This window comes from Oryza sativa, chromosome 7 (assembly GCF_034140825.1).
Source record: "Oryza sativa Japonica Group chromosome 7, ASM3414082v1".
NCBI classification, from domain to species: domain Eukaryota; kingdom Viridiplantae; phylum Streptophyta; class Magnoliopsida; order Poales; family Poaceae; genus Oryza; species Oryza sativa.
In genome coordinates, this window is record NC_089041.1 from 25,114,611 (window position 1) to 25,183,908 (window position 69,298).

The 69,298-nt window shown below is 43.9% G+C and overlaps 8 protein-coding genes across 12 annotated transcripts in view; 3 read left to right on the forward strand and 5 right to left on the reverse strand.

Annotated features, from left to right (window-relative positions):
- Nucleotides 1-12,248: 12,248 nt before the first annotated feature.
- On the reverse strand, nucleotides 12,249-17,162 carry LOC107275677 (cytosolic sulfotransferase 12). The gene is made up of 5 exons (XM_026026814.2): nucleotides 16,983-17,162; nucleotides 16,632-16,882; nucleotides 15,033-15,379; nucleotides 14,662-14,705; nucleotides 12,249-12,710 (listed from the first exon to the last, which is right to left on the reverse strand). The coding sequence occupies exons 1-5, from the start codon at nucleotides 17,160-17,162 to the stop codon at nucleotides 12,249-12,251; spliced, it is 1,284 nt and encodes a 427-aa protein (XP_025882599.2).
- A 1,681-nt stretch (nucleotides 17,163-18,843) lies between these two features.
- On the forward strand, nucleotides 18,844-26,730 carry LOC9271765 (uncharacterized). Of its 4 annotated transcripts, none has more exons than XM_015792208.2 (24): nucleotides 18,844-19,117; nucleotides 19,318-19,881; nucleotides 20,064-20,132; nucleotides 20,211-20,333; nucleotides 20,414-20,563; nucleotides 20,640-20,771; nucleotides 20,863-20,942; nucleotides 21,079-21,173; nucleotides 21,454-21,521; nucleotides 21,756-21,898; nucleotides 22,522-22,629; nucleotides 22,733-22,808; nucleotides 23,349-23,485; nucleotides 23,567-23,726; nucleotides 23,808-23,987; nucleotides 24,066-24,182; nucleotides 24,447-24,602; nucleotides 25,116-25,286; nucleotides 25,386-25,498; nucleotides 25,576-25,699; nucleotides 25,868-25,963; nucleotides 26,046-26,108; nucleotides 26,206-26,368; nucleotides 26,505-26,730. In XM_015792208.2, exons 1-23 carry the CDS (start codon nucleotides 18,959-18,961, stop codon nucleotides 26,269-26,271), a joined length of 3,150 nt encoding a protein of 1,049 aa, XP_015647694.1. In that variant the 5' UTR covers nucleotides 18,844-18,958; the 3' UTR covers nucleotides 26,272-26,368; nucleotides 26,505-26,730. The 4 variants fall into 4 exon arrangements, with proteins under 4 accessions (XP_015647694.1, XP_015647696.1, XP_015647698.1 ...); XM_015792210.2 differs by having other exon boundaries at nucleotides 24,477-24,602; XM_015792212.2 differs by having other exon boundaries at nucleotides 23,382-23,485.
- A 4,603-nt stretch (nucleotides 26,731-31,333) lies between these two features.
- LOC4343856 (nuclear transcription factor Y subunit B-10-like) lies at nucleotides 31,334-32,325 on the reverse strand. The gene has a single exon (NM_001422261.1). It carries the CDS (start codon nucleotides 32,248-32,250, stop codon nucleotides 31,576-31,578), a length of 675 nt encoding a protein of 224 aa, NP_001409190.1. The 5' UTR covers nucleotides 32,251-32,325; the 3' UTR covers nucleotides 31,334-31,575.
- Nucleotides 32,326-42,143: 9,818 nt separating this feature from the next.
- LOC4343857 (probable carboxylesterase 18) lies at nucleotides 42,144-43,361 on the forward strand. Its single transcript, XM_026027042.2, has one exon. It carries the CDS (start codon nucleotides 42,200-42,202, stop codon nucleotides 43,214-43,216), a length of 1,017 nt encoding a protein of 338 aa, XP_025882827.1. The 5' UTR covers nucleotides 42,144-42,199; the 3' UTR covers nucleotides 43,217-43,361.
- A 1,320-nt stretch (nucleotides 43,362-44,681) lies between these two features.
- On the reverse strand, nucleotides 44,682-47,397 carry LOC4343858 (protein PYRICULARIA ORYZAE RESISTANCE 21). The gene is made up of 3 exons (XM_015791234.3): nucleotides 47,191-47,397; nucleotides 46,112-46,193; nucleotides 44,682-45,814 (listed from the first exon to the last, which is right to left on the reverse strand). The coding sequence occupies exons 1-3, from the start codon at nucleotides 47,200-47,202 to the stop codon at nucleotides 44,982-44,984; spliced, it is 927 nt and encodes a 308-aa protein (XP_015646720.1). The 5' UTR covers nucleotides 47,203-47,397; the 3' UTR covers nucleotides 44,682-44,981.
- Nucleotides 47,398-60,321: 12,924 nt separating this feature from the next.
- On the reverse strand, nucleotides 60,322-64,218 carry LOC107275924 (uncharacterized). The gene is made up of 8 exons (XM_015791233.3): nucleotides 63,920-64,218; nucleotides 63,723-63,812; nucleotides 63,020-63,106; nucleotides 62,469-62,546; nucleotides 62,318-62,374; nucleotides 61,966-62,241; nucleotides 61,305-61,422; nucleotides 60,322-60,968 (listed from the first exon to the last, which is right to left on the reverse strand). The coding sequence occupies exons 1-8, from the start codon at nucleotides 64,124-64,126 to the stop codon at nucleotides 60,955-60,957; spliced, it is 927 nt and encodes a 308-aa protein (XP_015646719.1). The 5' UTR covers nucleotides 64,127-64,218; the 3' UTR covers nucleotides 60,322-60,954.
- Nucleotides 64,219-64,282: 64 nt separating this feature from the next.
- On the reverse strand, nucleotides 64,283-65,141 carry LOC4343859 (uncharacterized). Its single transcript, XM_015791236.3, has one exon. It carries the CDS (start codon nucleotides 65,034-65,036, stop codon nucleotides 64,446-64,448), a length of 591 nt encoding a protein of 196 aa, XP_015646722.1. The 5' UTR covers nucleotides 65,037-65,141; the 3' UTR covers nucleotides 64,283-64,445.
- A 1,440-nt stretch (nucleotides 65,142-66,581) lies between these two features.
- Nucleotides 66,582-69,298, forward strand: part of LOC9269932 (uncharacterized) — a 4,367-nt gene continuing 1,650 nt past the window's right edge. The window contains exons 1-4 of one of the 2 annotated variants that reach the window (XM_015791227.3): nucleotides 66,582-67,603; nucleotides 68,291-68,376; nucleotides 68,453-68,557; nucleotides 68,645-69,298. The exon at nucleotides 68,645-69,298 is cut by the window's right edge and continues 141 nt beyond it. In XM_015791227.3, the coding sequence (XP_015646713.1) occupies nucleotides 67,297-67,603; nucleotides 68,291-68,376; nucleotides 68,453-68,557; nucleotides 68,645-69,298 (1,152 nt within the window). In that variant the 5' untranslated portion in view covers nucleotides 66,582-67,296. The remainder of the gene's footprint in view (nucleotides 67,604-68,290; nucleotides 68,377-68,452; nucleotides 68,558-68,644) is intronic. The other variant, XM_066312202.1, reaches the window with a different exon arrangement.

Sequence of the window (69,298 nt, forward strand, 5' to 3'; positions counted from 1 at the left end):
CGCGCAGTCTCGGCAGAAAAGCTATGCAGACAACCGCCGAAGGGAGCTCGCTTTCGAAACAGGGGATTATGTGTATCTTCGTGTCACTCCGCTCAGAGGAGTACACCGTTTCCAAACCAAAGGGAAGTTGGCACCACGCTTTGTGGGACCATACAGGATCTTGGAACGTAGAGGTGAAGTTGCTTACCAGCTCGAGCTTCCCTCCAACATGCTTGGCATCCACAACGTGTTCCACGTCTCTCAGTTGAAGAAATGTTTGAGAGTTCCTGAGGAACAGGCAAGTCCGGATCAAATCAAAATCCAGGAAGACTTGACGTATATGGAGAAGCCGACTCGTATCCTCGAAACCAGCGAGAGAAGGACCAGAAACAAAGTAATAAGATTCTGCAAGGTTCAGTGGAGCCACCACTCAGAGGAAGAGGCCACTTGGGAAAGAGAAGATGAGTTGAAGGCCACCCACCCGCACCTCTTCGCCAGCTCTTCCGAATCTCGGGGTCGAGATTCCGTTTAAGGGGGGTAGGTTTGTCACGCCCTGAAGTTTTCCCCCCTTTGCTTGCTTTAAAAATTGGCTAAATAAATCGTCCGAAGAAATTATCTTAATTAACCTAGAGCTAATTCCCTAATTAATAAATGCAAATAATAATCGGAATCGGCATGTGGAATTTTTCTTGGATTCTACATGTCAAATAATGCTAACAGGATTTTTAGTGGAATTTTCAGAGCCTTGGAAATAATTTTTACCAATTAAAAATCACCAAAGTGCAATTTTTAATCCCAGGAAAATCCTTTCTTCTTTTTGTTTTTCCTTTTTCCTCCTTTTTCCTCTTCTTGGGCCGTCGGCCCAGTCCACCCGTCGCCCGCGCTCGGCCTCCCCTTGTGGGCCGGCCCGTTCCCCTTTCCCCTCCCCGAAGTTCTCCCTCCCTCCCTCTCTCCTTCGGGCGCCGACAGGTGGGGCCCACCTGTCGGTCGTCTTCCTCCTCTAGCCGGTTGGAGCCGAGCCCCAACCGCCGGCGCCCCACCTCCCCACGCCGCCCGCCTTCTCCGTCCCTCTCCGCGCCCGCACCTCGCGCCCACGTCGCCGCTCTCCCCCCCCCCCCCCACATCTCCCGCGCGCGCGCGCCCGCAAGTGGTGGGGGATTTGAATCCCTCTCTCTCTCTCTCTTCCTCCCCACTCCCCCACATCGCCGGCCAAATCGGCCACCTCCCCGGCCACGTCCGCCCCCTCCCGCACCTATAAATCGCTCCCCGCGTCTTCCTCTCTCGTTTTTCGCACTCGCCGCGCCCTCCCGTGCTTCCTATCGTCGCCGCGCCGCTCGCCCCTTGCGCCGCCGCCTACCGCCGTCTCCGGCCACGCGCCGCCGCCACTATAGCCACCGCCGCGCCACGCAGTCGCCGCCGTCGCGCTCACCGAGCCCGCCCGCACCTCGGCCGCCGCTTCATTGCCGCGAATCACCGCCGGAGCCCTTTTCTCCTCGCGCGCCGGTGAGACCCTCTCTCCCCTCCGTCTCCGGCCGGCAATTCAAGCCGCCATGGTCGCCTTCCCTTCCCTAACCCCTCTATGCTCTCTCCTAGGGTGCCGCCGCCGCCCGTTCGCGCCTCGGCATCACCGGTCGTCGCCGCCGTTTTCTTCCTTCGCGCCGGCCGCCGTGTTCGCCGGTGAGGAATCCCCTCTCCTCCTCCTTCCTTCCCTCCCTCCCATGAGCGCCGCCGCCCTCCGCGCGTGTGCCGTCATCTTCGGCCGCCGCCGCCGCCTTCGCACTGGCCGCCGCCGTCTCCCGCGCCGCCGGTCACCGCCGGTGACCGCGCGTGTCGCCGCCGGTCGCCATGGCCGCCGGTCGGCTTTGAGGCCGAGCCGAGCCCGGCCGGCGCCTCCCTCGCCTCCCCTTTGAGCCACCGCCTGGTGGGGCCCACCTGCCAGCCGCCCCCTCCCTCTCCCCTTGTGCCGCTGCCAGTGGGGCCCGCATGTCGGCGCCGCCCCCCCCTTGGATGACGTCAGCCCTGGGGCAATATTGCGCAATAATTAATTAAGGACTTTTCTTTATTAGTAAAAACACAGTTTATCTTCTAAAATTCATAAGTAATTCATCCGAGCTCCGTTTAAGTCCATTCAAGTCTCAGTAAATCAAGAAAAATGCAAAGAATCCATTAAAAATAGTTTTGTTTCCTGCTTCAGTAGTCTTATAGCCTGTTTTGCTTGTGTGCTTTGTTTGTCGCGTAGATTTCGGCCGTTTCGTCGATCCGCAGTTTCTCGAAGACGTTGCTGTGATCTCATCAGTGCGAGAGCAAGGCAAGTCATGCAATACGTTTGATCATATTGTACCCAATTTACAAATATCCCGCATTTCTATTAAATGTTGCATCCTTTTACAATGTCATGTGGGATGGGTCCTAATACTCAGCCATTTATTGTTTACCTTATGCCATTGATAACTTGGGTATCAAAATGACTAGATGTTGGTTTAGGAAATGCTTAGCCATGCTTAGTTCAACTAGCACACAAATGGGGATCACCTTATTACATAGACTTTGTCTATTGGTATAGCTTTAGATTGGTGCCACCGCAATGGTGTTAGTTAATTAAAATACACTGAATGGTGGGCTGTGGGTGCATGGTTATGCTGGTCGCACCCATGGCAGTTAAGGACCGGTTCACGGGAAACCCTGGGAGACTTACCGTGCTTACCACAAGCGGGAGTGGGTAACTGCTTGATCTGAAGTATAGCTCGACCCTTTCCTAGGCACCGGTGGCGAGGGTGGGCGTGATGGAGTTGGGTCGGCCGGGGTGTCCGGTTGTCCAGCTGCCGGATTCACCGCGGCGCAAGAGGGGACCGCCCACTGCCTTTTGAGGGGTGGGGGTGAAACCTTAGCGTGGTGTGGATGGTTAGGGGAGGGTTATGTGGAGGGTCTTGTCACGATTTCCCCCTTTGCAGTATCATGGTGATACTTCGGGGCATGGCGACATGTGTGGAATCGTGTCTTGTGGGTACAGTTGTACACCTCTGGCCAGAGTAAAACTATTCGAATAGCCGTGCCCGCGGTTATGGGCGATCAACCAGATTCACCGTGATTAGTCTCACCCCTAGTTTAGCTTAATGAACTGGTGTAGTTCAGGTGGTTGGTTGGGCCTGTTGCAACGTGGTGTAGCGTTGGACAGTGTTTGGTTAATATTGATTAATTACTACAACTGTTTTACTGCCTTCAACTACTGCTTTTAAATGCTAGCTTTATGCAAAAGAACCTCTAGCCTCCTTTGGTTATATCCTGCATCATACCTGCTCTTCCGGTATGACTTGCTGAGTACAGTGGGTAGTACTCAGTCTTGCTCTCTTTTCCCCCACACCAGAGCTGAAGATCTTCCTAGTTGGAGCTGTTTTGTCAAAGTTGGTTTCGTCGCTGCCGTCAAGGATTGCCTGTGGAGTGGAGTCGCCCGCTGCTGAAGTCAAGCTTCCCGGTTTAGCTCGCTTTTATCTTTTCCGCTGCATTTGTAATCTTTTCTATTTTTGTAAGACGTGGATCTGTATGTCAACAATTGTCGTTTGTGTACCCTGGCTGGTCCTGGACAGGGATTTAATGCACATTCAGCTTAGAAATTCTGGTTCGAGAATTTCTGGGCGTGACAAGTTGGTATCAGAGCCGACCTTGACCGTAGGACAAGCCAACTGGAAACCCTAAGAGCCCTCTGAACCCCTTTTTCATCTGCATATGCCTTTTTGCACCTGGAATTGTTTCGGGAAAATTTGGAGTTTTGCCTCTTTGGTTTGCGGGAAAAATCTTGGTCGTTCTTTCGGATCGGATTTTTTTTTTAAAAAAAAAAAAAATTAGCTCAGTCTAGGGCTTTAGAAAAATTTTAGTTGGAGTTTATTCGACAGTCAGTCGGGAATTTATTGGGGGTTATGCATTAGGTCGTGTCTATATTCGATGGGGGCAATGTTATGCGCATCATTTTCCATGCAACTAGTCTATGCATTAATTTATTGTTTAGTTGCATTAGTGTCTTTATTTGAGTTCATGAAAAATGTTCTATGCATAAAAATCATCCTGCTCGGTTATTTATTTGAGTCTTCTTTTGCTTTGTTTAATTTGGATTTGAGCATGAATTGGTTCCTATCCCTTGTCTACTTTAGATGTCAGTCCTATCCCTCGTTTGCAAGCGCCGCCCCGAGCTTCAGAGTCGCCGCCCTTAGCTTTATCGCCTTCTTAGTCTGTTTGCTTGCTAGTTTTCGTGTTTAGGTTTGTTGCTTGTGGGTTAGTCGGCGGTCGATATCATGTGTCAGTGGTATGACTGCCTCAATTAGGAGTTGCGTGCCTCTTTTTCAGTGTTTTAATCAAGATTAAGATAATTGCACTTAAATTCATAAGCAAGATTAGTTTCTGAGCCCCCTGTTTTTCTTCCTTTTCTCATATTTCTACCTATCCCCTTCAGATGGAGATAAGGAATGGTTCACGCGACTCGAACAACGCCAGTGGCAGCGAAGAGCCGATCAATGGAGCACGTGCCAACGGTGCATCTGACAACAGTCCGTCCCCACCGCCCGAGAACCCAACAATTGCTCAGGTGTTGGACAATCAGACTCAGATAATGACAATGATGATGCAACAGATGCAGCAACAGTACCATCAGGTGATGCAGCAGGTGCAGCAGCAAGCACAGCTGCAGCAGCAGAACCTGCAGTTTGGTCCTCCACCTCCTCAGTCCAAACTGTTAGAATTTCTTCGTGTCAAGCCGCCCACTTTCTCAAGCACCACCAACCCAATCGAGGCCCACGACTGGCTTCATGCCATTGAGAAGAAGCTGAATCTTTTGCAATGCAACGAGCAGGAGAAGGTTGCTTTTGCTACACACCAGCTACAAGGTCCCGCTTCTATTTGGTGGGACAACTACATGGTGACCCGTCCGGCTGGGGCAGAGGTTACTTGGACAGAGTTTCGTCATAGTTTCAATAAAGCACAGGTTCCCGAGGGAATTGTGGGACAAAAGAAGAGAGAGTTCCGTTCCCTGCAACAAGGAACCAGAACAGTTATAGAGTATTTGCATGAGTTCAACCGCCTCGCGCGCTACGCCCCTGAGGACGTGCGTACCGATGCCGAGAAGCAGGAGAAGTTTATGTCTGGTCTTGATGATGAATTGACCAACCAGTTGATCTCTAGAGACTATGAGGACTTTGAGAAGCTTGTGGACAAGGCTATTCGTCAAGAGGAGCAGTGTAACAAAATGAACCGTAAGAGGAAGGCAGCCCAGTTCAGGACTCCCCAGGGGAAGTGTCAGAAGCCTCGTTACACGATGGGACGTCACGGTGGACCTTCCACCATGATTATCCGACAGCACCGTCCCTACCACCCGGGTAGCTTCAATAAGACCCACCATAGTGATAGTCACAACAACAGTGAGCAGCACAGCCTCAACCCTACTCCGAGTTCACTAAAGATTCCAGCTCAATCAGTTCAGCCAGCTCTGCCAGAACAGCCCAAGAGGTTGGGAGAAAAACCCGAACTCTGCTTCAATTGTAACAAACCCGGACACACGGTTGGAAAGTGCCCGAAGCCAAGACGTGCTGGACCCAAGTTCGTTCAGGCCCGTGTTAATCATGCATCTGCAGAGGAGGCGCAGTCAGCACCAGAGGTTATATTGGGCACATTCCCCGTCAACTCGACACCGGCAGTAATATTGTTTGATTCTGGTGCAACCCATTCCTTCATTTCCAAGCGTTTTGCTGGTGCACATGGGTTATCTTTAGTGAAGCTTAAGATACCAATGCGAGTTCATACTCCTGGAGGTGGCATGACCACAACTCACTACTGCCCATCTGTGACAGTTGAAATTCAAGGGTTGATTTTTCCAGCCAACCTCATTCTTCTCGAATCCAAGGACCTAGATGTCATACTTGGAATGGATTGGTTGGCAAGGCACAGAGGAGTGATTGATTGCGCCAGCCGCACCATCAAGTTGACCAATGCAAAAGGAGAGGTGGTAATCTTCCAGTCTCCAGTGCCGCAGAAGCCAGGGATTAGTTTAAACCAGGCTGCTGGTGAAGAACAAGAGGTAGCAGTGGAGAAAACCACTAAGAAACTAGAGGATATTCCTATAGTCAGAGAGTATCCAGAGGTTTTTCCGGACGATCTGACAACAATGCCACCAAAAAGGGATATCGAGTTCCGGATAGACTTGGTAACTGGAACTGCACCGATCCACAAGAGGCCTTACAGAATGGGAGCCAGCGAGTTGGCGGAAGTCAAGAAGCAAGTCGATGAACAGTTACAGAAGGGATACATCCGTCCGAGCACGTCGCCTTGGGGTGCTCCGGTTATCTTTGTGGAGAAGAAAGACAAAACCAAGAGGATGTGCGTTGACTACCGCGCACTCAATGAGGTCACTATTAAGAACAAGTACCCTTTGCCAAGGATTGATGATCTGTTCGATCAGCTGAAAGGAGCTACTGTGTTCTCTAAGATAGACCTGCGATCAGGTTATCACCAGTTGAGGATCCGCGAAGAGGATATTCCAAAGACAGCATTCACCCAACCTGATCACAAAAGTCTAAAGTACATCTTCACCCAACCTGATCAAGGTTGCTCTGGTTTTTGGTTGGGTTTTTTGCAGGTGCCTAACATCAATTGTTGTCTCTTTGGGAAGGTGGTGGCCTCTCTTTTGTATTCTTTATATCTCCTCCCCTTTTTCTGTTTAATCTGTAATGGCTTGCCGCTGGTATAGCCCAATCTCTGTAACTCAGAACTATCTTTCTTTGGCAATGAAAGATTTAGGTGAGGAATCTCTCCCCTCCGGTGATTAATCAAATAAAAATACCGTTACAAATCGGGGTTGAAGTAATATTCTTGCTATGTATCAGCATCTTAACCCCCTTCATAATACGTTTGATTAGTTGTTCTGTTGTTGATTCCTCTTGATTGAACACATGGTGGTTTCTCTCCTTCAATGTTCCCACGTCAGTAGAATGAAGGTTGTTTTTAGCCCTTGCTTGTGGAGGCGTCGATGTGTTTCCTGTTCCATATTCCCACGGTCCCAACAATGCAGTACACCAGTAGTGTTGTCACTAATTCTAGGGACATTTAACTATTTACCACTTTTTAGATTAAGCATTTTACTATTTAACACCCATATATCAATAACACATGTGTCCACATGTATCTATAAGATATGGGTTTAGTGATAAATAATTAATTGTCCCATCTAAAAATAACAAATAGTTTAATATATCGCTTCTCCCAGCGCCGCGTTGCCTCCCCATCCCCCGCGCGCGCCAGCTGCGCCTTGCCGCTTCTCCTTCCCCAGACGCCCCACCCCCTACGCCGCCACGCTGCCACCCGTCTGTTCATCTTCGTTTCCAAATAGCCGATGCTTCTATTAATTTGTTTGTCGCCTCCTCATCCCATCCTCTCATACATGTCACACACATGTTGCTGTTTGCTGCTAATGATGATGCAGGACGAAAAGCAGTGCAAACCTTGGTGCTGTCACTGGTGGAGAAATCATCTTTGGTCGGTCGACCAAATTCGACAATAGTCCAGGTTCCATTTAAAACTGGGACTAAATACGATTTTTTAGTCCCAGTTAAAAAAATTTTGATCTTTAGTCCCTGTTGGTATTACCAACCGGGACTAAAGATGATTTTTGGTCCCGATTCATCCCCTGTCAGAGGCATGTCAGGAGGCCGAGGATCTTTAGTCCCGGTTCATACTACCAACCGGGACTAAAGATTACCACTTTAGTCCCGGTTACCAACCGGGAGTAAAGATCATTTAGATCTTTAGTCCCGGTTGGTATTACCAACCGGGAGTAAAATTAAACACGTAGTATATAATCTATAGTCCTTATCCTCTCCTCTACTCGCAACCACTACCTCACCCACATATCGATCCTCCTCTCTTCTACCCCTCCTCCCTTCTCCTATCTTATACAGATCCTCCCCTTCCTCCTTCATTCCCCTCCCCTTCCTCCTCCCTCACCTGGAGATGGATCTTACACAGATCCTTCCCTTTCTCCTTCCTTCCCCTCCCCTTCCTCCTCTCTCACCTGGAGATAGAGGAGGCCGCGCCGTGCGGACGCGGTGGACGGACGGACGCGCGGCGTGCGGCGCAGACGTGCTTTGCAGGGGAAGCACATGCGCGCAGTAGTAACGATAGCGGCAGCCGGCAGTAGTGGGATTCATATTTTGTGATTGATTTCTTGAGTAGTAGCACATCCGACAGCTTGTTTTCTCTCTTTTTTTTTTTGATATTTTGTGATTCACTGAGATGTATAATTTTGTGATTCATTGTATGGATTTAAGATGTATAATCTGTGTTATATTTGATTTGTGTGTAAATTTTTTAGGATTTGTGATGTATTATATTGGTGTGTATAAGTGACTTTAAGATTTGTGATGCGGATTTAGGATGTTACTTTGATTTGGGGATTTGGTGTTTGATTTGGGATGTGCATGCCATCCGATTCGGGAGAAAATAAAAAAGTAACAAAAAAAATAAAAGGGGACCATCCGGGACTGTCCCTATCCTCTCCTTAGTCCCAGTTGATAACACCAACCAGAACTAAAGATGCCTCTCTTTAGTCCCGGTTGGTAACAACAACCGGGACTAAAGATTGATCTTTACTCCCGGTTATTTCACCGATCTTTAGTCCTAGATTCATAGTCCCGGTTAGAAAACTGGGACTACAGGGGGGAGTATAGGGGGTTTACAAATCGGGAGTAAAGACAGTTTCTCCGCCAGTGTGGTGCCCATCTGAGCACGCATGTTATTGGATCCATCTGCTGGGCCAACAGGGAGGTTTTTTCACTTCATGTTGATCTCTATTGTTCTGGGTTCATCCCTAATCCAGATAAGTTTCTCTTTCTAAGCAACATTGATTGGCGTAGTCTGAGCAGCAAACTAATCTCTTCGCAATTAAGCTATCAATTTCGAACAGAATTAAGTATCCCCATCTAGCTCGCTCCTCTTTTTTTTTTCTCCGCACATACGTATTTGCTCCCGCGATTATTCACTCCCTTCATTTTCTTCACAGGATTAATTTATCATATTCTTTACATATTTATTGCTGGATTTAGTAGCTATGATGTTGAATTGTTGGGGCAAATTTCTTTTCACGGTATGCATACATTATATCTTTTTTCGCTTGATGCATACATTGTTTTTTTAGATAATTGAAAAAAATATCTTTTTTTTTCACTTGATGCATTCATTGTATTTGATTGCTAACTACATATTTTTTTTCCAATTTTGCCTTGCAGCTGTCCAATAACTACTAATATATGTATTATACTGTTTTAGTATTCTGTATTGCGCATGGAGAACTCTGAGTAGTGAACATGCCTATTGAATCAGTGAAATTATTTGATCTGCAGATCATTTTGTGCAATGCAGCTATAAAATTTCAATGTATAGACATGAGAAATATTATGTACCTATAAAAACACCTCACATACAAAAATGAAATACTTCTTGTAGTGATTTTTTTAGCACACTATGCTAAGTGGTCAATAAAGTTGAGTTGATAAAATGATAAATGATAACCATTGATATTTAATTTCTATTGGATGGTTGTGATGACACATGGAACTCTTATTTTGTGGGTGGTGTGATTCAATACTCCCTCCGGGCTGATAATACTTGCCGTTTTAAACAAGGTTTGAAGGTCAAACTTTAGAATCTTTGATTATAAATCATTTTTAAAATATTTGTCTTTCAAATATGGTGATTACATGTATAGATTAGTCTTAAAAAGTACTTTAATAAAATTATATATTTGTTAACAAATTTATACATATTATAATGAAAAATAATGGTTAAACTTGTTTTTGATACCGTGTTCTTATCTAAAACGTCAAGTATTATTAATCCGGAGGGAGTAGATATGCCTTGTTTAGTTGTCTCGCGGGTTAGTAGGAGATCAGTTTCAGTGCACATCATGATAATAAGAAGACCAAAACATGTCTCAGTACTCTCTCAAATAAACGGGACGACGAACGTACGACGATGATTAATACAAGTGGTCCACGAGCAGTGATCAGATCTAGGCTACACGGTAGTAGGTGCTAAAGAAAACCTTGCACAATCTTATCTTCCTGACATCATGTGATATCTGGAAGAAATGAAATTAGTGAGTGTTTAGACACAAAGAACTTCTAACAACAAGGCTTATCGTAAAAATTAGAAGGCGAAGACTTGAATCATTGTAGGAGTAAAAGCATTAGGTGGGTATAATGCCTTATAGCCCTCCTTTTTTTTTATTTTAAACCTATATAGGGCTTCACTCGTTCAGTTTTTTCGTGTTATATTTAATGAAATTGATACATCTGTGTGGGGTTGGATAAAGATAAAGAAAACATGGGTACCTTTGCTTGCACGACACTACAGTAGTACTAGTATGTTTAGTTCACTAGTTCACATTAAAATTAGAAGTTTAGTTGAAATTGAAACGTTATGATCGAAAAATTAAAAATTTATGTGTGTAAAAAAGTTTTGATGTGATAAAACTGTTAGAAGTTTTAAAAAAAAGTTTAGAAATAAACTCGACCTTGGTCAAAGAAAGGACGACAGATGATGCACTACTGTTACGGCTGCCCCCTCACAGATTTTTTTTTGGCCCGGTCTAGTTCCCGACTTTTTAAAAAAACTTTCAACTTTTCTATCACATCAAAACTTTTCTACACACATAAACTTTCAATTTTTTTCTTCAAACTTCCAATTTTAGTCAAATTTTCAATTTTGGCGTGGAACTAAACATTTGTGTGTTTTTTCTGAGGCTATGGGTGTGTTAATTTGCGAAAATAAAATTTTTTGGGTGTTACATCATACGTTTGACCGGATATCGGAAGAGATTTTTTTTACATGAATGAAAAAACTAATTTCATAACTTGCCTGGAAACTGCGAGATGAATTTATTGAGCCTAATTAATCCGTCATTAGTACATGTGGGTACTGTAGCATTTATGGCTAATCATGAACTAATTAGGCTCAAAAGATTCGTTTCGTGATTTCCATGCAAACTGTGCAATTAGTTTTTTTTTTATCTATATTTATACTGCATGCATGTGCGGGTAGTAAGATATGACTGATGTGTAAAGCAACTATTGGCTAGAAATGAGAGAGAAAGTGAGAGATGGGAGAGTTTAATATTTTTTATGCTCTTATTACTAGATAGTAGTGCTATTGCCTGGTATAATTACTACCTCCTCTACTACCCACCCCTACAATAGTAAAGTAGATAGTAAGGGGGTCTTACTACCCACTTTTCATCCACATTGCGGACGCCCTAAGAAGCGCAAGAGCACACTAGACGCAGGAGACTCTCAGGATGTCAACTAGTATACAAACAGTAAGTAGCTAGCAAGACTGGACTTGCTTGTACACATATATATGACCAAATATGTGGGAAAGTGTTTTCATCCCTCGAGGAGATATCTCTCGTTTTGTGCGTGTTATCTAAATAGTTATGAAAAAATTAAAAAAATCACAAGATAGATTATTATGAAATATATCACTCCACAAACATGTATGTTAAAATTCAACATTTACAAATTGTAGCAAAAATAACTACGAATGTACGAGAACTATTTTCAAATTAATTTGTTCTTTTTTGCAACTGGCAGAAATCGAATTTGGCCTTACATGCTCGTGGACTGATATATTTCATATTAATTTATATTGTCAATTTTTTTAAACTTTTTTTTGATAAATATTTAGATGGCATGCAAGCAACGAGGGGATATCCCCTCGTGAGATGAAAATCCACATCCCAAATATGTTTATATATTGAAGTGAGGGGTGTCACAAGATTAAGAAATAAACATATGATATTTATTGATGTCACCAAATTTTCCCTTAAGGTTGCATATGCAAGTAAAAGTTTTACTTATAATGACGTGAACAAAATCTCATACGTTCATCTTTTTCTTCATACGATAATTTTAGGTTTTCACGGTACATGGTTTACACTGTATAGTTTACTATTCAAGTGGGCGTATCAGCTGCCTGTTTTCCTCATCGGAGGTAAAACTTAATACTCCCTTCGTCCTAAAATATAAGGGATTTTGGTTGGATGTGACATATCCTAGTACTTTGTGTCATATCCACCTAAAATCACTTATATTTTTGGACGGAGGGAGTACGTAACATAGAGCATTGAGACATGCGCATGCCTGCACCAAACATTTAACGATAAAAGTAACTGAACACATACACATCAAGTGTTCGGATCGGAGGCTAAACATACACAAAATGAAATTCCAAATGCATCACTCCGCAAAAGTAAACCCTGATCCATAAAACTTGGCCGAGAGAAACTTATCAAGACTATCGGCCATCTCTGGCGTGACGTGGTTCACCCAATCTCCGATGACTCCCTTCCTAAAGAAAGACTCATGTGGGTACTCATTGGCCATCATATGTAGGGAGCCTGTGCTGTTGGCACCCGAAGCCTTCATCTTCTCAAAACTGCAAAGCTCGATGATGCTCTCAACGATCCCGGCTTCCTTCTCGGCGTCAGAGAATGGCTGGCCGATGAATTCCGTGATTTTCTCGATGTTCTTCGTAGGATCGCGTAGAACCTCCTCGTACTTTAGGAATAGCACCTTGTCCGGCTTTGCCTTACTCGTGTTCCAATACCCAAGGATATGCTCCCAGATTGGGCCTCCCAAGTATGCACCCTCACGGATGGACTCCCACACATCAGATAATGACATGGTGATGGACTCCCACTGATCATCAGATAATGATGAGGTCTTAGCCTTAGAACAGTTCATGAAATGCCATAAAGAAATTGCCATGTCTTTCGGTTGCCTGCAATTAATAATATAACAAGAAGAAGACCATAACCATTAAGACTATGCTTTGGGACGAAATGGTTGGAAACCATAAAAAAAATAGTCCCAATGATTTTAATAACCATATTTTCTTAGAAAACAAAGTAAAAAAAGGCAGAGGCGGATATAAAAATGGTATTGGAAATACGGAAAATTGAAAATAAAAAGATATGGAAAAAAATGCATGTATCGATCGGAAACATGACTATGTAATATCTGAAACAATAATCTGAAATCACATATTTAACTTGACATGATTATATAATATGACCACGTGAATTCAAACTTACACTATTCTAAAAAAAAGAAATTCAAACTTACACTACGTAAATCACAAACCATCTCTTCTTTAGGCATGTACTCAAATTAGGAATTGGGTTGAAAAGTTGATGGGCCTCTAGTAAAATAGAGACATGGTATTTAGAAATATGGTAATTAATTACAGTATTATAAAAACTATAATTTTCGTGCAAATATGGTAAATAAGAAAATGGCAAGTAGAACATCAAAATCATTTTCGTTTCCGTATTTTCTTGCCTTTTGTTAGGTTACCATTTCCAAGCTATGTTACCCCGATACGTCGCTGAGTGTCGCGTATCTGTATCGGATACGCCAACGGATACACGCTCCGATATGCATCCCGTACGTATCTGACATTTTCTCGATTTTCAAACAAATGAAAGAATTACGGATACTTTGCTGATTCGTATTGATACGCCCATATTTTCACATGACTCACTCCCGGTCTCCCCGCATCGTCTTTGCCGTCGCCATCGTCGGGCGCAGCACCGCCGTCTGTGCAGCCGCAACGCCTCCTTCGCCGGAGGGCACTGCGCCTCCAACCCCACCGTCCCGCGGCGCAGCCGGCGCATATCCTCCTCCGCCGCTGGCGTCAGGGGCTAGGGGATGCTGGGGCCGCCGTCCCCAGAACAACGCCTCCGCGCGCAGCCGTCTATGCGGTCCGCGGCCAGCACCACAGTAGCGCCTCCACCTCCGAGCAGTAGGCACAAGACCACCAAGCAGTTTTTCCTTTGTTCCCCTGTGAGGCTGTGAGTAAATCACTGCATGTTTGTGTTTGGGTGTCGGTTGAACTACCATTTTAGAGCAAGTTTAATATTATCGCCCACTACTAGCTCTAAATCATCTATAGCCAATGTAATAATCAATTCATACAATAGTTGCTTACTACATTATTAATACATGCCCCACATGTCATACACACATTACGTCTTGGAGTCCGTGCTGCAGCTGGCTACAGATCTGTAGCCCGCTGCTCTTCTCTCTCTTTCTTTATCTCTTTAAAATATGTTTATAGCTGGCTTATAGCCTGCTATTGTACCTGCTCTTAGTGAAATCCGGTGGTTGGTTGGTGGCTTAGTGCTGGCGTGCTGCTACTTGTGTACTCCCTCCGTAAAAAAAATGACAAACCCTGAGTTTTCGTGTCCAACATAAATATTAATTTTTTTACGATTAATATTTTTATTGTTATTATATGATAAAACATAAATAGTACTTTATGTGTGACTAACTTTTTTTAATTTTCTCATAAATTTTTCAAATAAGACGGACGGTCAAACGTTGGACACGGATTTCTACGGCTGCACTTATTTTGAGATGGAGGTAGTATTAAAATCAAAATTATTATTTCTTGTGTTGTCAACTCGTCACCCTTCTCCGCGTGCACGCTTTCAAATTGCTAAATGATATGTTTTTTCTTAAAAAAATTATATGAAAGTTGCTTTAAAAATCATATTGATTTAAAAATCATATTGATTTATTTTTAAAAGCTAATACTTAACTAATTGTGTGTTAATGAAACAATCCGTTTTTTATATGGAGTTCTCACCTTCACCTCCCGAATATAGCCTAATAGATTGCTTTTCAGTGAAACTACGTGCACATATGCATGCATAAACGGGTTACCGGCAACCCGTAAAAATGATTTTTTTTTTGGAAAAAGTATAAATTACCCCCCCCAACTATCGAGGTCGACTGAATTATACCCCCGAACTTGAAAACAGACATTCTACACCCCGAACTATTGAAACCGGACAAATAACCCCCGACTCAATTTGGAGCGGTTTTGGATCCACGTGGCAGTCCAATCAGCACTTTTTAAATAAAAAAAATCAGTGGGCCCCTTTTGTCAGTTCTCCACCACTCTCTATCTCTCTCTACTCTATCCCAGTCTCTCCCCCTCTCTCTCTCTCTTCTCACCTGCACGGCGGCGGCCGCGCGAGGGCGGGAGCAGGCGGCGCTGCCGGCGGCGGAGGGCGGCTGAGACGGAGGCGGAGTGGGTTGCCGGCAGCTTCGCTGTGGTGTGGGCTAGCAACCACCTCCTCGGCGACGGCCACATCGCGGTGGTGCTCCTCCAGTCGTGGTCGGAGTTCGCGCGCACGGGGACGTTCGCCGGAGGCCTGAACCTTGACTGGTCGGTGCTGAGCCGTCCCCACTCCCCGCCGAGGTACAGCGCCGCCGTCGACGGGATGTTCGTGCCGTGGGACCACGAGCACGAGTTGAACCCGCTCACGGCGAGCCGCGGAGGCGAGCTTCGTCGAGCGGCTCTACTACGTCGAGGCCGCTGACATCGCCAGGCTGCGCGAGGAGGCGCGCGCAGCGCGCGACGAGCGGCTCTACTCTTTCTTGTTCGTAGCTAATTTTGCTTTCAGTTTTTTTGGCGGAGGATTTTGGGTTGGAAAGACAAGGTCGGGATCTCTTTTAAAGTTTGTTTTTCTTTTCTTTTCCCTCTTGATCGGTGGATCGATGTACTATCAGTATCAGTAATCAGCCATGCCATGCCATGTTTTGTCGAGCTCACAAGATTGGAATCTCCCGCTAGGGAATCAATTTTCAACTGTAATTTGCCCCGCTTTCTGCGGTGAGATTTGCAGGTGCGCAATATGTAATTCACCATTTTCATCGCTCATCGCTCTCTTGCTCATTTCACCCGGTTGTCCGATGCAAAGTGGCAAAGCATAGTACAGGAGATAAACATGTCTGGCATTGAAGGGGCGCCCACAGCCGCCGGCGCGCGGGGCTCGGGGTGGTGGGAGGAGGGGACGGCGGAGGGCAGTGCTTGGGGCGGCGAAGGGGCGCCCACAGCCACCGGCGCGCGGCGCGTTGAGGCAGCGGAGGGGATGCTTGCAGCCAGCGGTGCTCAGGGAGGTGGAGGGGGCAGCGGGCGGAGCTCCGGCGGCGGAGGAAGCGCCCGCAGCCATCGCCGCGCGGCTCGTCGAGGCGCTGGAGCCGTCCGCTGCCGTCGGCGCTCGAGCCGCAACCGCCATGATTTGAGAGAGAGAGGAAAGGGAAAGAGAGAGTGGAGAGATATCTGACAGGTGGGTCCCTTCGTTTTTTAATTAAAAAATTGCTGACTGGACCGTCACGTAGACCAAAACCACTTGGAAAACTGCTCGGGAGGGGGGTTTCATCCGGTATCGATAGTTGAGGGTGAAAAACGTCCGGTTTTAATATTTAGGGGGTAATTCATACTCAACCAATAGTTCAGGGGTAGTTCGTACTTTTTCCTTCTTTTTTTTAACCAGTGTATGAACTGAGTGAGTAACTGAATGTGCCAAATTCACCTTGTTTGAAACATTGTTTATGGCAAGGTTACTGAAATTTTGAATTGGAACATTAATGAACAGTAAACATTTACTAATTACAGATTAATTAGGCTTAATAAATTTATCTCGTGGTTTACCGACGAATTCTGTAATCAGTTTTTTTATTAGTGTTCGAACACCCCAATATAATACCCGATGTGACACGCCAAACCTTTATGCCCTAGATCTAAACACCCCCCTGATCAGCACTTACCTGCAGATGTAGATGATTTTACAGCGGTCGTCCTCGGTGATGGAGGCCGGCAGGTTTGGGTACGACGCGTGCGTGCTCATCAGCCGCGGCGTTGGCGCGGCGTCGAGCTTGGCCTCCTCCTCGTCCAAGTAGATCCCCTCCAGGAACGGGACGCACTCGTGTGGGTTGAGCCGGAGCAGCGGGTGCCGGCCATCACCGCCGGCGGCGGCGGGCGGGTACACGCCGCGCGCCGCCGTGGCGAAGGCCAGGGCCTTGAGCCACGTGGTGCCGCACTTGGGCAGGCTCGCCAGGAGGACGTCGCCGGCGCGCGGCTCGAAGCGGCGCTGGAGCGCCACGATCCCGGGGACCCACGTACGCCTCCCGGAACCAGGCGCCCTGGTACTCGCGCCACCGCTGCTGCGGCGGGTACAGCCTGCTCGGGAGCGCCGCCACGACGTCGCCGTACTCCTCCGCAACCGGTCGCCGTGCGACGGCGACGGCGGCGATGTCCTTGAACGGGACGGGGCCTGCGGCGGCGCTGGTCGGCTGCATGTCTGAATTCTGATCGAACGAAACGGCCGGGGAGACGGTGGAGACGAGCCGGCCGGCACATGAGTCATTATATAGCGTGGCAGCCAGCCAGGCGGTCACTGATCTTCTACACTTCTATTTTACCAAGGGCTTGTTTAGTTGACAAAAAAAATTGTCCCTGAACATCACGTCGGATTTATGAACACACATTTAAAGTATTAAATATGGTCTAATAACAAAATAAATTACAGATTCCGCCAGGAAACTGCGAGACGAATTTATTAAACCTAATTAATCCATCATTAGCACATATTTATTGTAGCACCATATTGTCAAATCATGACGCAATTAGGCTTAAAAGATTTGTCTCGCAATTTACATACAATCTGTGTAATTGGTTTTTTCCTACATTTAATACTCGATGCATGTATCCAAACATTCGATGTAACAACGTAAAAATTTTTATTTTGAGAACTAAACATGGCCTAAGATAAAACTTTCTTAATTCACCGTATCTATACCCTATAATTAACCAACTCACTCTTACATGTTACATACTTCATCCATCAAATCCAACACTCTGTATTCGTCTACATCCGATCGAACGGTTGAGATTACCTCCCCCATCACCCACTAAGCCACTACTCATCACTCTGCCCTGATCCCACGCACCCTCCCCCTATGCAACCGCTCTCCTTTCCTCGTCGCATATTTCACGCCGCCCTCCTCGCATCTCCTCTCTCAGCGCCACAATCACCGGGAGCGTTCCATCCTCCTCCGCCTTCTTAGCCACCGCGCTACGGAGGCGACGCCCTTCAACCCTCTGCCACTCCCCTCGCCCTCCTCCGCGCCGTCTGCGCCGCCGAGGCCCCGACGATCTTTGCCTCGACGACCGGCTCTGTGCCACCACTCCTCGCGATCCCCTCTCATCCTCCTTCGCACCACTATTGATCTCTGCCGAGCGCTGCTGTTCCCTCCGCCGGAAGCTCCACCGCTGCCCCACGCCGAGACATCGACGCCCGCCTCGCTAATCCCGTCCTCCCGCATATTTTTAGATAGACCCATAATCCCGGCCCCGCAAAGGAAGTCGTGTGAAAAACATCACCTTTCCCCGCCCCCCACAGGGGACCCGGCGGGTGACCGGGGCCTGCATCATCCGGATGGAGCTAATACTTCATAAAAATATTGCAATACACTTAATAATATTACGATAAAATTTTAATAGCCCCCGGTTGTGTGGGTTGGTTGAAGGAAGGAAAGGAATTATGGTTGAGGAGAACTAGGGTGTTGAGCTTTTATATGTCAATTTTGAATGGGTTTATTGGCTCTACATTATTGCAATGAGCTACTTTTAGATAAGTAACTCACATCGGTGGCCCCTCCAAGTCACGCGCGGATTAATTCCAATCCCCGCCCCTATCCCCGAAAGTTTGCGGGGCCCTGTCCCCACTCACCCGCGGGTGAGAATTCTCCTCGGTCCCCACCGGATCCCGGCCTCAACGGAGAAATTACCAACCCTACCAAACATCACACAAAATTGAGCAGATCATCTCCCATTCAGACTCATCCACCCAACCAAACACACCAAGTTAGGACTTCGGATCGTTTTGATGGGCCTCGATCTCGGCCCATTTAGGTTAGCCAGCCTAACCGGCCCGTATCATGCTTCGGTTTCAGCCCGTTTCGCACGGGGAACTCACGCGACGCAACCGCCGCCGTCCTCCTCCCCGCGCCAAAGCCCAACGCCGGTGAGGGTTCCGGTTCCCCAACTGCGGCGGCGGCGGTCCGGGCGCTCCCGGAGCGGAGCGGAGCCCCCGATGGCGGAGGGGGAGAGGGAGCTCCATGTCCGGGCCCTCGACGGGCGGTCCACCGTCGTCGCGCTCGCCGCCGCCGCCTCCGTGCGGGATCTCAAGGCCGCGCTCCGGAGCTCCTTCCCTCCCGCGCAGGTCTCCCCCAGCTTCCACCTCTTCCTCAAGGTACGCCCGCTCGCTTCTCCTTTGCGTGCGAGCTTGATCGTGCTGGTGGATGGATGCGGCCTGCGGGATGCCGTGTGTTTCGTCTCGCTTCACGCTCGCGGCATTGAGGGGTTTCGATAGGGTTTAGGGTGGTTTCACCATTTATGTTCATAGTAATGGAGCTCCGAAATGTGCTAACCACTAGTGTTCTCGTGATGAAGGGCACCAAATTGCGCGTGGAGGCCGAGATTGGCACTCTTGCTGTTGGTGAGGGGGAATTTATTGTCCTTGTTCCATTCGCAAGGAAGTCGCAGCAGTGTTCTCCGGTGGCAATGGCAGAACAAGGGCAGATTACTGAATCACCAAGATCATCGCAAGTGTCAACTGGGGCGAATTCAGCTCGGAGAGGCATTACGGATAACCTCTCATCAATCCCAAGCAGCCCACATGCTGAAACGGCGTCCAGATATTTTTCGAGTGGGGCTAATTCAGCTTGGCAAGAAATTATGGATGATCTTTCATCGATCTCTAGCAGCCCACAGGATGATTCTGCATCCAAAAACTTTTGTGCCCAAAGCACTATCCCTTGTTCTGGGAATTCTGTAGAGGATGTGTCAACAGATCAAAGGTTACCTACTGGGAATTCAAATAAAAGGAGGAAGCCATGTAAGGAAAATGGAAATGCATTCAACGAAATGCCTACCTCTGGAGCGAACAGTGCTGCTGGCCAGCCTAGCATAGATAAGAAAAGTAGCATTGCCAGATCTGCTGCAACATCTTGCCATGTAGGTCACTCTGCCGTTATATATTCCCCTGCCAATTTCACTTTTTGACTTTCACATTCATAGAAGAAATCCAAATTGCAGCCTTTGTGTTGCACTGTTCCTTGAGGGAGGAGGCATTAACCACAACATATATTACATGTTTGTTTGTTAGATTGCTTTGAGTAATACGATGAAAATTGCAGGGCACGTGCCATTTAGGGCCTGCTGAAATGGTTGACCATCTGAAACAAGGACTTGGAAAGGAGGGACAGGTATTCACTCAATGAACTTCTGGAACTAACAAGGCCAGTAAAACCATAGTATTTATGTTGTTGGGATTATATTTTCAGATTGTACATATTGAAGAGATACCATGTCGAGCGGCATCTTTTGCAGAACTTCCTAATCATCTTTCAGAGGCTACGAGGGAAGCATTAAAAAGTATTGGAGTATCTAGGTTGTACAGCCACCAGGTATTATAGGGTGTGCCATCTATTTGGTGCATTCAGTTGTAGAAGCTCACCGATTATGTTGATCATTTACTTGATTGCAGTCTCGAGCTATACACTCTTCCATTGCTGGAAGGCATGTTGCCATTGCAACATCAACATCTAGTGGAAAGTCTCTGTGCTATAACATTCCAGTCCTTGAATCTCTCTGTCAAAACCTGATGGCATGTGCTTTGTATATATTTCCAACAAAGGTCTAGACAGGAACTTTCTGTTTTAGGCTTGATTGTCTGAAATCGGGCAGAAATTCATCTGTTTGTTGCTTTGCAGGCTCTAGCTCAAGATCAGCTAAGGAGTTTACTCGAGATGAAGAATGCACTTCACACTGATATTGATGTTAACATATATGATGGTGATACTCCTAGAGAAGACCGTACGTGGATCAGAGATAATGCCCGTCTGGTAAACATGTGCTTCTGAAGATATATAATTATAAACAGTTCGTTTCTTTTTTAAAAAGTGCATTTGAACTCACCATCTACCTCCTTCTCAGTTAATTACCAATCCAGATATGCTGCACATGTCAATTTTGCCATGCCATGGTCAATTCCAAAGGATTTTGTCCAATCTCAGGTGGAACTTATTGGCCTTTTGTAGTTTTGTTTTCTTGATAGCTAATTTCATCATCTGTGGTCAATTATCTTTTAACTTTTAGATGAATGCTTATTATCTCCATAAAGAGTTTCCATTTCTGCAATACTATACTCAGGTATATTGTCATTGATGAAGCACATTCATACAAGGGAGCATTTGGCTGCCATACTGCACTTATTCTTAGAAGATTGAAGCGCATTTGTTCAAACAGTATGTATACCATGTTGAACCAGTTCTTTTAATTGTTAGTTGACATGATGCTTATATATGCTATATACCATAACTGTGAATTTTCTTGTTTTTGCAAATGTGTTAGTGTTACTTCAGTTTTCTTCTCAATTACCAATCATCAGCTACCTAAAATCTAGTAATCCCTGCAATTTCTAACTTCTGAGTTATATCTTGGCAAATTTATGGAATATAAGAAGTATGATCTACTGATGCAAATTAACATATAATTCTTAAAAGCATTTGCTTGTTCGATTTGCAGTTTATGGCAGTCATCCTACTTTCATATTTTGTACGGCTACTTCAGCAAACCCGCGTGAGCATGTGATGGTAGGCTTGATCTTCTCTTTATGTTAGCTTAGAAAAAATGGTTGCACACAAGAAAAAAAAAACCAGCTGTTGTTAACTACTGCTCTAAAGCACAAGCTATCCTCCAAATGTGTTTCTTTTTTCTGAAGAGAAATATTATTATCACTGTTGCTTATGTTTTCGTGCACATACTCTTTCGAGAATATTGGCCGAACAACAAGCATTTTTCCTTTTGCAAAATTCTGTTAATCACAGGAGCTAGCCAAACTGGATAATGTAGAGCTGATCGAGAATGATGGAAGTCCTTGTGGTTTTAAATACTTCCTCTTGTGGAATCCCCCGCTACATATGACGAAGGAGGGGAGTTCAAAAGATAGCTTATTAACTAGACGCTCAAGGTATTGACACTTTCTTTTCCCTTGAATTAAGCTACTTATTTATTTTCATTGTATTTTTACTTTTCAAATTTGCAAAGTTCCAGATGATTTTATTATAGCTCAATAACTGTTGTCTTTCAGATATACGCAAATTTGTTCACTGGCCATCGATGCAGGAATTCTAAGAAGTTGTCCTATTAAATAGTTTCTTGGCAGGATGATTTGATAGTCAAGATAGAGAATACTTCTTTGCCAACCTGAATTTGAAAATTTTGGGCCAGGGGCCATACTGCTTTGCCAACTTCATCTCTGTACTGTCCTGTGATCCTTGAGTGGCATGTTAATTTCCAACACTCAACAACGGATCCTTTTATTTGATGAGATACAGTAATTGTTGTGGACTTGAAAGCAAAAGTTATGAGTTCATCACAGTACAAAGGGACGATGTTTAATTTTTAAGCCAAAAATTGTAAACATATAATTGTTCTGTAGTGGCATGTAAATGTGTTAGTTATTGCAGTTTAACACTTCAGCATTTTGTTTCTTATGGCATGCCAGTACAGCAGTGTTTGTTTCTATATTCATAATTTTCTTATAACTACTATGTGTAAAGATACACTAATAATTTGTATTTCGTGTATTAGTCCAATAGTTGAGGTTTCTTATCTATTATCTGAGATGGTTCAGCACGGGCTTCGCTGCATTGCATTCTGTAAAACAAGGAAGCTCTGTGAGCTTGTTCTAGCATACACGTAAGAACCCATTTTCTTCTCTGCTATTCATTTTTGTGTTGTTTTTTCTTGTTTTACATTACTTGTATTCACTTATTTCTTCATATGTCATTTTGTATTGTAGGCGTGAAATTCTTCAAGAGACTGCCAAAGAATTGGTAGATACTATCTGTGTATATCGTGCAGGCTACATTGCTGAGGTCAGTATTCTGTTCTGTCTCACCTAATGTCTTCTTTCATTGTACTTATCAAATTTTTTATTGTTTCTTAGAATGAATTTTGGTTTGATAAAATATGACCTCATTTAGAATTTCATCGGTGCTCTCGAACTGTATGGATTCACACAAACTGCAATGTATATTACCAGCTTTTGTTTTCTTCTAAATTCCATCTAGTAGAATATATATCATCTGAATGCTGTAGACATATCAAAGATGGTAATGTTACTACCTTCTCTACTTAAAAAGAACTAAGAACTTCTGTTACTAATGTTACAGTGTACATATGCAAATCAAGCTTTCGTTTTGTCCTCTTGAAGAGTATGCTGTTTGTTATGTGAGGGGTGGTGCATTGAAGCGCTTCCCACAAAATAAAGTTGTGTACTAGCCAGAAACTGACTCATTTTCTGATAAATTGAGAAAATTCTACCTTCTGATATTTGCTTGCTGAATCTGAACATTTTACGGTTCTTCATGTGTTGACTGTTTTGTTCCTGTTCATTTGAAAACAAATTATTTCAGGACAGGAGAAAAATTGAGGCCAACCTTTTTCAGGGAAAACTTCTTGGTGTTGCTGCCACCAATGCTCTTGAACTAGGGATTGATGTTGGCCATATCGATGCAACATTGCATCTTGGATTTCCTGGGAGTATTGCTAGGTAAGTGAGAGGTGGTCTCTCCAATGGATCCTATATTTCTGTCTGAAGCCCTACTAAGTCATAGAAACAATTTAATTTTAGCCTGTGGCAGCAAGCTGGAAGATCTGGAAGAAGAGCAAAACAATCATTAGCCATTTATGTTGCCTTTGAGGGCCCTTTAGATCAGTATTTCATGAAATTCCCACATAAACTATTTGGCAAGCCAATTGAGCATTGCCAAGTCGATTCACATAATCAGAAGGTTTGTACATCAGATTTTGTTGGTAAATTTAAATGCATAAGGATCTAAAAGCTTCCTTCTTAATTTGAACATTTATTACAGCTTTTGGAACAGCATCTTGCTTGTGCTGCTTATGAACATCCATTGTGTGTGCAATATGATGCGGATTACTTTTGTTCTAGCCTGAACAGTGTAATGATGGCCCTGAAAGACAAAGGCTGTCTCATAAACAATCCCTCTGGACCTTTCTCATCAAGCATGTGGAGTTATGTTGGACCTGAGGTTTGTTCCTTTTTATTTGTTATCTTTACAATACAACTCTTTTGGTTATTATGCAAGAAGTATTTTGGTTTTCTGCAGAAAAGACCTTCACAGGCGGTGAGCATACGGGCAATTGAGCATGACAAATACAGAGTAATAGACAAGTTAAATAACCGGTTACTGGAAGAAATTGAGGAAAGTAAGGCCTTTTTCCAGGTACCATGTTCTAAACTGTTCCTCAACTCAAACGTGTGATGAACTGTCATACTTGTTGGATCTTTGAACATACTCTAATGCCCGTAAAGAGATAGATAAATTTATGAGTTTGTTGAAGAAAGTCATAAAATTTATGAACTCATAAGCACTATATACTGTATTGTTACCTAATTGATATACTAATTATAGACTGCATCTGCCACTGTGTGTTTTCATATTGGTAACTTGCTATCTGAATTTTTTAAGCATTTTCTTCATTCTTAGGTGTATGATGGAGCTGTATACATGCATCAGGGTGTCAATTACTTAGTTGAGGAACTTGATTTGTCATCAAGGACAGCATTCTGTAGGAAAGCTGATTTGAAGTATTACACAAAAACACGAGACTACACAGACATCAATGTCCTTGGAGGAGAGTTTGTAAGTATTCAAAAGGATTGTGCATTAGCCTCATATACATTCTGCTTATAATCGTCTATCATTATAATATTAATCCCTGCCAAATTTTATTATTAGCACCATTTTTTTGTTTAAATCTCTTCTATCCTGATTTTCTAGGCCTTATCCTGCTCATTAAATCTGAGGATTATTCATCTAGTCTGTCTTAGCACTAACATCTTCTTTTCCATGCCATGCTTATTTTGACTTTTTAAAACTGTTTTTTGAGTTGTTTTAACTCAATCTAGTTTTATTCAGCCTATTTTTTCATCTTTGTTGTACGTTTTCCCTACATTTTTTAGAAGCCCATACTCTCTTGAACTAATGAAACAGGATAGGACAAATGTTTATGGTACTCCTACCACAGTAATAGGTCTACTAAAATGTTTTACCATCATTTAGTCAAGAAACTTTCCTTGCCTGACATGTGCATGAGTGATTTCCATGCTGATATTTAATTACCAATGATCTCTTCTACTCTAATACATCTTGAAGGCTCATCTTCCACCAAGTATGTGTAAAACTAACGGGGTGAAGACAACCGCCCAAGCAAATGATTGCAAAGTGACTACTAAATGGTTTGGTTTTTATCGCATATGGAAATCAAACAACAAAATATCTGATAGCATAGAGCTTAACCTGCCTCCATATTCCTTCAATTCCCAGGTTTGTATCTAAAATATATTTGTGTGAACCTTATCAATATCATGGTGCATTGCCGTCCATGATTGATACCCTCATTTTTCTTCTGCGATGCCTAACTAGGCTGTTTGGGTGCGAATCCCGCACTCGGTGAAAACTAATGTCGAGGAAAGGAAACTACAGTTTCGAGGTGGCTCGCATGCTGCTTCACATGCTCTGCTGAACATAGTGCCTCTGTAGGTTTTTCAGTTTTAGCTGCATCATAATAAATAATCATTAATGCAGATAGTTGAATGTGCATACATTTGTGCAGGCATATGACGTGTAATGCTTCTGACCTAGGAACAGAATGTGCAAATCCTCATGAAACCCGTGGTATTCCAGACAGAATTCTGTTATACGATAAACACCCTGGTGGTATCGGCATAGCATTGCAGGTAAAATGTTTGATGATGTGTAGCATACCCAGGAACCTAGCGCGGTTGTAAATATTTACCAGCAATGCTACCTCTGAACTATATTATCTCGTTTATGACTATGAGATGATATTGTTCGTTGATTCGGTAAAGGTTGAAGTCTAGATTTTCATTTATTTAATGGTGTAGATCAAATCACTCTTTGGGGAACTACTACTTGCTGCTTTAGAACTTGTTTCAGAATGCAACTGTACTAGTTCAGCCGGCTGTCCAAATTGTATCCAAGTAAGTTCCAATGCTGTACTAAACTCAACTGTTGATGGAAAAAAACATCTTCAAGATGATAAGTTTCTCTCTTTTTTTTCAGACACTAACATGCGGTGAATATAATGAGGTTTTGGACAAGGAGGCAGCAATTTTGATTTTGAAGGTTAATAATCTGTGCTTGCTAAAGTTACCTAACCATCTTCCATCCTACACCTTTCAACGTAAAATTCGCTTGCTCTAAGATATATATTCATGTGCAGGGAGTAATTGAATATGAAAGATCATATTTTGAAAAAGAAGATGGTTCCGACCAAGGAGTGAGATGAGGTTTTAACTTTTGACGTCTTCGTGAAGACGAGTGAATTTGGTTGACACAGGAGCCATATTAATATTTTCTTCACAAGGCTTTCTCCATTGGAAATGGTAGAATTGTTTGGTTATCATACGGAAATGTAGCTCTAACCAGAGTTCCCATTCAATTATAAATTATTTCTGGTTCAATTGTATATTTTATTTTGTTGCCATCCTGTAACCACCACCTCTGTTTATCCTGAACCAGGTCATGGGATCCCCAAATTGCCTGCCACCTGCGATCCCCAAGCTTCTGTGAAGAAATATGTCGAAAGATTTGAACCTGTGATTAAGATATCTGCAGTTTTCCCTTCTGATGAGATGGAAGAAACCATCAATTTCTGCTGCGGGTACTGCAAGAACCACATCATCACGTGTAATCTAAACAAGCCTTTGAAGAGTTGGTTGCAATGTTTTTATAAGTTCCATGTTTATTATCTGGTTCTTTTAATCTCTTTTTGGGAAATCTGGGTGTTATAATCTAGGAGATTAACCAACCACAGCACTAAAATTCAAACTTCTCAGAAGGATAATACGTTGATTGCTGATTAATGAAGGATGGCGAAAAACCATGTCATAGAGCGGGTGGACCTGTTGCTTCATGTGGTTTCTGCACGGCAGTGCCCGGCAAGAAATGGGCCTGTTCGGTTGTCGTACTGCTGCAGCTGTTGTCGATGCTGTAGAGATTGGTAGCGGCTGGCTGTATTGCCGCCACATTTAGGCCTATCGGGCAGGCCCAATATATACTAGCCGTTTAATAGCAAGATGGTTCTGGCATCAAAGTTTGTAAACGGACGATGTAATGGGTTACCACTAAATAAAGCAAGGTTGAAGCATGAACATAAAACAAATATTGAAGCTTAGTATTCTTAGTTTACTACCTTTCATTTTTGTTTTGTTGTATTCCTCAATTACGAGGCTTCAAGTTTAGGTAATATTTGGCTGTATGTATAGAGGCCAGATTTCTATATATTATGATCGCAAACAATGTTAAGAGAATTGTTTTAGTTGGGGTGCACCACGCTTAGGCTGTAGCGCAATGCTTAAATGACACTAGAGGACGCTCCCTCTCAAAAAAAAAAAACCGAAGTAAGCATATGCTCTCTCCGTCTTAAAAAAAACCTAACCTATTATAGGTTAGGTTTTTTTAGACGGAGGGAGTAGCTCACATGTACCGATAAGAACATATGCTCCCTCTTTCTAAAAGTCTAAATCCTATTTATTTTTCACCAAAACCAAGTGTAGTTAACTCATTCATCATGTGATAAAACCAATGAACATGCAAACAATAAATACTAAAATGACTTCTTGGTTTCCGATAAAAAATTTAATATAGCACAGTGACTACAGATAGGACTTAGACTTTTGGAAAAACCAACAAATGAAATAGGTCTTAGACTTTTAATTAAAAGGAGGAGTACTACATTTGATCTTAGTGAAAAGGCCGAAAAAGATATGAGTGGTACCGTGTAACCACACGGCCTCTTGTAGTGTGCCCCTCCCTGCTTGAATCGTCGATGTGGTACTACTCATCTCCGCATTGTCCATGGATGCGATACGCGATACATATACGACCCGTGTGTGACGCGTGACGATGCGATGCACCTCCTCTGGTTTTTCCTTTTTGTTTCTTCCTTGGGTTCCTGGCTACAGGGAACTAGGAATTTTTTCTGATTCCAAACGACCGGCCTTGCCAGGACAGGCTAGGCTCTTGGATCCAAACGCACCCTAAGGGAAGCTCGATGGCATATGCCACTACCTTAATTTGCATGCAGCTTTTCGCGGTTCTTCGTTCGTTGACCTCCATCGATCGAGGCGCGACGTGTTTTAGTTCGGTCGAGTAAATATCATCGGTCGGCCACTGATAATATGGATGCATGAATGCAGCCACCCAGACGTATCCGTTGCATTTGCATTTGCATGCATCCATCCAAGTTTGGCTGGCCTAGCTAGCTCTCCACATACGCATTCGATCATTTTGCATATTGTTCGTGCAACCACTGCATATGCACCGAGCATTTCATTTGATTTGATCGATCGATCGATGTGGTGCGCTGCCCATTTTGCCGTATGCGATCGAGTATTATATGCTTCGTCCACCACCCAGGCCGTGATCGAGTGATACGACCGCTGGCGCTACCTAGCTAGATGCAATCACACAACTGCAAGCTAATACTCCCTCCATTCTAGCTAGTTCCATCATCATATTTCAAAAAACCGAATTTTCAAATTTGAACGTTACATTCGTAGTCGGCAAGCCGTTGCATCTCGATCGATCTCGTCCGACGTGCTGGCCGTTTCAATTCGCACGCGAAATGGGAGCACTCCGCGCGCAGAAGCCTGTTGCATATGCATGCGAAATTAATAGCATTTATAGTTGACTACAAGATAGTTGGTTCTGCCGCGATCGTCATGCATGCATGCTGGACCGTTGACCTGGGAGATGATATATATGTACATTTGTTATCCTTGGTCTTTGCATCAAGTCAAAATATGATGATCAAACTTAAATACACTAGAAGATAAAAACGAGTGAAAACGGCATCATGTCTATAAAAGTAGTTCTTGGTTGATTGGGAATTTTCCGTATGTACTAATCTACTAGTTATTTAGGGACAATATCAATATGACACCGATAGATTTTTTTTTAAAAAAAAATAAAGTTAGCATTCCTCAGTTTAGAAAAATACTACATGACGGTATACCGTTAGGACAGTATAATACCTCTGAGATATCGGCCAATATACCCCGTTCAGACGGGATAATACGTCTGAGGTATCGCTGATACTTGATAGGTATCGGCTGATACCCAAATATTGGACAATATTTCTGAGGTATCACGTTCAAACGGGATATCATCACGTAGCATTTTCCGAGTTACAAGCCTTTGCACAATTCGCCTCTGCTCTCGATAAAACAAGTCAGAATCAATTGGCAAGGGGTCGACGATTACGAGAATTGTTTAGAATCGGAGATGGTACTACTTTTGCGAAACGACAGTCGGTTGGTGGAGAATTTCCTCCGGTGTTCCATTACGTGCAAGCTAACGTTATCGTTGGCTGGATGAATTGAGCACTAGCTAGCACCAGGCTGCTATATAGCACCGGAGCAGCTGGTGTTTTTCTGCGCTGGATCGAGGCCGTGCAGTGGTCAACCAACTCAAAGGCACCGGCCACTGATCTATAGTACTTACTTTGTTGTGCTCCTTTGCTACTAGCATCTGCCACTGCTGATGATCGATGCAGTTATCTAGCTAGCTAGTCCTCTCTTGAATATCTCGTCAAATTACACTGTTACAGAAGGCTGAAAATGATATCGATCGACGTCGTCGTCGCCATCAAAATGGTCTGCCGTGTACTGTTCATATATATAGTGGTTGACCTGTCCATTTATTTTTCTTATGGTAAACCGCAACCCCCTTAATTTTCGGGGGAAAAGATATACGTGTACAAAGAAAATTTGCAAATGTTTTAGATGTTGATGTATCACACACTGTAAGTAAAATCCTGATTTTCTTTATTACACTTTCAACTAACTAAATCGAACTGTCAAGATCTTTGTTTGCAAGAAATTGTTCAAGTATATATGTATATCACTTCTCTTAATTTTCTCCCTGGATCAACTCAAGCATGCTTGCTTGTAGTTGTAGAAAGTCTCGGATTTTTCCTTTGCTTTGTACTTCTTCTACCTCTAAATACAAAGAATTTTAATTATAATTACAAATATGCACATGTCCAGATTCAAAAAAAAGGTGGGCAAGCGAAAATTGCTCTTGCAAGAGCAACATCAAGATATAGGTAGGTGGTGGCAGTCAGGTAAAGGTAGGGGTGAAAACATTATGAAAATTTCCCGACCGTACCGATACCTTTCCTGTAAATAATACAATAATAATATTTTTATCGACTATTACAGTTTCTAAAATTTAGTTTTTCTAACTTCTATCAATGTTGCGTTGAAATCAACACTAAATAGTAAAATTCATAAATACATATATTTCTTGACCGTTTCGGACTTCTCGAAAAAAAATAATATTGTTTCCGACCGTTTTCGTCCATAGGTAGAAGCCCTTGCTCAGATCTGACTCAAAACAAGCCCCAGATGCTGCCAGTACAAGCAAGCAAGCACTATTACATACAGGTACTGTACCTGTCATCCAATTAGACCGGGGAGATCTTTCCCTGGCCAATGGAATCCAGCCTCACTTGACCCTGCCCCCAAAAGCCCAGTGGAAGAAACTTCCACAGTACACATATCACACACACTAGTGCTCACTCAATTCAGGCTTCATCCATCCTTATCCTCCCTGCCTTTTTGCCTGGCCCTTTCCTGCTGCCTACTTGTCTGTGACTGATGAAAGCTAAGTGCAACTAACTACTTACTACTCTATACTTACTTGCTGATAAGCTGATTCATGCCATGCTATGACAGGGAGGATATACAGCAACAAGAAAAGCAAAGAAAACATACTGCATGGTGACACCTAGCTTGAGAATTATATATATAAGTGCTTAATTAAGCAGCATTAAACTTTTATGTTAGCACTGCATAAAGTATATGTAGAGGGTCAGGTGGTGACTGATCACAGATCAGCAATTTGGATGTCATGTCATTGCTTGCGCATTAAGGATGTGCATGCAGGTAGCCTCTAGCCTCTCTGGATATTTTATTTTATGCTCTCACTAGTCACTAATACTGTATATTAGCAGTAGAAGATAGTACTAGGTAGTAAAATTTATTTATTCATTTTCCAAAGGTTATCTGTGCCGACACCTGAGATCACACAGCCGACACTCTGAATTCCAGAGGAATCCAAAACAGCATATATATAGCACCAATCAAGCATTCTACTAATATCAATTATAACCAAGCAAAAAAACAAAATTGGGAGAAATAATGATGGAGAAAAAAAAAGCATCCATCGTCTGTTTGGTCACCACAGAACATCATGGATACCTACTCATCAGTACCATGCCAAAATAAACTGCACCATCAAGAAAAGTCACCCAAATTAACTAATTAAGCTTGTTTAATCATCTTAGCAGCCCAAACAAATGAACCATGGGATCATTATTAGGAGAATTTAAGAAGAAGTCAATGGAAGCGAATTAGTAGAGAATTTAGCCATATAATTGACTCATTTTAGCACATTGAGAAAAGGAAAGATAAAAGAGAGAGAAAGAAAGGTAAAAAAAAAGAGTGAAAAAACAGAGATTAAGATTAATTAACCCGACATGTCCTCTGATTAATTAATTACCAAAACACCAACCAAGAAAGCAAGCTCATAGCCTGTCTTGCCGGCCGTATCCCGACGACGGGGAGGGCCCGCCGCCGCCGCCGCCGCCATGGCCATACGCACCTTTCCCTCCCATCACCATCTGGTGGTGGTGGTGGTGGGGCGGCGGCGGCTGCGCGTACCCAGCTGACGACGCCGGCGGCGAGCCGTACATAGGCTGTCCCATCATCATGATCATGCCGCCGCCGCCGCCGTACATGCCGTATCCGCCATTGTTCCGGGAAGCATCCTGGTGGTGGTGCGAGCCGGAGCCGGAGCCGGAGCCGCCGGAGGAGGCGGCGCCACCGCCGCCGCTGCCGGCGGCGCCGATGGCCTTCTCGCCCTCGAGCTCGCGGAACTTGTGGAGGTAGAGCTTGAGCGGGTCGATGTAGTCCTCGAAGCCGAGCGTGGTCATCGCCCAGAGGAGGTCGTCGCCGTTGATGGTCTTGCGCTTCTCCCGCTGGCACTTGTCGGAGGCCTCGCCGGTGATGAAGGAGATGAACTCCGAGACGCACTCCTGCACCGTCTCCTTGGCGTCCTTGCTGATCTTGGCGTTCGCCGGGAGCGCCCTCTTCATGATCCTGCTCACGTTCGCGATCGGCAGGAACCTGTCCTGCTCCCTCGCCGACGCGTACTCCCCCGCGTTGCTCGGCCCCCCTGACTCGTTGTCCGAATCCGGCATCGCAACCTCGATCTCCTCGATCGAAGCAGTCGAAGCGAAGCGAGGAGGAAGACGAAGAGGAGAGGAGGGCGCGGGGGATGCAGTGGGATGAATCGTGGGGATAAGAACGCATCGGGGAGAGCGACGTGGCAGAAGCGAGGCCGTTTGTTTTTGTCGATAAGCGGTGTGGGCCGGGGGGGGGGGGGGGGGGGGGGGCGGCGCGGGCGATCCGTGCCACGCTGGCGACGTCGCGGCCGTCCGTTAGCCACGTTGGATGGCCTACGTGGTGGGGCGGGGGTGCTGACGTGGCCTGGGTTTATATAGGTAAATTAAGGTCATGGAGCCGTCTTGGCCCGGTTTTGTTTTGGTGTGAGGAAGGAGATGGTTGTCGTGTTTTGGTGCCTGCACTGACACACCTTTCCAGTCACATCTCAATCAAAATTAAGGAAGGGAATTTATATTGGTTTAATGTGATTATTCTCCATGGCATTTGTTTCTTTTTTTTTCTTGTCAGAAAAAAAATCTTATATGAGATGACCTTATGTTAGTTAGTACTCCTACCGTGTTCAACATTTAACCATCGTTTTATTTTAAAAAAATTAAAAAATCATGTATAAAAATACTAATCATAAAGAAATTTCAAATAAAATAAACAGTCAAACGTTAAATATAGAAATCCATAACCACACTTAAAATGGGACGAAGGGGATAATGTATTATAGTTTTCAATGAACATTTTGCTAAGGCAATAATAGTGTACATTTGCTATTTACTCCTAATCAAAAAATGGTAAACGTTCCATATTGTTTTCTTAATTTAATTATAGATGAAAATTCAAAAGACTTTTGGACGATTTCATTCTTTTTCTCCGGTTCTTCTAAGTTTATCAACTTTTAGATAACTACCATTCTCAAACTACGATTTCTTCACAAGCTTTCCGCGTCATCATTGTTTTAGATTTCTTGAAGTTACTTTAGGTCTCTGGCATATAATATTTGATTCATCTCTACAAACAATTATACATGATACGTCCAATAATAACGTGACCTAAGTCCCTCCTAGACAATTTCAGATGTTGAATAAATACATTATGTCCCAAAAAAACCATGTTTAGTCATCACTTATATATTTAATAGAAGTATGGAATTCTTATATTAAATCTGATCATCGATAATTTTTTAAAATATATATGTTAAAAGCAATGGATTAAGATCCTCTGCAGTCGACTGCACCGCGCTTTTATTATTGACATGCGGTGCAGTCGACTGCAGAGCATCCTGATCCGTAAACAGCCACATCGGTAGATATAACATCACTGGGTCTAGATAGGAGTAAAAAATTGTGATGGGTGACACTAAGTTAAGCACATGGACAGCGCAATCAGCCAACAAGGTTCACTATCTTCAGATATTGGCGAATTCAGCATGTCTCCATCCGAGCCCTTCACACGTCAGCCGGGTCGTCTTAGGCCACTAATTAAGCAAACCTTAGATCCAAAAATAATAACCTTGGCCTTTCGCCACTAACTACCAACCACTCTGAAAAGAAGCCTTCTCGAGTGATGCGAAAGCAGAAATCACGTTGCCAAAGCACAAGGTCAATTAGGCTGTCTCCAATGGGCAGCTCTTAGCTAGCTCATAGAGGTTTTTAAGCGATGAACAGGATGCGCTAGCTCTTCTTCAAGCGCTAACTCGCACGCTCACCAAGGCGGTGCCCTCTCACAGGCATGCTCGCCCAGGCAGTGGCCGGCACTGTGCCGAGCGCGTATGAGCTAGCAGCCGGCTCATACCGCTGGTGAAGGCCTTGGCTCGCATAAGTACTACTGACAAGTGGCATCGAGTCAAGTTCCCAAGTGCCCTCTCTTTTGTAATGCCTTTTTTTTTTAAGTAGTATCTAGTTTTATTTTTTTGAGAAAATTTTTCTTATCTAGTTGTAGAAAAAAATTAAGTAATATATACTCTCTGATCTTTTTTAAACTCCTCTTTTAAGGTGCTTGCTCCACTAGACCTACATGACATGGCATTTATACCTACAACATTGTGCAACTTCATCAGAATTTTTTAGATAATGGACTTCATCAGACTTGAACTCTGTCTGGTTGTTTTCTTAGATAAGGAAGGTGCCAGATCCTCAATAGAGTTTTTTGTTTTCTTTGCATATGAAAAACATGGATGCATAAATTGCTGAAATTTGTGGCTTTACATTAACTGAATATGTCATGAAGCAAAAGGTGACATTATTGCAGTGATGCTGATGCCCATGATCTACCTAGTTAATGAGAAGAAAAGGGATTAAGAGATGCCTGCCTTGTGTATAGGGGTTACACTTAACAATGGCCTGTCCTTGATCGATACATATAGGAGCTGATTGGGATGTGAAACTGACACTGTTCTATTCGTTAATTGTCGCCATCTTTGCTCTTAATCTTCGAGTTCAAGATCTCTGACGGTGTTTCTTTCTCTGTAGATTACAGTGCCATTTCGAAGCTCATGCACATGTTAATTGTTGTTATTAAGCTACAGCTAGCTTGATCTTATTCCGATCATACAGATAACGAGTGGTCAAGATGCGATGCTCCTGTCTGTGCAAGAAGAACTTGTACTGCACCAATTTGCAGTTGATCTGTCAGTTCTTCAGATCTTGGGAACCATTCATGCTTAGCCACATTTGAGTCAATGGGAATGTTGCTTAAGTAGAATCTGTACTCTGTTGCTGCAAAATGGATTCGAGCGAGATTGATGCTATATATGTGGGCCCACATGACAGCAGCTACGTGTCCAAAGGTGACAGAGGTGGCATATGCACCAGGAATCTCCTCCAACAACGGCACCCATATCTGTCATGAGGATTACGATCAAAAACAGAATATTGAGTGGCTAAGGGTTAAGGTCTAGTAACCACATAACTCCTTTTCAATAGTTCATTTGTTGTTCTACATATCGAGGGCTCCTTTGATTGAAAAGATGAAGGAATAAAAAAAGACACTGTGTTTTGATAGGAAAGGATCAGAAGTGTAAAACAGAGATTACAAAACACACAAAAAAAACATGAATGATCATTTAAATCAACCGTAGAAAAAACAGAGTAATCATATGAAAGAGATAGACCCAAAAAGATTTTTTTTCTAATAGGTTGAATAATTTGTTAATTTTCCTCTAAAACCCCTATAGAATTGACCATTCCATGAGAATTCAAAGAAAAGGGTAATTAAGGTGCGCTCTGTTGTTTTAAAGGCATTCCTTCAACATTTCCTTCTAGGATAAAATCCTTGAAGTTTCCTATATATTTCTTACAAATGAAAGGGGACCTAAATAGTCTAAAGGTTTATCCATTCTATGCCCTGTAGATCATTGTGTCATTTAATAGTGCCTTGATCAGTCAATAGTTGACTGAAAAATCAGAATCTTTTTCACCCTGGAAAGAGGGAAAATATGCATGCACATCCTCCATCCCTAATACAACTATTTCTAGCATTTAAAATTTCTCATAAAATATAAATATTTTAGAATATTAATTCTCACCCCTGCTCGAGTATTGTGTTACTATAACTTAACCACCCTCCTGTTGCAGTATATTATTTTTTTCCCTTTATGATCAGAATTCCTTATATTTTAGAACTGATGAAGATTTTCCCCACTTGTTGGATGGTAGAGGGTCATGGTCAGGCTAGCTAGTAGTGTTACCACACATGATTGTGAACCTTGTGGTTAATTAACACAGGTTAATTTCCCTATCAAACTGGCTGTTTTTGCTGGCTGATATTTTCTGAGACTCACCATGGACTGACTGACTGACTGGCTGATTGATTTTTGTTTTAGATAATAATGGGACTGACTGATTGATTAGTGAGTTAATTAATTGGTGCTTGGATGTGTTTCATGTGTGAGGTGACTGTGCCAATTTGACAACTTGAGATACTACGGCGATCGATCGACGTCGTGCGGGTGACGGTGGCGGCCGGCTGCCGGACGACCGGTGTGAGGCCGTGCGTGCGTGGCCGGCGCCGGCGGATTAATGGCGGTGCTGTGCGACGACGCCGGCCGGCCGGCCGGTTGACCGGTGCAACCGGCAACTGCAGCCATGCAATGATGCCACTGCATTCTTTGCAAGAAAACGACTTGCATTATAGTTGATGTTTGGGGTTGGGACGTTGGGTTGACTTGCTTTTCGATGGATGTGATAATATATTTTTTTTTTTGGGTGACGATGTAGCGATAGCTTCAACCTTAAATATCCCAAATGAAGTCAACTTTATCGTGCAAAAATAAAAACGCAATTCTCATGAGAATTGAATTTCAGTAATGTAGTAGTACGTATTTTAGCTGATCTAGCCCTTTTCATCCATGTTCAACAATTGACCTGATACTCTGATAGGTATATACAGTGTCCTGCTTCTGTGGTCTTGTACATTTTCCATCCGATTGTGATGGCCCATCCGATCAACGGCTAGCGACGAGCCGACGACCACCTCACAAAAGATTTTTCCAGTATCAGGCCACACAGCCACACAGGGGCTATAGCTCCTAGACCTGATCTGTGTTAGGGGAACCAAACATTATTAAATCGTTAGTTTCTTAAGTGGAGTGGAAGAATTTGCTCTAGAAAAATATATACGAAGGATGAAGCTAATTTTTTTCAAGCTACACAACTCTAGCTTGGGAGTACTCCCTCCGTCCTATAATATAAAAAATTTAATATTTTATTTACACTGTTTGACCACTCGTATTATTAAAAAAAATTGTGCAAATATAAAAAACAAAAAATTATGCTTAAAGTACTTTGGATAATAAAGTAAGTAAAAAAATAAATAATAATTCTAAAATTTTTTTGAATAAAACGAATGGTCAAACAATACAAGTAAAATATCAAAATCCCTTATATTAGAGGACGGATGGAGTAGTAGATTTGGAGCCCTACCAAACATGTCTCCCTTCATTCTAAAAAAAATACAATCCCAATATTAAGAAAAAGACAAATTAGTACAAAAGAAAATGTCCTATATACCCCTCATTAACTCAGAGCATGTTGGAAATAGGAGTGTGTTTAGGGTAAGATAGGGAAATTTTGAATGAGGAGAGCGGTTGGAGGAAAAAAAAGAAAGAGTACTTTTTTGACAAAATTTATATGTTTGGATTGCATTCTTTTTAGGATAAATAAGTATTTTAAGAAATAAACTTTAATAAATATCTTAGAATAAGTTGTGAGAAATCATACTTTCAATAAGTTGTGAGCAAATAATATGCAACAGTTATTTGGTAAAAAAAAAGCTTAAAAAACTAGGGCAGAATGAAAAGAACTTTATACGATTTGACAAATGTAGTACTACAGTAGGTCTATATATTCGGGCTGACTTCTTTCATTGGTTTTTCCAACTCACCTCCCTCTTTTCCCATGCACGTTTTTCAAACTGATAAACAGTGCATGTTTTGCAAAAAAGTTTCTATACGAAAGTTGTTTAAAATAATTATATTCATCCAGTTTTGAAAAAAAAAAGCTATCGCTTAATTAATCCCGCGCTAATGGACCGCTCCATTTCCAGTGAGCAGGATATGGGTTCCAAACCCAAATCAACGAAGACAGCCTCAAAAGTCCTGCTTTCTAAAGAAGCCCCTATATTGCCACTCTCTCTACCTCTCTGATCAGCGTAGCATATATTTTTCCTAGAAAAACATCTACTCCCTCTTTTTTATAAAAAACCTAATCTTAGATTTGAATATAGATATACTCTTGTCCAGATTTAAATTCAGAATTAGATTTTTTTATGGGACGGAAGAAGTACCTTACAAGATGTAGTGACGGCCATCTGACGTACGTCTCTTTCACGCCCGGCCGATCGATGGAGGCGTGGTGCCCTACCAAGTTGGAAGGCTGAAAAACAAAAGGATAAAAGGATAAATAAACAGAGAGCTTTATCGAAGACGGCTTAATGATACTAATAATCGATAAGTAATGGAGCCCAACGGGCACTGGACCGACCAAAATAGCGATGCTCACACGACTCGTTGCCGTCGCCAATCATCATAACAGTGACAAGGGCACCTCCTTCGGCCTCATATCCTTCGCTCCGCCATTGGAATGGTGCAGATCAGAGATATTCAGAGCTAATTAAGCTCATCATTGCCAAAATTTTGCTCACCTGCCATTATACCCCTATTGGTGTGATAAAAAAAAAGAAGAGAGAGAAGAAAGACGTTAATTTGGTCGTGTTCGTTGTACCAAGACGATTCACGTGAAAAAAGTTTAAGCTGGTGAGAAAAGACGGGCGATGACTGTCGCGCTCTGTGAACACATGGGTTTAGGCCATGTAGAAATCATCATCGTGCATCATGGCGTGTGCATCGATCGTTTGCTAGCTAGCTAGCTAGTGCACGAATTGGCGCCCTGTCGGCTACCATGTGTAAAGATATGTAGGTGATGGTTGACTTGCAAATTTGCAATAGATCCTGGCACTTGCAAGCCACCCAAGCTTGGTTGGTGGAAGACCTTTTTTTTTTGTTTGAAACTATATACTTAGGGTGACCTATCTAAATGGTACAATTGTGAAGAAATCGTTTTAATTAGTCAAGTGTCGGATCATCAGTGGAGAGGATGTGGGCAGTGGGCCCCCTTTTTTTCTTATCGGAATGTAGAATTAGTTACTTCCTCCTCCGTTTCATAATGTAAGTCATTCTAGTATTTCTCATATTCATATTGATGTTAATGCATCTAGATAGATATATATGTCTAGATTCATTAACAACAATATGAATGTGAGAAATGATAGAATGACTTACATTGTGAAACGGAGGGAGTAGCAAATTGAGAATGCTTCATTGGTAATTCCTCCGTTTCAGAATGTAAGTCATTCTAATATTTCCCACATTCATATTGATGCTAATGAATATATCTAAATTCATTAGCATAAATATGAACGTGAAAAATGTTAGAATGACTTACATTGTGAAACGGATGAAGTGGCACTAAATGAACTTAGGATTTAGCAAGTGGTACAGTCCGATCATTAGTGGAAAATTTTATTAGTTAATAATTAAGAGTGCTTCACAAAATTAATACTCCCTCCGGTTTCATAATTCTTGATGTTTTGGATAATGATATGGTATTCAAAATATATGTTTGACCTTATTTTTATATTACAATATATACAATAAATAAATACATGTTTACTTTTATTATAGAATTTTGAAAGACAAATCCATATGAGTTGTTTTCTAGATTTTTTATATTTAAAGTTATTGATAGTTTTGAGTGAATTATGTTTTGATGAGATAGTCCAAGGGAAGTACTGTACTTCAGTGTACTGTTCACCACTATCGCAGCATTATTTATCGTTCAAAAGATTAGAGATCTTTAAGGCATTTCTACATCATGAGAGGGCTATAACACAAATATCCCCCAGCAATGGGTCAACTGAACTTAATTTGAACCGTCCGATTGAGATCCAAAGGCCAGTGAGCGTTGAGCCCTATCAATCCAAGCCGTCAAATCTCGATCGAGTGGCAGTCGTACGGGTTTCTCCCTCTATACCAAAATTAAGATACAGTGAATAATTGAGTTCAAAAAAAAGATACAGTGAATAATTTAATAGAGAGCGAGAGCAACTCCGACTTCATTGACGAAGGTGCTAGAGATGATGGAGAAGGTGTAGGATTTAGCAGTCGAGTTTGCGACTACAAATTAAACTTTGTTTGATAATGTTTTAGGGAGTAACTATATTTATGGCGCCATATTTTTCACCAAAAAATAGTCGGCATGTATTTACATTGTAAGTCCCTAAATTACATATGTAATTTTAGTGTATTTACAATGTAAGTCCTAGAATTACATAGAATTACATATGTAAGTCCTAAAATTACATATGTAAATACTAAAATTACATACTAATTACATATGTAAGTGGTGTGTAAGTGTGGTGTAACTTGTATAAGAGAAGGTATCAGTGCAACGTTCAACGCTAATCAATAAAGAAGATTAGGGCTTGCTGCAATGCCGCCGTGCGTGAAAACATCCAACGACCATCGAAAACTCACGGAGCAATCGTACGGCTAGCGACACCGACTAAAATCAGCCCAAAAAAACTGGCGACATATTTTTAGCAATTCCGATGTTTTATTGTTGTTCCTGCTCTGACAGCTGGTCAACTGGTAGATCGGCTGTTGATCGACTGACTAATTAACGGGCCATCATCATGCATGAACCGGCAAGGAGCAGTCGCCAGAGAAGAACACCAAGTCCGTCTTGGTCACAATCACCTGAACTATTCGGGGGAGGATGGCATGATTTTTTAAGTTATATCGGTCTTCTTTTGATTTTCTAATAATTATAAGTTGTTCGCATCCTAACCATACAGAAGTTAGAAGTTAGGAGTGATATTAGAGTAATTATTATATCATCTTGTAATCGTCTGATATCGATAAAGCTTTCTTTATCTTAAAAAATAGGGGCAGTGTATGAGACATCTCTAATGTTGAGCAAGAAATTCAGTGTGCCAAAAGAGGTAAGATTCAGAGCAGCAATGGGAAATGGGATGGAGCAAAATTGACTGAACAAAATTGTTGAACAAATTCGCCAGAACTCTTGAGGGTTTGGGCTAGAAACCAATCTGATGCAGGCGCGAAGCCCAACAATTTGACATGGATCTATTATCCTTTTTCTGGATCATATTTGTTCCAGCCTCATTTGGACAAGATGTGGCAGAAGCCCAACATATTTCATCCATGATCCAACCAGTTCCCAGTGCAAACATCTTCACAGCCTTTTGGCCCTTATTAATTCGGAGCCCACTTCAGGGGAAAAAAAAAGGAAATATCCACCAAGAAACCTGCAATTTTCTCCAAATAACAAAACAACTAGTGATTTATTAAACGGGTTTACTATAGATTTCTATCGACAAAAAAAAGAGAATTCTTTTTCATTTTTTTTGACCATCAGATGTGCTTGAAGATTCATGAAGGGCTTGAGAGAGAAAAATCATGTGAAAACTCAAATAGGCTTACATAGGGATGGAACCCCGATCTACTCCATTCGTCTCTAAATATAAGATATTTTGGTTGGATGTGACATATCCTAATACGACGAATCTGGACAGGAGCTATGTCACATCCAACCAAATTTCTTATATTTAGGGACGGAGGGAGTATTACTCACAAGTAGGTTTACATAGGGATGGAAGCCTGATCTCTTATTAACAAGCCGCACGCACTAGCCACCAGAGCCATCAAAGTGGTTTTAGAAGTGGAAAAGGTACAAATTACATCCTTGAATCAGAAAACCAGACAGCGCTTACCTTGAACTTTCAATACAGGACGAATTATCCCCCTTGACATAATCCCGAGCGATTTTATTCTATATGGCATACGCATGACAATCTAGTCAGTATTTTTTTTAAAAAAAATGGTGGAGTCCCCTTGTCATACTCTCTCACCTCCTCCCCTCCCCCTCTCTCTCCCTCTCTCTCACGCGCGTCATCGGGCACACGCGTAGGTCGAGCGGCGGCGGGCGGTTGGCGCAAACGGTATCGCACGGGGATGGGTGGTGAGCGGCAGCCCGGACAAGGAAGCAAGAGCTGTGAACTCCAAGAGGGAGCCGGAGTTGTGGGAGGCCACCACGAAGTACCTGAACTGCGGCGTCCGGTTAGCCTAGACGACAAGCAACCGCCCCCTCGGCGCGCCAAGTGTGATTGTATAATACAATTACAATATGATTGTATTTGGAAGATTTTGAAAAGGATTTTTTAATAGAAAGTTTAACTTTCAGGTAATCCCTCATTAAAATTTACCATCCTTAAGATGGATCAGCACATGTTGTTGTCGCTTGAAAGCTGCAAATCTCCAAATTTCCAGCGACACACGCACGTCGCTGCGGTTGGACGTCGCGGGCCACGCGGTAGACCGCGACAAACACTTGCCACCTTCTTTGTGTCGCCTTATCCCTCGCCACGCCGTGCGCGTGGCGCGCCCGGAAGGCGAGAGACATGGCGGCGATGGCGGCGGCGGCGGTGCCGAGCGACAGACCACCGCTTCCGTGGCGCGCGCGGCTGCTCGTGGGCGCCGTCTCCGTTCTGCACTCGGCGTCGCTCCGCCGCGACGGCACCGTCAACCGCTTCCTCCTGTCGCTGTTCGACCGCGTCGTGCCGCCCAACCCGGCCCCCGACGCCGCCGGCGTGGCGTCCTCGGACCATGCCGTGTCCGACGACCTCCGCGTCAGGATGTTCTTTCCGGGGGCAGCTGCCAGGGATGGCGGCGGCGATCATCTGCCGGTGGTGGTATACTTCCACGGCGGCGGCTTCGTGTTCCACTCCGTGGCGTCCGCGCAGTTCGACGCGCTGTGCCGTCGCTTCGCCTCGGCCATCCCGGCGGTCGTCGCGTCCGTCGACTTCCGCCTCGCGCCCGAGCACGGTTTCCCGGCGCCCTACGACGACGGCAAGGCGGCACTCCGCTGGGTCCTCGCCGGCGCCGGTGGCGCCCTCCCGTCACCGCCCGCCACCGTCTTCGTGGCGGGCGACAGCGCGGGCGGCAACGTCGCCCACCACGTCGTCGCCCGCACGCCGAGCAGCGTGTCCGGGCTCATCGCGCTGCAGCCGTTCTTCGCCGGCGAGACGCCGACCGCCTCCGAGCAGCGGCTCCGCGACGCGCCGTTCGGGTCGCCGGAGCGGATATCCTGGCTGTGGCGCGCGTTCCTCCCACCCGGCGCCACGCGGGACCACGAGGCGGCCAACGTGCCCGCCGCGCTCCGGCGCGACGCCGAGCGGCGCCGCGCGTTCCCGCCGACCATGGTCTGCGTCGGCGGGTGGGACGCGCACCAGGACAGGCAGCGCGACTACGCCGACGCCCTCCGCGCCGCGGGCGGCGCCGAGGAGGTCGTCGTCGCCGAGTTCCCCGACGCCATCCACGCGTTCTACATCTTCGACGACCTCGCCGACAGCAAGAGGCTGCTCACCGAAGTCACCGCCTTCGTCAACCGCCGCCGCGCCGCCGCCGCCGCCTCCTAGTGCTCCACATTCTTGAACTTGCAGTAGCCGACATTACAGTTTGCTTCACTGTATCGCTAGCTCGTCTCCACTCACACAATTTCTCATTTGATTTGATTTGATTTGATTCATACGATGAATTCAACGAGACGAGCTGTTCATGATCGATTCTGTCCGTGAAACGAAGATAACGAGTTGAGGAGGCCACGTGAAAGCATTGATTTTTAGACTGATTGCCATTGGCAAATGGCAAGCATCATGTGAACGATTTTTCTCTCGTCAAAACCAATGAACGTGTAGTGGCGACAACGCCATGAAAACCCAAATGAACCAAACCAATCGTAGTTATCCACTCTACTCTAGTATTTGGACGGAATTGGGGCTGGATGGTCTACACTGAGTCTGTGAATGACCATGGTTTTGCAGATGGCCAGCAATTCAGCATGGTTCTGACTTGCAAGTGCAATGTATAAATTGTTCCTCTATAATGCTCTCTCTACGCAATTAAACTGTTTACACATGTCCTTTGATTGCTGTTGACTGATCAGCAACCAAAGTAATATCTTTTGTTCAATGAATGTGGTCTACAGAAGTGTTAATTAGGACACGTAATCTTTCTTATTAATTCGATCGTCTGTCTGGCATGGCATCAATCTCACTGGCCACAGTAGTAGCAGCTTGAAGTCTTTGCAGCATCAAGCACTACTAGAAAAGAAGGCAACATTTATTCACAACAGAAAAGCTTCTTTAGCTTCTGAACAATGGTAAAGAAGGGGTCCCATCCCAAAACATGGCAGCATTTCATTTTCATTTTCATTTCCATAGGATAGGAATGTTCTGCTTTACGCTTCCCAGAAGCCTTCTCTCTGATAATCAGAGCTTCTAGCTAGTGTAGTGTTAGCCGCAGGTTTTTGGTTTAGCTTCTGCTTTCTTGCTGTACCAGGCTGTGAGTCTGATTAAGCTAATACAATAGCTAATTGGGCATGAGTTCTTGCTTCCGAGAGGAGGTAGGCAGCAGTTGCAAACTTTGCATTCTCCTTTTTGTACTGATTGATTGGCCGTTTGATTGGACACATATGATCGATCGACAAACGAATCTGGCCGACCAAAACACATTGCACGGACAGCCTCATCCATGCACGTACCAGCACTGTATTTTACTGTACTCCACATAGGCATCTCTTCTCTTCTCTTCCAACTTCCAAGTTCCAACAAATGGACAGAAATATGGGTCCCCATGTTTCTATACAGTGAAACCAATCAGGTACATCACTCAGAAATCAGAACATGCTGACAGCTGATGAGCTTATCTATGTACTACTAGGAGTATTCTGTATTACCATGCTTTTGATTTTTGAACTATACTGTACTTTTCAGAACAGATGGCTGATGGCTCTGAGCTAATGAACAAACCCAACTGATCATGGCTTGCTCATGCTAATTAATCATTAGTCAACTTGCTCCAACTGAATGTACTGCTTACTACTAGTATATTATGGTTCTCATTGTCATTTATCAGATAGTCATAAAGGGAAGAAGATCCAACTAGACACCAAGAACATCACAACTCAACTGTTCACATGCACAACTCAACACCCTAAATAAACAAAAAAAGGCACAGGCATAATAAACAAGAAGAAGGCGACACCCAAAAAAAAAAGAAATATTTTCTTCTTCTTTTTTTTTACCACTGGCCATGAGCTAGTGATGAGTGAGTGTGAGCGAGAGTGATCACACGCACTGATTGCTCCCGTCGTCCATGGCGATGGCGATGGCGAGATGGCCATCACATGACGCTGCACCCGCCGGCGTTGGGGTCCTCGTAGCATTGCTGCTGGTGGTAGTACGGCTGCCGGTTGCCGTAGTACCATCCCTGGTGGTCGTAGGGCGCCGCCGGCGGCGGTGCCACGCCGTAGTACCCGGCGGGCGCCTGGAACGCGCCGCCGCCGTAGCCGTAGCCGCCGCCGCCGTAATATGACGACTGGTCGTAGGCTGCTGGGTTGTAGCTGTAGCACGAGAGGGAGCCGGCGGGCGCCGGCCAGATGGACGGCACGGCGACGCCCTGCGCCGCCGGCATCATCATCGGCGGCGCGATCGGCTCGCCGCGCGGGGGTTCGGGGCCGGCCTGCTGCTGCTGCTGCTGCTGCTGCTTGGCGATCTTGAGCTTCTCGAGGAGCGGGGCGAGGTCGGCCTGTGTCATGCCGGCCGGGAAGGGCTGCACCTTGCCGGGCTTCGCCGTCGCCGCGGCCGGCGGCGGCGCGTCGTCGACGTCGAACTTGACCTTCTTCTCCGGCTTCGCGGCAGCGGCGGCGGCCTTGTCCGCCTTCGCCGCCTCCTTCTCCGGCTTGCCACCACCGTCCTTCTTCTCCGCCTTGTCACCGCCGGCGGCGTCCTTCTTCTCCGCCTTCCCGCCGCCGCCGTCCTTCTCCGCCGGCTTCGCCTTGTCGCCGGCGGCGTCCTTGCCGCCCTTGTTCTCCTTGCCCTTGACCTGCATGTCCTTGATGATCCTGCCGGCCTTGCAGCACAGCTTCTTGCACACCTTGTCGGCGTCGAACGGCCCCGACACCATCACCGCATTGTTCTTCTCGTCGTACGAGATCGTCTTGATGTTCGCCTTATCTGCACAACACCACAGATCATCCATGAAAACCATCAGCCATTAGCCATGATGAACACGGTCGTCATCAACCTCAAATCACCAACATTTTTATCTTTTCACACTCCATATGCTACAGTGCGCAGCAGCATCGCACGAGCTCACAGTAACTAACACAACCATCTGACATGTGGGCCCACATGTCAGTTGACGAAACAGAGACAGGTCCGTGCCTTTGCAGCTTTTGCATTGGTGACTGTGGCGATGAATTGATGATGCGAATGCGATATGAAACCATATGATAGTGTACTAGCTTCTACCTTGGATCCTGCAAAGGACTCTTCTGATCTTCTTGTAGCATCGATCGCATTCGAGGTCAACGTTGAGCACAACCGTGGAGATCTGCAGCGATGTGATCGAGGGATTAAAAGATAGGTAAATGCTGTACTAATGGAGTACTTACTAGCTAGTGGTATTATTAACAGCAGATCCGGAAGCTGTTGGTACTTCCGGTGTTACTGTGTGGTTCACTTGGCAATTCTTAATTGAGAGTTAACTGCAGAGTTGCAGATAGCAGAATAAATTAGTGACTTGCCTAATTCTTCAACCTGTGGGTTCAGAAAGGATTTACTAGTATTCTACAATTCTGCTACTACCTAGTTTTTGTTCTGTCCTTAAAAAAAACAAAAGATTAGGAGCATAAAAATGAATCTTGGAGTTTTCTCTTGCAGAACCAGATGAAATGAAGCCAGTTTCTGAAGAAGAAATTCAGTGGGCGAACTTGAACTAGGAAATCGAGTGGGTGCTTCTTTCGAGAGCATCAAAAGAAATATGAAAAGGACACTAGCTGGGAGCGTGTATCTTTTGTATCTTTGTTCAAAAGATTGTTTGAAAACGAAACCACGAGCTGGGAAAAGAAAGAAAAAAAGAACGTGTGCCTTGATCTTCGCATGAAAGTGGCTTGCGACAAGGAAAGGAGTTTTGGGTGGTCAGAGATAGAGATATTTTTGCTTGCTCTGCACTTCATTTCTGCTTACCACCATGCTTGTTTTCTTGCGTGCCTGACACTCTGTTTAGCTACACAAGTGAACGCCATCAGGTTGTCAACATTCTCCATTTCTCCAATAAACCTGAAGTGCTTCTCTACCAAACTTGACTCAGGTTCTCCAAGAAAAATATTTCTACCCCAAGGGAAGAAAAAAAAACGATTTTCTTTATTTTGCTTAAACACATCAACTTTGTTCTGACTACACATGCACACACACACACACACACACACCCAACTGAAGAAATGAAGGAAAGATGCAAGGCAAGAATCAATACTGAACAACAGAATCTTCAGACCAGCTCATGAAAGGACACCCTAGAACAGCAAAGTCCGGCGAAAAGCTCTTCTTACCTTGTCTGCCATGAGAATGGCGGCGGTGTGGCCGGCTTCGTCGTCGCCGCCGCCGCTGCGGCCGAGCTGGACGCCGGAGGAGGAGGTCGCCGGAGAGGGAAGAGGAGAGGAGGGAGGCGTGAAGAGAAGAGAAGAGGGGAGAAGGATGGTGTATGTTCGTACTGGGTTGGTGGTGGGTGCGTGGCTTTAAGCCTGATCTCGGCCCTCACTGACGCGCACGCAGGTGTTGGGTATATATCTTCTCTTAATTATGTGTGTAGTGTATCAGTCTAGTAATTAGCAGTAAGCACCAACCACGGCCCACCGACAGGTGGGGCCCACCGGTCCTCGTCGACCTTTTGACCTCTATTAGCTGTGTATCATGTGCAAAAATATTGTCAGTAGGTGGGCCTCTCTCTGCGTTGGGCACACACGTTTCAGAGAAAAGAAAATAGATAATCAGTCTAGTAGTACTAGTGCTGCAGTAGTAGTAGTACTGTCCTAGTACAAGTCACTTCTAGAATTCAGAAAAGAATTGTGGAAGCAATGTACTGTAATGCTTATCTCTTCATTTGCAATGTTTTGCACATTTTCCCCCCTTAAACCAGATGATATATGGTGATGAAGAAGAGGAGGGCGAGATATAATTAGCACTTGATACTAACATTGCATGGCTCAGAAAAAAAAAAGGTAGTAAAAAAGGAAAAGGAGGTGACATACATGACTTAACACAGGTGATGTAATGTTAGCAGCAGTGATGTGTGCTTTGTGTTTTTGTGCCATGGAAAGCAGGGAAATTTGTGTCCAAGCGGCAAGAGCGCATGCATGCATGCATGCGTCCCAGCCTGGGAATGGCGTCCATCGATTTTGACACCTAAATTTGGCGGCGTCTCCATGACCATGCCTTGGACTTTTGATGCGTAGGCAGGCGAAATGCCGCCAAATTTGCCAATAAATTGAGGTGAAATGCACCGAACTGAACTGAAACAGACAACCATAAGAAAATTTTGGGACGCCACATACTTTGGGGGAATTTTGTTTGTTACCTTTGGGCAGGTACAATAGCAGCCTATTAGTCAGCTATAAACATATTTTAATAAGATAAACGATGAGAGAGAAAAACAGCGGGCTACAGATTTATAGCCCGCTGTAGCACGGACTCTAATATGCAATGTGTATATGACAGACGTGACCATATATTAATAGTATAGTAAGTAACTATTGTATGAATTGGCTATTAGATTGACTATAGATGAATTGGAGTTAGTAGTAGGCTATACTATTGAACTTTCTCTTACGGCGTGATGTTTTCTGTCGGCAACGGGATGAAGATTGAAGGCGAGCTACGTACGTACGTCATCAACCATCTGTGTATGGGCAACCACCAGATAAAACACAAAGATGGTCAATAAATTAATGATGGTGTGCTAATGCGATTGCCTTTTGGTGTTGGGAAGTTCATAGCTATCTGGATTCTTGGACTGGGGGCCAGGGATTTAATTTTGCATTCCCTAAACTTCCAAAGTGCTGCACAACTCATTTGCCAATTGCCATTCGTCGTATCGATCTCACCAGAGGGAAAAATACTTGGAACCTTCCTCTGTCCCTCCCTCCTTCCCAGCTACTCGCTCGCCACCTTTCGCAGCTTCGCCAAGGTGGTCACTCGCAACGCCACTCCAGTACTCCACTCCCCATCACATGAACAAGTATTCACATGCCAATGATTGCCCCCCTCCCCCCGGATCCGGATATATGCAGTAGTAGCGTGGATTTATGCAGTTGTAGCTGTTGCGTTGGATCTAAATCTAACGGTAAGAATTAGATTGATTACTGCAGTAAAAGGACTAAAAGATCGTTCAGGGGTACCGTAGCATGAACACTGTAGCAATTGATTTAGATCATTGATCACAAAAATAAATGGCTGAAAATACATGCAGTTTTAAGGTGTAGTCGTAATTAGGACCCCAACCAATGCAACCAAAAGAAAAAACGTCGTCACACCGGACGAGACACAGTGACAACTCATGCAGCATGCGGCACGTACTCCCTCCAGGAAGTCGCTTAGGACAGCGACACGGTCTCCAAAATACAACTTTGACTTTTTATTTCTATAAAAATATTGGTTAAAAAATGCTATATGTATATTTTTATAAAAGTATTTTTCAAGACAAATCTATACATATAATTTTTATATTTTTAAACTAAACAACTTGAAAGCTATTTATAATTTATATTTCTAAGGTTTGACTTAAACATTATTCTAAACGACTTCCTAGGTGCAGAGGGAGTACAGGCCCAACCCGCAGATCGCCCCGGTGGGCGGTGAAAAAAATAGTAGGCGACGTACATACGCGAACGCGAGGTCGCGCACGGAGAATTCTGCCGTTTTTACCGTGAGACGCGCGCGCGAGCGGCGCGCGGCGGCGTCGTGTGGGCGCGCGTATGTACGAACGAGGCGAGCTGTTACGGCGCGCGCGCGCGCGCGTACACCAAAGTAGTACCAAATTAACACGTTGGCCGCGGGACGTTTTCTTCGCGGCTTCGCGGGGTTGGTGGTGTCGGTGGGATTCTCATCGGGTTGGGCGCGCGGTTCGCCGCTCGCGCACAGTGGTCGCACTAGTCGTGCACGTTACCCCGTCGCCGTGCGCTCGCGCCGTTGCACGTTCGCGATCGTCAATGGAGATGCTCATCGCTGGGTTTCATTTATTATTTTTATTTTTACGCTACCTGGGGTGTGTGGTGTGCAAACCTGGTGTGGTGGCTGCCGTTGTGCTCTCGTTGTCATGATAAATGCTACTCTCTGTATTTTAAGTATTACACCGTTGACTTTTTTTTATTGATGTTTGACCATTCATCTTAATTAAATTTTTTTTACAAATATAAAAATATTTATGATATGCTTAAAGAACATTCGATGATAAATCAAGTCACAACAAGATAAATAATAATAATATAAATTTTTTGAATAAGACGATTGGTCAAAACATCAATGGCATCATATATTAAAATTCGGAATGAGTACCTCCTTATTTCATGATATAAGACATTTCAATTTTTTCCTAACTCAAACTACTTCAACATAAAAAAAATAAACTATCAAAATATATTCAATACAATATTCAATAAAACTAATTTAGTGCTATAAATATTGTTATATTTTTTTCTATAAACTTACTTAAACTTTCAAAAAATTTAACTTTAAAAAAGTCAAAGCAATTTATAATATGAAATGGAGTGAGTATGTACTGTAAGTTTTAAAAATTAAAGTGTAGATATAATGAGTGCACGTAAGTTTTAAAAATTTACAGCGTAGATATATGAAATTATAGTGTAACAAACATCTAACTACATTTTGATGAAAAATATGACATCAAAAATAAATAAATAGTTAATTCCTGTGCAACCCGTAGCTGCCGTTGCGCTTTCGTTCTCATGAGCAATACAATCCGGGTTATTCTGCAATTCGTGCGGTGTTTTTGTACATGCCCGTCAGTTTGTCCCATCCACTGACTGCACAAGGAAGAAGAATAATTTATCTGCTCCTACGCAAAGAACGTGTGGGTTTTTATTTTTGTTTATTTGATCGTATTTGGGTTGGCTTAATCCACAAGGTTTTTAGTGCTGGTTGTTCGTGATCAACTTGTCGTGTTTACGGGGGTTTCGTATTGTGATGATTCATCCATGCAAGCTGCAACAAGAGATCGAGCATCATGGCATCTCATGCATGGCTCTTGGATACCTCTTCAGATTGTTCTATTGGATTGGTTACAAGACCAGCAGGCTGTAGGATCGAATCACAAGAACTAAGCCAACCAAAGGGGGGTGAATGGTTGGTATACCCAAAAACCGAAAACTTTTAGCGAAAATAAAAGTTACCCTCAATTTCGATGAGATCGGTCTGACCGAAGTAGATTAGCCGGTCTGACCGAAGCGTAGCCGCCGGTCTGACCGGTGTTGATCTACCGGTTTAACCGCCGAGATCGCCTGCCGCTCGCTATCGCCGCCGTCGGTCTGACCGCCGTGCTCTCGCCGGTCTGACCGCCGTGCTCCCGCCGATCTGACCGCCCGTAGATCGCCGGTTAGACCGCCGAAACCCAGTAAACACAAATCGAAGAACTCATAAAGTAGATGACGACTTTATTGATTCTCTTTGTGTTTACAAAGTGCACCAACAGCAATCTTTACAAAAATTTCGACTAAACTCGAAACCCTAACTCAAAACTCAACTCTATTGCTCTCTAAAGCGATACCGGGAAGCCTCACGCTCCCCCTCTATTTATACATGAGGTAGGCAGCCTAAAGCCACGAACCAAACTCATACTAGGAGTCCTAAACACCTTAGAAAACCCTCTAGTACAAGAAAGAAACTTTACATAACCAAACGTACCAAATTTGGACTCCTTCCAAATTCGACTCCGCATCCTATACGCACACAATAACTCCATCGTATGCCATATGGAATCTCCATCAACCACGTGCATCAACTCTAGCCTAAGTATCCCGCATGATCTCTGACCACAACGGACGTCGTCTTATCCCCAAGCCGACTCCCGGTCCATCACCGCAAATACTCTCCCGAGACATCGAGTCGCCTACACATGGAACAAACAAAGAAACCATATTCCGAGACCAAGCTATCTCCAACTTAACTCATTAGCAGCAAACAATAGTATTACATACATATAGCATCCATTTAGAAGTCATAATCATGAAAAAAACTCGGATATCCAAATAAACAACCCGAAACCGAAACCAACACAGTGTCGGCCGGTCAGACCGCGGGCTGCGCCGGTCTGACCGCGCATTACACGCCGGTCTGACCGGCAACCCATGCCCGGTCTAACCGGACCCAAATCCAGCAGTACCTGTATATTCACCTGTGAAATCCAATAATCTCCAAAACCACTTCGTGAATAAATTCCAAATAACAAAACCAATAATCTCCAATACCCATTTGTTCATCACAGAATAATAATCAAAAATACCTTTGATTTTACACAGGCATAATTCTGGGTGATGATTGGTTCTACTTGATTAAACTAAGGAGAAACTTCCGATTGGTAGCTTGCACCCACTCAAGTATCGAAAAGAGATTATTGGGTGATGGAGTGAGCACTGTTTCCCTGTGAAACAACAGACAAGGAATTAACGATTTGAAGATTTTATGAGAATATTGGGAAGATGAAACTTCCCTTTCAGATAATGAATAATGTGTTATTTGCACACTAACATTTTTGAACTTTTTTGGGTACATGTACTTTATTACTAAAAAGGTAAATAGAGAGAAGGAGTACAACCTAATGCCAGTACATGTTTCACTGAATGGAAGGAGTACAACAAAATGCAGAGAGATAGCTGTATGCACCGTGGTATTTACACACTAACATTTTTTAATACTTCTCTACCTATTTCGTTAGGGAGCGTATTCTGTGCACATAAATTTTTCGTATACACATTATGCACAGAACAAAATTCACCAAAAAAAAACTTAGAGAAAAGGAGTACATGTTTCAATAGCATTATATTTCTGTTTAAAGTCTTAACCTCAGATTTATTATATTTTAGCCCAGAAAAAAGATAGCTTGAAGGTTATAATAAAGGCAAAATTTGCTACAGGACACGCAAAAAATGTGTAATTAGCTAGGAGACACCGAAAAAACGTGACACTGTCCATGGACACTACAAAAGTTGTGTAATTAGCTGTAGGACACCGGAGGCAATATTTTATAATTTCCAACACAAAAGAGGGGAGATAATTTTCCAAATGACCAGATTGCCCCTGACATTGCACAATCTAAACTCGACCGGGTCTGGTCGAACCAGTCCCAGTCAGAGTCCGCTAATGGGGTTGGGCCTACATGTCAGCGAGGTGGTGGATGGGAGGTAGGGTAGCAGCGATGTTTGCGGTGTCGCCAACGGTGATGAGGTTGCGTGACCACGACGTGTCGACGGCTCCAAGCTTCTCCTCGCCCTCTAGCTCACCCAGCAACGTCGCACGACATCACTCTTCACCCCATTGCCAAGAAACTGATGCGAGGTGTTCCATCTCATCCTCCTCGCCCTCATCTTCTCTGCCGGCCGTGGTGAAGACAAAGGCCGTCATCGCCATCGAGTCGCGGTCGTCTCTATCTTTTGCCCGTTCCATCATCTCCTTTCAGTGCCATCTCCATTCCATCTAATCACACCCCATTTCGTGCAGTGACGGCGTTGGAACGCGACCTCGCCACCAGAGCTCGGGAGCATGCTCCGAGCACCGCCGCCATAGCGACCTCGGCGTTCCGACCACCGTGGAGCATTACCGGTCAAGCTGCCTCGCCATCATTATCACCTCGAGCACCTCTTCAAAACGCCCCAAGAACCGCCAAGATCGATGAAGCGAGAAGGGAGATCAACCTTTTCTTCTCCGGCGCCGGTCTACCGCCATCTTCGTCAAATCCGTCCACACCAGTGAGCCATTGCCCGATTCCCTATACACGTGCTGTCCCTATGACCTCACCACGCTCATGCATGCCACAAGCTAGCGGCTCATCGACCCTTTCGCGCCATCATCGTCGTCGTGAAGCTCTGCATCGCCGCCTGGAGACTTTCTCCATCACCATCGATGTCTAGACCTTGCCGAACCCTGTGTGCGATTCGGTGAGTACTCTAGAGCCTCTACAAACCACATGCATGCATTCCCTTAGGCTAAATCGAGCTCTAACACGACATGCACCACCATCCCGAACTTGGCCGGCGCCCGTACCGCTGACACCACTGATTCCGTTCACCATTGCTTGCAAGAAGACTATGGTAGCTTCGCCTTGGACCCCTCTACAAATTCTCTTTTGACTGCAACCTCATCCAAGCCGCCGTTCACTGCCGGCGACGCCGCAAACCTCGCCGTTGCCCTGCCTGGCTGCCTCCCATCCACCACCTCGCTGACATGTGGGCCCAACCCGATTAGCGGACTCCAACTGCGGGTTTAGATGGTGCGATACCGGGGGCAATCAGGTCATTTAGAAAATCCTATCCCCTCTTTTTCTCAGAAATTATAAAATATTGCCTCTGGTGTCCTACGGCTAATTACACAACTTTTGTAGTGTCTATGGGCAGTGTCACATTTTTGCGGTGTCTCCCAGCCAATTACATTTTTTTGCGTGTCCTGTAACAAATTTTGCCTATAATAAATCGGTTAGATTTTTTTGTTGCTTCATATACATAGTGTGTACACGAGATTACTTGTGCGGATAAGATATGTGTCCGTTTCAGAAGAGGTACAACTTAATGCAGAGAGCAGGTAGCTGCTACAATAGATGTATGCACTGTGTAGTGTGAGTACGATGGTACAGTCAACGCAAAGCAAACTCTGAGTCTGGACGAGCTTTTTGTTTCTGACTGTGACTGTGTTTAGTTTCTGAAAAAAGTTGGAAGTTCGAGGAAAGTTGGAAGTTTGGAAAAAAAAAGTTTAAAGTTTATGTGTGTAGAAAATTTTTGAATATGATATGATGTGATGGAAAATTAGAAGTTAGGGGTAAACACGGCCTCTGTACAAGTACTTGACAATCTCAATGCATGTACCACAAAAGATTAGTATGGTCTTGTTCGTTTCTCCAACAACATGGAGATAAACTTTTTATACTCGTGGCACGCTTTTCAAACTGCTAAACGGTATGTTTCGTGTGAAAACTTTCTATATGAAAGTTGCTCTAAAATATCAGATTAATCCATTTTTTTAAGTTTGTAATAATTAAAACTCAATTAAACACACGTTATTACCACCTCGTTTTGCGTGAAACACTTAATCTTTATCTTTAGGAGATTCAAACACCACCTATGTGTCATCTTTGACAATAAGCAGATAGCAAGATCCCGGGAAGAACACTATAGGCCCTGTTTAGTTCTAAAGTTTTTTTTCCAAACTTCCAACTTTCCATCACATCAAATCTTTCATACACACATAACTTTTCAGTCACATCGTTCCAATTTCAACCAAACTTCCAAACTACAGTGTGAACTCACAGCCTATGAATCAACGGATAGCCCGCAAAGTGGTGGGATTCAGTCATACTAATGAACAACAATGCCACACCCAAATGACAGATGGACATCCTAATTATTTCTCTTGTAAAAGGCCCAACTGTTTTGTTGGGTCAATGGGCATTTTGTTGGGCCGATGAAATTGTTGTACACAGTATGAATAAGTCCACCTTGAATCCTTCACGTAGGGTTTCAATCGTATTTCTCAAACGAAAAACCAGGTACAATACATTGCTCATCTTCTGAAATCAGTCAACTATAGTTCAAAGACAGTATTGACTAATTGAGATTGTTTTCGACTCATGTGACCCCATGTTGTGTGTTGACTCGGTCATCGTCCTACGTGGCACTCATATCAAAGGAAACAAAAAACAGTGGAGCCCGCATGGTGCCCACTCATCACATAAGAAGAGACAGAGAGCCCAAACAAGAGGTGAGAGGGAACGAGGATGGATGGCTAAGGGCATCACCAATGTTTACTGTTGGAATTAATGAATGGACCTTAGCCCACTCGAAGATTAATTCTTTGGAAAATCACAAAAGCCCACCTCATGGGATGGCATGCATGTGGAGTTTAGTACCACCTTACTTATTCTAGGAGAGGGGGACCTCCTTAAAAGGGAGGATGCCCTCCTAGCCACTTGAAGCATGTGTGGTGGAGAGAAGAGGGGGAACACACGCGCGCGCGTACTCGCTCGCCTGGCAGGCGGCGCACGTGCACGACGTGCACGTGGTTCGCCAAAATTGGTTCCTCACCTTGCGCAGATGCAGCCTCCTTTTGCAATTTTGTTTTGCTGCAAATTCGGATTCGTTTTTGTTTTGGAAACGTTCCAGAAAAATCCGGTGCATGCAAACGGTGTGGAGTCCGGATAAGTTACGCGCGACTTATCCGGTTCGGTTACGCGCAGTGGAGATCGTGCGGGCGCCCTTATCAAGCGACCCTTCTCTATATAAACCGAGCCGCCGCCTTCACGCAACACACGCGAAATCAATCTAGGGTTTGCCTCCGACTCTGTGCTGCGCGTCGCTCGTAGATTACTCCATCCCGCTCGCCGGCGTGCACCTGTGATCGGGAGAGCAGGTCTCCGGAACCTCTGCCTTCGACGTTCTGCACCGGGAGAAGGCGGCAATAAGGTTTTTGGGAAGCGCTTTGCGCGACTGCTCCCTGTTCGTCCGCGACGGCTCGTCTTCCTCTTCGCTTGCGTGCTGCGTGCCTTCGTAGATGCCTGCGAAAAGTTTCGACCGAGCAGCCGGTCTTTCCGCCACCTCGGTACGTGTTCAATATGTTGCGCATATTTGATCTGTTTATGTTATACTGTGTAGTTTACATGTGTAGATCTAATGATGCGTTCATGCTAGTTTTCATCTGTAATGTCATGATTTATTTATGGAGTAGATTAAATCATTATATGCCTATAATCTCAACAATCCAAAAACCTTATTATAGGCATTGTGATTTTACTATGGCTGGTTTTGCCGATGCACTGAGGCCGGATAAATTCACCGGTGTGCATTTTAAGAGATGGCAGATCAGGGTCACTCTGTGGCTGACAGCTATGAAATGCTTCTGGGTGAGTACTGGCAAACCTGAAGGAGTTCTTATTGCTGAACAGCAGAAGCAATTCGAGGAAGCCACTACTCTCTTTGTGGGATGCATTCTTAGCATTCTTGGCGATCGTCTGGTCGAGGTGTATATGCATATGACCGACGCTAAGGAGTTGTGGGATGCACTGAATACTAAATTCGGTGCTATTGATGCTAGCAATGATCTGTATATCATGGAGCAGTTTCATGACTACAAGATGGCTGACAACCGTTCTGTTATCAAACAGGCTCATGAGATACAAACCATGGCTAAGGAACTCAAACTCCTTAAGTGTGTCTTACCCGACAAATTTGTGGCCGGGTGCATTATTGCGAAACTACCTCCATCTTGGAGAAGTTTCGGTACTGCACTCAAACACAAGAGACAGGAATACTCCGTTGAGGGGTTGATAGCGTCTCTTGATGTTGAGGAGAAAGCTCAGGAAAAAGATGCCGTGTCTAAGGGCGATGGTGGGCAGTCCAGTGCCAATGTTGTGCACAAGGCCCAGAACAAGAGCAAAGGGAAATACAAAGCTCAGCAGACCACCAACTTCAAGAAGCAGAAGAAGAACGACAACAATCCTAATCAGGATGAGAGGACTTGCTTTGTGTGTGGCCAACTTGGTCATCTGGCTAGGAAGTGTCCACAGCGCAAGGGGATGAAGGCACCTGCAGGGCAGACTTCTAAGTCTGCTAATGTGACTATTGGTAACACTGGAGATGGAAGCGGGTATGGTAATTTACCTATTGTTTTTTCAGTTAATCAGTCTACTAATTGGTGGGTTGATACTGGGGCCAATGTACATGTTTGTGCTGACATCTCATTGTTTTCTTCTTATCAGGACGCACGGGGTTCCACCGTCCTAATGGGGAATGGGTCACATGCCTCTGTTCATAGTGTTGGCACGGTAGATCTGAAGTTTACTTCGGGAAAGATCGTGCAGCTGAAGAATGTGCAGCATGTCCCTTCTATCGACAGGAATCTTGTTAGTGGCTCCCGTATGACTAGAGACGGATTTAAGTTAGTTTTTAAGTCTAATAAAGTAGTCGTGTCTAAACATGGATATTGGGGCGCGCGAGGCGTGGGCGCGTGGAGTGGTTGGTGAATGGTGAGAGAGAGCTCGCCCTCGCCCTCACCACGGCGTGCGCCTTTTATAGCGAACGAAAGGCGGTTTCTTAATTGTGATCTGTGGTGTTAAGCAAGTGACTAATGGTACTGTGATCTTAATTAGTGTCTAATGATGAGCGTGATTATGCTTTAATTTCTGTGCAGCTCTCCCTGCGCCCTGTGGTTGGGCCGTTTTAGCTAAAAGCCCATTCGGATTTTGGACGTGTATTTTCTTAGTTTATCCCTCTTTTGGGTTAAATTTGGTTTGATGCCAAAATCAAATACTACTACTGTAGCATTTAGCAATACTGAATACTAGATATTTGAATTGCTACTAATATTTATCAAATCAATAACTATAAATTGATAGTACTATATTCTACGCTACCGAAAACATTGGTACTCCTGTTTTGATTGGTGTGATTTTTTTGTGTATACGAAAGAAAAGATATGCATGGATGGATGGATGAGTGAATGAGGTGTCGTTGCGTCGAGTATTAATTTTCTTTTTCTACTGTACCACACAGTTCGCAACGTATCATGTACTATAGCGCTCTCTCCGTTTCGAAATGTTCGAAATGTTTGACATCATTAACTTTTTAGCACATATTTAACCGTTCGTTTTATTTTAAAACTTTTATGAGATATGTAAAATTATATGTCTACATAAAAATATATTTAACAATGAATCAAATGATAGGAAAAGAATTAATAATTACTTAAATTTTTTAAATAAGACGAATGGTCAAACATATGATAAAAAATCAACGGCGTTAAACATTTCGAAACGGATTGAGTAGTATATAGTCGTTGCATCGCACGTCTCTCCTGCAGGCTTTTTCCCTTGCTGGTTTTGCGGAACAAGGAAAGCTTAGGGTAAATCACATTATCACACACACAAATTTAAATACACCTGTACGTTCAAAAGAGAAAAAGTAGAAGTATAGTTGGCTGGGTCCTGGGTGGGTCCATTTCAGGTCAGGTGAAAACTGAAAATACTGCCAGCTACGACGAATCCTATATTCAATTCAAACGAGCTTGCTCTAGTTTGGGACCTCTCAGAACGTTTCTTTGTTCTAAAATAAAATATAAAAAATAAAAAGACTAGCACTTAGTAGTAACTTTCTTTGGCAATCCCAACGATGATCATGCAATAATGTATATACAGTACCTCCGTCCTAAAATAAACGTAGACATAGATATCCATCTTCAACATTTAACCATCCTCTTATTTAAAAGATTTATGCAAACAATAAAAAATAGTCACACATAAAGTACTCCTTCCATCCACAAAAGTTACACCTATTTCACATTTGAGTTTTTCTAAATAAGTTGTTCCTATTTGTAGTCTTTATGCATTCAAGACTTGAATGAAGAGATAAATTAAATGTTTTATTAGAACTCAAGGAATCATCTAAATACTTATTGGTTGCATGCTTGCATTTACTACTTGATTTTGTAACATCCAAGATGATTTAATTTTTCCTTGGTCTTGGTGTCAAAAGTAATATATGTAACTTTTGTGGATGGAGAGAGTACTATTCATGTCTTATCATCTAATAATAATAAAAATACTAATCATATTTTTTTTAAATAAAACGAGCGGTTAAATATTGGACATGAATAATGTAAAGTTACATGGATGGAGAGAGTACTTTACCGGAATGACTACGCATACGACTGGTCAATACGACTCTGTAGTCCGTACGATCATAACCTGAACCCACAGAGGTAATTAATCTAAGCAATGTGATTAGTTTGATGAGGTGAGACATACGTTAGTAGTACGTATAGCACTTCTCATACTCTACGTGCTCTATTGCCCGCTCGTCAGAAAAAAATAATAATTAATTTTAAATAATCTAGGTGTTTCTTTAGTGTGTATAACCAGTTATTCAGACGTGGTTTCTAAACTGCTAAGATTCGTAAGTAGTCCAACCAATTAATCAAACGTGCATCTCGCTCTATGAATAACCAGCATAGTTATGCAAATAAAAAACTTTGATCTCAACTTAATTATCGATGCGCGATTATCATAAAAATTCATGATTAACACGATGATGGTATGGTCAAAGTCTGTTGACCTGATGTTAAGTGACTTTTTTTTTTGCAAGCTTTTCAGTCCATACCAAATGCCACGAGGGCATAGTAGAATTATTAGTGCAAATGCAGTCAAACATCAAAACAGAAACACACATCACACTGATATGGTTCTTCTCCGTTAAGATGAAAAAGGAAGGTGGCAACAGAAGATGAAGACAAACAAAAATAATGCAGGGTTGTGGTGTGTATCTCTTGCTCCGGTGCATGTTGCCAAAAAGCCCAAACAAGGCAGGAGTATACAGGTACAGCCAGCTTTATTTTTTTTTCCTTTCAGGGAGGGAAAAGAAGGCAGCTCACACGCAACACATGGACGTTCTGTGCTTGCAGCATCACAGTAGCTTTTGTTGGGGAATCACAATGCAGCATGAAACCAACACACACAGGGAAACATACGGTTCAGCAATACAATGCTGCAATGCAGTTGTGCAAGCAAGGCAGCATTTACACTTGCACGTCAGATCACGCAACACAAGGTAGTCGGAGCAATTTAGACCACCTTACTCTTCAACCACAATATAATAACAATTTAGACCAATAGTCCTTACTCTTCAACAATACAAGTATATAACCCTTAATGTTGCGTTGGATAATAAATCTTTTATACTTGTACTCTTAATTGTCAAAAACCAAGCCTAACAAATAAGAAGTGGGGAAAGAAAAGAGACATCCTAAATTAATTCTTGACTAGACTAAGGGGGTGTTTGGGAGAGAGAGGCTAAACTTTAGCCCCTCTCTCAAAACCATAAGTCTCTAGGGGGGACTTATGTTTTTGAGAGCTCTCTCCCAAACACCAGTAGGCAGGGCAGCTATGCATCTAAGATATTATGCTCATTTAAACTCGGTTCCAGAAGATTAACATCTGAAGCAAGGCAAACACACACACAAACGGTTAGCTTTGGTCTTCAGAAGTACCAAGTATGCTCTTATTCAGGCATCGACGATTTCACGTTACTTAGAGGCGGGCTGTTTGCTTCTCAAGAAAAGTTCCCTGCGCATAAAGATACCAGCAAGATGACAGCGATCGTTAGTACAATAACAGGCTACTAGCCAGCTATAAACATATTTTAATAAGATAAACGATAAGAGAGAAGAGCAGCGGACTACAGATCTGTAGCCAGCTGTAACACGCAATGTATGTATGATATGTGGGACCATATATTAATAGTATAATAAACAACTATTGTATAAATTGGCTATTAGATTGACTATAGATAAATTAAAGCTAGCAGCGGGCTATACTATTAAACTTGCACTTACATTGATGAGAACCTAAACATTGCAAAAGCAGACTAATTAAACGTGTGCAGAGAATCATTTAATTTACCGAGGCCTGAGATAGAAGGTAATGCAGCTCTCCGACATTTAACCAGATCAGAAACATATAATTCTGTATTAATCACACCATGCGAGACTGTCTCATTCACAGAAGTATAGTCCACTACCTGTTTGACAATAAAGACTGAATTTCAGGATATTCGGTGCAGTGACGGACTCAGAAAGATCACGTTGGGTGTGCACATTCATATCTCTCTTACAGCGATAAATGCAGAAATGAAAATCTAAGCTACGGGATATTACAGGACCTGAATATCAAATTATTATACATACAAATAGTATGCTTAAATGCAGATAAGATTGTCAAAAATAGTGCTTAAACAGTTCAATCATCATCTCATATATAGTGAACAAAAATAGAAAATTACAACCAAGAAATTTAATTGGTTGGATTAAAAATTCTGCACAACAATATAAATATTCTTGAATTGATTCCCATGATCCTTATCATTTAAATGGTTCCAGAGCTAATCAGATGTTTGGAAAGTGATCTAAGCAATTAGAAATTCAAAAGTTGACAACTAAAGGCTAAAAGGGAATCTTTCAATCTAACCTTATTTATTAGTGCTAAATAAGCTAGAAATCCTTATATTTTGGAACTGATGGAATATATATGGTAGCATAACGAATATGTGGACAAGAACGTGTACCTTGTATCCATCAATTCTTGTTTCCCTTTTAAAATTGTCTTTCAAAATGTTCATCTCCTTATCAAACTTATGGGAAAGTGCATCCAGATCATGGGTGATTTTCTTTTTTAAAAGACCATTATGGAGCTTATCCACGGTATCTTGAACCAAGATATGTGTTATTGCCCCTAAGCCTCCAAGAGCATCAAGAAAGGATAGAATATTTTCCATTGTGACCCTATTATGATATAACTCGTTGGCAACCTCACAAAAGATAGTTGTGTACGTCCTCACCATCTGCAATTCAGAAACGATCAGTAAGCCGAACGAAATTTTAGAAGTACAATAGAAAGAAACTTTAGAACTTAATTACCTGATCTGCTGTACGTTGAGAAATTTCGGTTGTACCAAGCCCGAAGGCAGCAACATCCTAGAAATGTTACAATAAAATTGATGAATTAACTTTAGAAGCACCAACTATACATATAACAAATGGAAAGCGTACACATGACATCATAATTTACCATGACCTCCGAAGCTAAATCTAGAGCTAATCGTGCTTTCCTGCAAACCGTTGACACCATCTCCTTCTCGTCTGCATTCTGTCATAGTGTCATCGCCAAATTAAAAGAGAATGAAATGCATCAACGATAAGCTGCAACACATTTATTTTGGTAGATCTTTGTTAAACAATAAGAGCATGCTTGTCAAAATTTCACCATAAAGTAATGTGTTAACAATGAATTCGGTGCATTAGCAAAATACTAGTGAACTTGACATAACCCCAAAGATTGGTCAGCTAGTGCAAATAGGGAAAAGATGTGCGCACTAATTTTTTTTAAAAGAACCATTACAAAAGCAGATGTTTCACATTGTGACTGAATCTTGACTTTTAATAAAGGCAAATTGACTCAATCAGTTAACATTTTTGTTAGTAAGAAGTTTGTAAAGAAATTTTTAGTACATGTAGCATTGCTCTTGCAAATACATATCAATGGAAATGTTATTATTGTGGATTTTTTAATTAGAAGTTTTTTCCCAACTGTTTCACAGACAGAGTATAAACAAGACTAACCAGAATCTTAGAACTGGAAGAATACATCTTCTGCATGATAACCGCAATTTTGTACTTCTCCTTACGGAACATATCAGGGGGCGTACGCTTCAAAAGATCAAAATTAGAGGCATTAGGAACAACAAATATAAATCTAACCGCAGGAAAGTTTGCTAATAATCACTGACTCACCTTATAAAGAAAATGATCTCGGTTACCTCTGTCCCTAGAGTAATAAAACTAACACAGTAGTAGATTGCTTTCAAAATTCCAATTGAAGTTTAAATTTACATTGGGACCACTGTTTTTAGAAAAAAAAAAACTTCTGAACTTAAAAGCAATTTTAGAACTCATACAGCTGATGGTTGACATCATAAGCTTGGGACTTTCATTTGTAACACTCTGGTTTACAAGAAGAAATCAAACATTGGCAAATGCCAAAACATCTACTTCCTCCGTTTCAGGTTATAAGACTTTCTAGCATTACCTACATTTATATAGATGTTAATGAATCTATTTTATGTCTAGATTCATTAACATTTATATAAATATGGGCAATGCTAGAAAGTCTTAGAACCTGAAACGGAGGTAGTATCATTAGTTATCATATTACTCCTCTGTTGCTTATAATTCCCACTGCTCATCTATATCTCGAGGGACTAGTAATCTAGTATTACAGCATGAACCAGATTAATCTAGATTAACATCTGAGATCGAGACTTACCAGGCCCAAGGCTGCTCTGTAATCATCCAGGAATTTGTCTAATCTCTCCTGGAAGATGATTGCTGGATGCTCTGATCTTGCAGCTGCATCCTGTTCGAGCAAGCAATAAGCTTACATCATTATTAGCACAAAAACATAGCGGGAGATCGAAGGCTCGCCGGAAGAGGAGACGATGCCGCTGCGTCGGCTAGCATTACCTCGTCGTCGGCGCCGTCGTCCTCGTGCTCCGGCTCTGACTCCGTTGGGCTCTTTGTACAGTGGGAGCGGAGCTGTATCCTCCTCGCCGGCGCCGGCGAGGGGAGGCGGCGGCGTTGGCTAATCAGAGGGAGGAAGGCCAGGGCGCTCGTCGGCGCGGCGGTCACCGCGAGATGAGGCGGCGACCAGGTGGGGCGGAGCGCCGCCATGTGTTCCGGAGTTTCGCGGAGGAGGAAAAGGGATTAGCGATGGATTTATCTGTTCGTTCGTTGCAACCCCGCATCGTATCGCGCACAAATTAGTTACCATAATACTATCGCGCAACATTCTAAACGATAATTTCAAATCCTAGTTTAGAGATTCACTGGTCAAAAACTCGGATTAAATCCTCCAATTTCGTTCGAAATTTACACCAAACACGGCTACATTTGCCAAGCAAAAACTTGATCACATCATCATCACCTGTTCTAGCTGAAACTGAAAAGCATATTACACGTGAAAAAGGATTGGGATGTTGCTGTTGTTCTACTACTGGTCGTAGGTGTAGATGAAGTCGGAGTTCCCGACCATGGCGTTGAGCACCTGGGAGACGAGGAACCCGCCGCCGGCGAGGACGGCGACGATGAGCAGCGCCGTGACGGGGTTCTTGAGCAGCTCCACGATGGGCTGCGCCAGCGTGTACGCGAACCCGGTGCTCACCGTCACCACGTACAGCGCGTACCGCCGCATGTTGTCCCAGAACTCCTCCACCAGCGGGCCCTCCGGCCCCAGCGCCGCCGCCGGCCCGGCCGCCGCCGCCGACGACAGCGCCACCGCCGCCGCGATGGCCCCGATCAGCGCCCACGTCGGGAGCCCGCACGTCCTGTCTGCCCCGCCACCGCCGCTGACTTCTCCCTCCGCTGGTTCTTGGAGGGGGTGGAGGAGCTGCTGCTCCTCCGTCTTCTCGGGCTCCGGTGGTGCGGTCGTCACGGCGAGGAGGCGGTGCTGGTTCGTTCGCTGAGGGGAAGGGAGGCGAGCTTGGAAGACGGTGGTGCGGCCATGGAGGCGGAGGTGGCGGGGGTGGTGGTGGAGTACGGGGGAGAGGCGAGGTAGGTGGAGGAGCGAGAGGTGGTGGTTCATCTTGCGCCGCCGCGGCTGGCTTGGCCGGCGGTGAGGTGAGGACGGCGGCGATGAGGGAGGAGGAGTGTGTGGTGACGAGTTCGCCTCGCAGTCGCCGTGATCTGCACCCGCTCTGCATGTGGGGTGGTGGGGATGCGGGTGGTTGTTGGGCCGAGTGGAATGTTGTTGGGCCGAAGCAATTGTTGCTGATGGTTGGGCCGTGGGCTTGGTTCGTGTCCATGGGCATGGTTCGATAAATGGGCCGGTTTGGTGTGCGCTTTGGCTTGTTAGCGCTTTTCTACTTTTGTGCGGCTTGTGTAGGCTAAAGTGGCTAACCAAAAGTTTGATGACATGTTAGCGCTTTCTACATCTTTTAATCTGCGCAATGATTTAGCAAATTGTTTTGCTTTTCTCTGCTAGAAAGAGGCCGTCTCGTAATTCGTTTTAGCTTTCGTGAATAACGTGGCGAAATCGTGTTTACTAAAGCATTTTATCACGGTAATGATACGTTGTGGCTATATTTTGTTTCATATTGTATCTTTATCTCTAAAAATTGAAGATGTTTTTACCGGTATTTTTGGTACGTTATTCGTGTATGAGTCAGTTTTTAAATTCGTTCGCCTTTAAAAAATACAGGATGAGTAGTATAAAAAATCTCTTTAAAAAAACTCGCATGCTAACATGAGATGATCAGACTTATACTACCTCCATCCCAAAATGTTTGATGCCATTGACTTTTTTAAAAATGTTTGACCGTTTGTCTTATTCAAAAAATTTAAGTAATTGTTAATTTTTTTTCTATCATTTGATTTATTGTTAAATATACTTTTATGTATACATATAGTTTTACACATATCACAAAAGTTTTTGAATAAAACAAACGGTCAAACATATTTAAAAAAGTCAACGGTGTCAAACATCTAAGGAAGAAGGGAGTAATTGCAGCTAATGATTTTCTAGAAAATTATGCAGCGAAGCAAATTTTAAAATTGAATTTCTCCTTACTAAACCGTATAACAATAATAAAAATTAAAATATTCTTCACCTGTTGTAATGTACGGGTATTTTTTTTCTAGTTTGATCTAAATTGAGAAATATTTAGGCATTTTCTAGCTAGAACTGAACTGAATTAGAAACCTCACCCCTTCTTTCTATTTTATAATAATGTAAAGCGTAGTAAATACTACCACAGAGGCTCTTGGAGGTTGTCTGTACTCCTTCATTCTTATCTTTCACCATAGATTATATTCGTCAAATCGATCAATCGGTAGAAAACACTATATTTTTTATTAGGATTCAACGAGGTCAATAGTATTGATTGATAATATATACTCGAGATAATTTTATCAATTTACTGCTGATTTTGACTTTGTACATTCCGTTTAACAGTACATCTTTACAAGTAGTAACAAAAAACCGAAGGCGTAAGCCGAAGAAGACTTTCTTTCACGCCCTCCTCCAAATCCAAGGGCAGCAGTAGCAGCAAAAGGAAGTCACCAACCCTTCCTTCGTCACCCTACCACCGGTCACCGGTAAACCCGCCCCCGCCCCGCCCGCCGCAACCCCAGCGAACCAAACCAAACCAAACGAAACGAAACGGAGTAGATTCCCCCAAGGCCCCAACCTCCTCCTCGCCTTCCCACCTGTCCACCTCCCCCCCTCCGCCGCCGCCGCCGCCTTCTTCCCGGGGGCGGGGCGGGGAGAGGAGGCGCGGGGGTGCGGGGGTTTAGTATCTCCTCTCGCCGGTGGCCGCGCGGGGAGGTGACGGCCTGAGATTCTCGCCGCGTCCGCCCGTCGTTCTGGTGGTCTCCTCCTCCGCCGCCGCCGCCGCCCGCGTGTTGGGGGAGAGCGGTTTGGCGTGAATCGGGCCGGGGTGAGCGGACGCCGCCGCCGTTGGTGGCTGCTTCATGGAGTGCTTCCTGCTCAGCCTGAACCCGTTCCGGTTCAAGCCGATTTGGCCGCCGAGGACCGCGCCCAAATCTCCCTGAAACCCTAGGGTTTCCCCTCCTCCCTGCCCGGGGATTTCGAGAAAAAGGAAGTCCCGGGCGGCGCTTCCCCCCAACCCCTCGTTTTTTTTTTTGGGTTCATCTCGTGTGTTCCGTGAAATTCTCGTCTTCTCGGAGGTTTCTGAGGGGAGGGAGAGGCTGGGCTGACCGGCTCAAGGTGTTGTGAAAGGACATGAGCTTGCTGCGAGAGGCTCCTTGTCTCGTTTAGTTTGAGTTCGGGCTGGGCGTCCCTTCTTCTATAGGTGACGGTGGTGGTGGTGCTGCTGCTGCGAGGGATGGCGAAGGAGGAGGACGGCGGCGGCGGCCCGGAGTTCGTGAGGTGGAGGGAGGACTTCGTGTCGCAGGAGAGGGGCAGCCGCGTCGTGCATTACTACCTCGAGGACGCCGCGGGCGCGTCGCACCTCGCCGTCGTCGGCACGGAGCGGAGCCTGCGCCACATGCTCTATGTGGTCTCGGAGGATTTCCGGGAGGCGCAGGGTGCCGATGGCGGCGGGCCGGGGGTGTTTGCGCGCAAGTGGCGGTCACGCCGTGAGGTGGTGGATTGGCTCGCCTCCTTCCTTCCGGCGAAGTCCCTCGCCTCGAGTAAGTCTCGCCTCCTTTGTTTATAGTGCTCATACACGAGTTCGGCTGATACTGAATATACCAATAGCTGTTTATTTAACATGCTATATGCCATGTAGTGACTTTAGAACCTAATGAAGTAAATAGCTGGTTTGGAGTATGTCTGTTGTTCACAGTAGGCTAGCCATGAATTCAGATTAGACCTTACTAGTAAAATTTTGGATTTCTAGAAGATCCTGTGCAACTTGCTGTGTACCCTATTTTCGTAGTGCATAATCATTTTTTCTGCGATGGATACAATACGGAAAATTTAGCCTTAAAGGACCTTTAGGACTAAAAGTTCTACCTGAAAGACCTATACAGATTAGACATTATGTGGTAGAGGCCTTTGGTTTATTTCCACCCATCATATTAGACATGGTAACAGGCAATATGTGCTAACTGGTAACATATGTAACTGTAATCACAACATTTGGGACTTGAGAGTGCTTATGCTTTGTTCAAGTTCAAAGAGAAGCCCTTTCAAACAGGGAAATTACATGAACTTTTTACAATAGCTTGTTAGTGACAGTTGTCCTTAGTAATCAACTTTTTCTTTGTTCCCTTTCTTACCACATAATGGTCTGATTACCAGTTTGTTCACCCTGTTAAGCATATAACATGTATGATCAACATATGAACCATTTGTTAACGGTTTGGTCATTTCAGAACTTTCAAAATTTGGATCACATATGGGTAATGACATTGGATTGGATGGATACAGTGAACCTGATAGCTTTATGGGTCACAATCTGGTATGCAATTACTTGTAACTTTGCATACAGTTTGTTCTCATCTTTATTAGCGTTTTGATTTTTTTTATATTGTTAGGGGAAAGCCTGTAGCTCGGACATTATGTGGTCTGGTTCGTCCTGGACTTGTGGCAAGCAGCTTTACCACTATAAAGCTTTTTGTCGTAATGGTACCACAATATCTGTAAGTATTTTGTCATGGTCATGGTCATGTGTGTATACCCAATTGCCCATATTGTTTTCTGAGCTTCATGTGCCATCTTCTTTGCAGACCCACTCTTTTGTGCTTGTCATGTCTGAGGAGGAAAGTCGCTATCTTGCATACTTGGAAGATATGTACGAAGATAAGAAGGGGCAGAAGAAGGTTAAAGTGCGATGGTTTCATCAAAACCAGGAATTTGCTTGCGCTATACCTCCTCCCCCTCCTCATCCTTGCGAAGTTTTCATCACTCCTTATTCTCAAGTAATCAGTGTGGAGTGTGTCGATGATATTGCAACTGTGTTAACTCCTGAGCACTATGAAAAATGCGTCAATACATTGCCAAATTCTTCTATGGTGGGAATCCGTTTCTGCTTTCGCCAATACAGTAAAAATAAGTTTAAACGTTTTGACCTGAGATCATTGCGTGGATATTTTAGTCAAGCTGTTGTTTTGTCCTTAAAACTTCCCCCAGAGCAAGAAAAGGATGATGGTTCTGATATCATAAAAACTTTTGAGCAATGGACACCTGGGAAGACAAAGTTTCCTAAGCAGTTTGAGAGGCTTTACTCAAAATGTTTGGGAACTAAAATCTGCCGAGGCCCACAAGAAGACTCCATAGCATCTTATCAGAAACCAAGCAGTAAGCAATCTCCCAGAAAACATCTCTCAGTCAAGTTCATAGGGCCCCAGAATCAGCGTATGCCAACCTACAATGTTGGTGAC

Excerpts from the sequence above, each read along its gene's own strand:
- LOC107275677 (XM_026026814.2), bottom strand. The coding sequence starts at position 17,162 with ATGCAGCCGACCAGCGCCGCCGCAGGCCCCGTCCCGTTCAAGGACATC. Across the intron at positions 16,883-16,982 it reads CCTGGTTCCGGGAGGCGTAC|GCCCTGGCCTTCGCCACGGC; the intron begins GTGGGTCCCCGG and ends ACGTGGCTCAAG. Across the intron at positions 14,706-15,032 it reads GCGCGGCCGCCGCCGTGCAG|TTTCACTGAAAAGCAATCTA; the intron begins GTGAGAAGAGAG and ends ATGTGCACGTAG.
- LOC9271765 (XM_015792208.2), top strand. The coding sequence starts at position 18,959 with ATGGCGGAGGGGGAGAGGGAGCTCCATGTCCGGGCCCTCGACGGGCGG. Across the intron at positions 19,882-20,063 it reads CTGCTGCAACATCTTGCCAT|GGCACGTGCCATTTAGGGCC; the intron begins GTAGGTCACTCT and ends TGAAAATTGCAG. Across the intron at positions 22,630-22,732 it reads GAGCTTGTTCTAGCATACAC|GCGTGAAATTCTTCAAGAGA; the intron begins GTAAGAACCCAT and ends TTTGTATTGTAG.
- LOC4343856 (NM_001422261.1), bottom strand. The coding sequence starts at position 32,250 with ATGCCGGATTCGGACAACGAGTCAGGGGGGCCGAGCAACGCGGGGGAG.
- LOC4343857 (XM_026027042.2), top strand. The coding sequence starts at position 42,200 with ATGGCGGCGATGGCGGCGGCGGCGGTGCCGAGCGACAGACCACCGCTT.
- LOC4343858 (XM_015791234.3), bottom strand. Across the intron at positions 45,815-46,111 it reads AGTCCTTTGCAGGATCCAAG|ATAAGGCGAACATCAAGACG; the intron begins GTAGAAGCTAGT and ends GGTGTTGTGCAG.
- LOC107275924 (XM_015791233.3), bottom strand. The coding sequence starts at position 64,126 with ATGGCGGCGCTCCGCCCCACCTGGTCGCCGCCTCATCTCGCGGTGACC. Across the intron at positions 62,547-63,019 it reads CTTCCAGTTCTAAGATTCTG|AATGCAGACGAGAAGGAGAT; the intron begins GTTAGTCTTGTT and ends ACACTATGACAG. Across the intron at positions 61,423-61,965 it reads CAAGAATTGATGGATACAAG|GTAGTGGACTATACTTCTGT; the intron begins GTACACGTTCTT and ends ATTGTCAAACAG.
- LOC4343859 (XM_015791236.3), bottom strand. The coding sequence starts at position 65,036 with ATGAACCACCACCTCTCGCTCCTCCACCTACCTCGCCTCTCCCCCGTA.